The 71,291-nt window shown below is 48.3% G+C and overlaps 1 protein-coding gene, 1 long non-coding RNA gene and 3 other non-coding genes across 6 annotated transcripts; 2 read left to right on the forward strand and 3 right to left on the reverse strand.

Moving 5' to 3' along the window:
• Positions 1-4,749: 4,749 nt before the first annotated feature.
• LOC105942981 (60S ribosomal protein L10-like) lies at positions 4,750-5,254 on the reverse strand. Its single transcript, XM_012932592.2, has 2 exons — positions 5,208-5,254; positions 4,750-5,121 (listed from the first exon to the last, which is right to left on the reverse strand). The coding sequence occupies exons 1-2, from the start codon at positions 5,252-5,254 to the stop codon at positions 4,806-4,808; spliced, it is 363 nt and encodes a 120-aa protein (XP_012788046.2). The 3' UTR covers positions 4,750-4,805.
• LOC129405350 (small nucleolar RNA SNORA70) lies at positions 5,170-5,306 on the reverse strand. The gene has a single exon (XR_008630512.1). It is a non-coding gene; the product is annotated as a small nucleolar RNA SNORA70 (small nucleolar RNA).
• A 27,300-nt stretch (positions 5,307-32,606) lies between these two features.
• Positions 32,607-36,210, forward strand: LOC129405137 (uncharacterized). 2 transcript variants are annotated; one of them, XR_008630357.1, is made up of 4 exons: positions 32,607-32,671; positions 32,947-33,006; positions 34,608-34,714; positions 35,122-36,210. It is a non-coding gene; the product is annotated as an uncharacterized LOC129405137 (long non-coding RNA). The 2 variants fall into 2 exon arrangements; XR_008630356.1 differs by having other exon boundaries at positions 34,608-36,210.
• Positions 33,067-33,189, forward strand: LOC129405431 (small nucleolar RNA SNORA26). Its single transcript, XR_008630576.1, has one exon. It is a non-coding gene; the product is annotated as a small nucleolar RNA SNORA26 (small nucleolar RNA).
• A 2,370-nt stretch (positions 36,211-38,580) lies between the features above and the next one.
• On the reverse strand, positions 38,581-38,735 carry LOC129405419 (small Cajal body-specific RNA 1). The gene has a single exon (XR_008630567.1). It is a non-coding gene; the product is annotated as a small Cajal body-specific RNA 1 (non-coding RNA).
• Positions 38,736-71,291: the final 32,556 nt, after the last annotated feature.

Raw genomic sequence — 71,291 nt, forward strand, 5'->3', positions numbered from 1 at the left:
AGACGTGTAAACTATGTGCAGTACACACTATACAATATTGCTGAGAAGAGATTGAGAAGACAAATTAAATGAAGTAATACATCACTTCAGGAGTCGGAGCAATAGTACAGAAGGTAGGGCATTTGTCTTGCACACAGCCAACCTGGATTCGATCCATGACATCCTGTATGATCCCCTGACCACTGCCACAAGTAACTCCTGAGTGCAGAGCCAGGAGTAACCCCTGAGCACCACCAGGTACTGCTCCAAAATCAGCCCTCTCGCAAAGAAAAGAACTAAGTCATTTCACAGTATGGAAGATTCAGTGTAATTTAATTAAGCTGTCCATTCCCCTCAATTGATGGACACTATCAGTCATTATCATAATTCTAGTCTTTTTTTGTGATTTTTTTCTCTATTTTTTTTTTTTTACTTTTTGGGTCACATCTGGCGATGCACAGGGGTTACTCTTGGCTCTGCACTCAGGAATTACTCCTGGGTGCATATGGGTGCATAGGGGACCATATGGGATGCTGGGAATCGAACCCGGGTCGGCCACATGCAAAGCAAACGCCCTACCCACTGTGCTATTGCTCCAGCCCCTCTTTTTGTTTGTTTGTTTGTTTGTTTGTTTGTTTTTCAGGTCACACCTGGTGGTGCTCAGGGCTTACTCCTAGCTCTGCACTTTGGGGTCTATCCTGGCAGGCTCGAGGGGCAATATGGAGTGCTGAATAGAATCTGAGTCCAAGGCAAGGACCCACCCACTGCACTATTACTCTAGCCCTTATTCTAGGTTTTTTTTGAAGAATTTAAATGGCAAGATTATTCTAAAATATATTTATAGAGGAGCCAGACTTGGTAAACAATATTTAACAAAGATCTACAATTGTAAAACAATCTATGAAAGATTATTTAATATTTTTTAAAATATTGTTTTTAGAATTCAACTAAGAGGTCCGGAAGCTAAATCACAGTTAAAAAAAAAAACACACACACACTAAAAGCATTCCAGCTCTTGAGCAAGGCTCTAGAATGGTTTTTAATCCTAAAACAGCTCTGTGGATGGTAATACCATAATCCCGGGTGTAGAGATGAGAAAGCTGACACTCAGAGAATTTAAGTCATACTCAAAGAATTTAAGGAATGTGCCGAGTTTCACGTAAGCGATGGTTCTGCAGAGCCTGCTGTGCCCAGCAAGGACAGGTGCCATGGGCAGCTCAGCCAAGACGACGCTGGGACAGACAGGCTGACTGGGGCGAGAAGAGAGGCTCAGATCTGACTTGGAAGGGGCAGGCGAGGGCCGGCCACAGTGAAGAGCTGGGAGTCCTCAGTGCCTGACGCTGGTCTGCATGGCGCGCCCTGGCCTCACCTCACCTCACCTCTCCCGGCTCTTAATTCTTTTTATTTAGGGGCGGGAGGCCGCTCTCAAGTAGTGCTCAGAGCACCCTTGGACGGTGGTGCTCCTCAGGCTCTGCGCATCCCCCAGGGATCCCCCAGGCCAGGGTGCTGGGATCTCTGCTCAGTGGCAGACACCAAGCCAGGCTCAGCTGAATCTAAGGAACGTGCTTCACCCCTGCACTCTCCTCTCTAATTTTTCAGTCCAACAATTTCACCCCTCTTGCTTCCAACTTGCAACTCCCCTTGCTCTGTTGATCATTCTTCCTTTATCTTATTTCAGATCCACTCATTTCTTTCTCTTTCTTTCTCTCTCTTTTTCTTTCTTTCTTTCTTTCTTTCTTTCTTTCTTTCTTTCTTTCTTTCTTTCTTTCTTTCCTTCTTTCTTTCTTTCTTCCTCTCTTTCTATCTTTCTCGCTCTTTTTCTCTTTTCCTTCTTTCTTTCTCTCTTTTTTCTTTCTCTCCCTCTTTATTTCCCTATACTTTCTTTCTTTCTTTCTTTCTTTCTTTCTTTCTTTCTTTCTTTCTTTCTTTCTTTCTTTCTTTCTTTCTTTCTTTCTTTCTTTCTTTCTTTCTTTCTTTCTTTCTTTCTTTCTTTCTTCCTTTCTTGGTGGGGGATGGACCATATCCAATGGTGCTGGGTTCAGGGTATCATAAGTCCCTCCCAACAATGCTCAGGGTGAAACTAGGTCCCCCAGGGGTCACTCCTGAGCACAGAGGCAGGAATAGTCCCTGTGCACTGGTGAGTATGACCCAAACCCTGCCCGCCCTCCCTCTCCCCCAAAAACAAGTATTAGGAGAGAGCTTAGCACATTAAGAAAAGCAAAGGAATTGGAAGAAGGGCTGAGTCATTTTATTTGTTCACTGATCGTAATTTTTAGTGCAGGGAGCCCCCCAAGCCAGTCGATCATCAAGAGAAACGGAGCTGAGCCCAGCCAGGAGTGATCCCTGAGCACAGACCCAGGAGTAAGCCCCATGCCAGCCAGGTGTGGCTCAAAAACAAAAGCAAAAACACGCACAGCACAAGAAGAGGGGGAACTAGTGGACTGAGCGTTAAGGTGTGACACGAGGAGTAAGGGGGCAGGTCAGAGACCCCTTCCGTTTATTCTCTTCTATTTGTATACTTTGACTCATGACCCAAGTGCATCATGTTCAACAGATTAAGGGGCCTTTTATAATGTGTAGGTTTTGTCTCCATTTCGCCATCCCCCTTTATAATTTTTTGTTATAGTATAAGTAATACGGTCATAACAGCAGTAAGGTTTAGGGTATTGATGCATAAAGTCACTGCCCTGCAAAGACCCGGTCAGGAGAGGAGGTGACCTCTCACTGCCCCCCAACTCCCGTTAGTTTGGGAAGATTAACATCACATGACTGCCATCCTCTTGGGAGTAAGTTAGCTGGGACATAAACCCCATCAATCCCAAGGGATTTTAACTGCTTCGTTCCCTGCCACAGCCTGAGAATAAGAAGGCACGTAGTAGGTGCTCAATAAATATTTACTGAATGCAGTAAGGATGTGATTGAAGTGTGTGATGAAGGGAAATTAAAATGGAAAGGACTCTTTTTCATTTGTTTTTGTCTGGGGGCCATACCTGAGTGGTGTTCAGGGGTTACTTCTGGCTCTGCACTGAGGAATCACTCCTTTCTTTTTCTGGGGGGCGGGGGTCACACCCAGCACTCCTGGTTCTGCACTCAGGAATTACTTTTGTTGGTGCTTGGGGGGCCATATGGGATGCCAGGGATCGAAGCCATGTCAGCTATGCTAGCACCCTACCTGTTGTACTATGGATCTGGGCTCTGAATGGGAATCACCATTTTTTTTCTTTTTGGGTCACACCCAGCGATGCACAGGGGCTACTCCTGGCTCTGCACTCAGGAATCACTCCTGGAAGTGCTCAGGGGACCAGATGGGATTCTGGGGATCGAACCCAGGTCTACTGCGTGCAAGGCAAGTGCCCTACCTGCTATGCTATTGCTCCAGTCCCGGGGAAGCACTCTTAAAGAACACACTCTGTAGGGTGAGGTGTAAAGTTCTTTACAGCCTGATCAGATTTAGAACATACTTCCTTGGGCATCTTTACATCTCTCCCACAACCGGATATGCAGTGAACAGCACGATCTCGCCTCATGTTGCCTACCACAGTTATCTCCCCTGGCTATGACCACACCCACCAACACTGCCTCCCGGGGGGCAAGGACTGCATATGGAACCAGGGTTCCCTACCGGAGCGGCACCAATTCTTTTCAACCCTGGTGCTGCCCTTCTAGAGAGCTGGCAAGACCCACTGGAAACAAGGCAAGACGCCCTCACACCTTTAGCTGGAGAGTTTTGTCCCCAGGCAAGGGTAAGTTTTCTTACTCTTCCACGTCTAGGACAGTAAGAGCGGACAGCTGGATTAAAAGTGACACCAACTGAGCCCTGTAGCAAGAAGCCTCCTGGCGGTGTGGCACTCTGGACCTTGTAAAGCACCACACACATGCTGGTCATCACTCACTGTCATGGGCAGGCACAAAGAAGCACAGTGAGCACACGCCTAGCTCAGCATTCTCGGCTCATCTGCAGAGCCTTTCAAGCCCTGCACAATGGGCCCGGGATGCCAGTACAAGCGGCAGAATGCATGTCTAGCCAGTGTGAGGTCCTGAGTTTGATCTCCAGAACCAAGCCCTCCTTCACTCACCAGAACCAACAAGTGCATTTAAAGTTTCAAATGTATTAATGGATTCAAAGGGCTCCAAGTGGCATGTGCTTTTGGGGGGTGGGGGGTATAAAGGGGCAGGGGGCCACACCTGGCAATGCTCAGCAGTTACTCCTGGCTCTACACTCAGGAATTACTCCTGGCAGTGCTCGGGGGGACCATATGGGATGCCGGGGATGGAACTCAGGTTGGCCTCATGCAAGGCAAACGTCCTACCCTCTGTGGTATTGCTCCAGCCCCAGTACGTGCTATTTTTTTTTCTTTTGGGTCACACCCAGTGATGCTCAGGGGTTACTTCTGACTCATGCACTCAGGAATTACTCCTGGCGGTGCTCAGGGGATCATATGGAATGCTGGGAATCGGACCCGGGTCAGCTGTGTGCAAGGCAAACGCACTACCCACTGTGCTATCGCTCCAGCCCCAATATGTGCCTTTTTTTTATTATTATTAAGAACCAGGTTTTAGGGGCTGGAGCAATAGCACAGTGGGTAGGGTGTTTGCCTTGCACGCGGCTGACCTGGGTTCAATTCCCAGCATCCCATATGGTCCCCTGAGTGCCGCCACGAGTAATTCCTGAGTGTAGAACCAAGAGTAACCCCTGTGTATCACCGGGTGTGACCCAAAAAGAAAAAAAAAAAAAAAAAAGAACCAGGTTTTATTGTGGTGGATGGGATGGGGAGCTTGGGTGCTGGGGTGGGGAACAGGGACTGGAGGGCACAGCTCCAGGACTCTCAGGAGTGCAGTGCCCACCACTTGTCCAGAGGCCCACGGTTGGGGATGTATTTGACGCCACAGCCATCCGGGATGAGCCGCTTCTCCTCTACCATGTCTGCAAACTCATCCGCGCTGAACTTGGTGAAACCCCACTTCTTGGAGATGTGGGTGTTCTGGCGACCAGGAAACTTGAACTTGGCCCGACAGAGAGCCTCAATCACATGCTCCTTGTTCTGCAGTTTGGTGCGGATGGACATGATGACCTGGCCAATGTGGACCCTGGCCACTGTGCCCTGGGGCTTTCCGAAGGCTCCCCGCATACCTGTTTGGAGCCTGAGATGGGGGCCGGTGTGAGAGCGGATGGGGACGAGCAGGGCAAAGGACTGTCTCCCGGGTCCCTTCTCACAGCCCGTACAAGCCACAGGCTGCGTATACTACCCAGGAGCCCCTTGCTGTCGGCAGCCATTGCATACCGGGCCTCACAGGGCAGAGAGCACGGTCAGCTTAATTAGCTGCCCCAATAGTGCCATTTTTTTTATTTTTTATTTTTTGCGTCACACCCGGCGATGCACCGGGGTCACTCCTGGCTCATGCACTCAGGAATCACCCCTGGCGGTGCTCAGGGGACCATATGGGATGCTGGGATTCGAACCTGGGTCGGCCGTGTGCAAGGCAAACGCCCTACCCACTGTGCTATCACTCCAGCCCCAATAGTGCCATTTTTGATGGAATTCTTCTTCCACTGGAACCTCAAGACTATGAATATTTCCATTTTAGGCACTGGATTCGCTGCTGTCTGGATTCTTTTTTAAAATTTTTTAATTTAAGTATTAACAATTTAGGTGTTCACAATAGTGCTAACGTGTATGGTTTTGATATACACAATTATCTCACCTCACCACCACCGCAGTTCAACACCCACTTTTGTTACTCCCAGTTCACCCACCCTAACCCACTCCCCACTTACTTGGTATTCTTAGTTCTGTCACCCGGGGCCAAGGGGTTGTCTTTATTTAATATGGTCTATTCCTGGTGTTTGTTTCTCTAGGTACCACAGACGAGGGAGATCACCTGGTATTTGCTGGACTTCTTTTTAAATAAAAACGGTCAGAGGGGCTGTAGAGATAGTGCTGCTGGTGGGATACTTGCCTTCCACGCAGCTGACCCGTGTTCAATCATGGCAGCACATATGGTCCCCTGGGTATTGTCGGGATTGATCCCTGAGCTCAGAACCAGGAGGAAGCCCTGAGCGCCACTGACTGGGAATCTCCACCGAACCCCCAGACCCCCAGAAAAAAGGACTTGCCAGAGAGATAGTACATGAGGTAAGGCACTCACTTGCCTTGTATGCCAAATTCTGGTTCAAATTCTAAGCCTATGGGGCTGGAGTTATAGCACAGCGGGTAGGGCGTTTGCCTTGCACGGGGCCGACCTGGATTCAATTCCCAGCATCCCATATGGTCCCGTGAACACCACCAGGGGTAATTCTTGAGTGCAGAGCCAGGAGTAACCCCTGTGCATTGCTGGGTGTGACCCAAAAAGAAAAAAAAAATTCTAAGTCCACATATGGTCCCCCAACACCACCAGGGTTCACTCCTGAGTCTAAAGCCAGGAATAGCACCTGGACACTCAGGTGTGGCCCCACAACCTAATCAATCAATCAGTAGTAAATGGATAAATCAATAGCAAATAGATTTTTTTAAAAAAGGACAATTGGAGATAGCTTACTTTTTAAAGGGAGTGGTAATTACAGGCCATTCAGTGGAACTTGGAGTTAAAAATGATGAGTTTCAGCATCAACAACCACTTATTCAGATAATGACAGCACTGTAATAACGTATTATTATTATTGCCTTAGCATCAGGCATCAAATTGATTTCCATGTTGTTAATATTTTCATTAAAACGTGCCTTCACAGAAGTACATGTTTTTAAAAAATTTTTGTTGTTTGTTTCTTAGGCCATATCGGACCATGCTCATGGGGGTGTTCATGGCTTGTACACTGAGGAGTGATCCCTACAAGTGCTCAGGGATCATATGTGGTGTAGGGGATTCAAACCAGGATGTGGACACTGCAGATTCATTCAGGACAAGTACTTTGGTTCCTACTTTCTCTTTCCAGCCCCACAATACAAATATTTTTGGTTTTCTTTTTTGGAGGGGCCACACCTGGTGGAGTTCAAGGCTCTGCTCTCAGGGATCACTCCTGGTAGGCTCAGGGGACTCGATGGGGTACTAGACATCAAACCTGGGTCAACCATGTGCAAGGCAAGTGCCCTACCCGCTGAGTACAAGTATCTTAAATGAACTATTGCAGAAACACCTGTGCAAGCACTGTAGAGGAAAAGGCGTGAATCATGACAGCGGTCCTGAAGTCATGCCAAGCTCTTCCAAATCATGAACAGCCAGGACAGAAGGTGGCTCGAGAGATATAGCACATGCCAGAAGGGTCAGGTACTCGGTTCTAGCCCTGGTATTGCTAGGATAGTTCCTTAAGAATAAAAAAAGAGGGGCTGGAGCGATAGCACAGCGGGTAGGGCGTTTGCCTTGCACGCGGCCGACCCGGGTTCGATTCCCAGCATCCCATATGGTCCCCTGAGTACTGCCAGGGGTAATTCCTGAGTGCAGAGCCAGGAGTGACCCCTGTGCATCGCTGGGTGTGACCCAAAAAGAAAAAAAAAAGAATAAAAAAAGAAAGATCAGAGAAAAAACTTCTGGCGTCTGTGAGAGCTCAACCATTCAATCACTGACTGCTTCCTGGGCAGCTCCATCCTACCTCCCAACTCCATCTCTGAATTTGCCTGAGTTATTTGTGTCAGTATTTTGTAGAAATAAAGTCATGGAGAGGGTAACTCTCAGGTATGGGGAGGAATACTGACTTCTTTCGCTCAATATTATGTTTATTCCACTCAGCCATAGAGCTCAGAGAAGCTGGAGTTGACTCACTTTTGCCCCCATACAGTATTCTATTATATGAAGGGGTCAAACTTCCTTAATAGGTTCAACTTTATACAACTCACCCTCTCTGGAGGAGACCTGGGTGGCTGATGATATCAAGAGCAGCTGCAGCCCTTGTCAAAAATGCCTGTGTGATGTTTTTGTGGGGGTCCTTTGGCACATCTGTGTATACACATCTGTTTAGTATACACCCTCAGTGTAAGTGGCCAGGTCATAGGACATGCCCACAACCAACTTGGGGACATCGTGGCCAACAGGGTGCCTAAATTGCCAGACTAAGGCACACCCCCACCAACAGTCATTTTCAGTTGTTCCGTGTGCTCCCCAAAATTACAGTTTACCAGGACTTTTTAACTTAAGCAATCTGGGTGAGTATATACTTGTATTTCATTGTGATGTTGAAGTGTAGTATCTAGGGGTCAGAGAAATAATACAGAGGTCAACGCGCTGGCCTTGCAGGTAGCCAACCTTGGATTCCAGGCACTGCTAGGAGTAATCCCTGAGCACCAACTCATAGCCAAAAACGAACCACATTTTAATATTTGGTAGTTGTTTCATAGGAGAAAAAAATCATAAGGGATTTCATCATGCTCATAAAAAATACTGTAATGAGGAGCCAGAGAAAGAATACAGATGTTTGGGTACTTGCCTTGCGTGCACCTAATACCAATTCAATCCTTGGTACTGCATATGGTTCCTTGTGCACCTCCAAGAGTGAGTCCTGAGTACAGAGCCAGGAGTGAGCCCTGAGCACTGCAGGGTACAGCCCAAACACACAAATATGTACACACACACACACACACACACACATATATGTAAATGAGTCCATGGAAAACTGTTTCCTCACAACCATTAATTAGTCTACATCCCAACTAATATCAATGTTCAGACAGACATTGAAGGTCTGTCTGGACCACCTTGCAAATAGGGCAGCTCCTCACATACAGAAAACCAAGAAAGAAATGAGTAGCCAATGAAAATAATAAATAAGAAGAGCCAGCTTTTTGGAAAATGAAGCATAAGCTGTGGAATAACTGAGTGTTACAATTAGATTGATCTAATTCAATTAATCTAGAGCAGAGAAAGGGGCAGTCCAACAAAAGCAGAACCAGAAGTCCAACCCACAATAGACTGGCTTCTTCCAGGATACTCCAAATTTTATTTAAATTACACTTTTAGGTCTAAACCTACTAAATCTCCCAAAGTGGTTGGGTGTCTGTGTGTGTGCATGTGTGTGTGTGTGTGTGTGTGTGTGTGTATGTGTTTTGAGGGGCCACACCTGGCTGTACTCAGGGCTTACTTCTGGTTCTGTGCTCACGCATCGCTCCTGGAAGAACTCAGGAGACTACATGCAGTGCTGGGCATTGAACCAGAGTCAGCTGTATGTAGGGCACGTGCCTTACCCACCGTACTATCCCTCTGGCCCAGAATCTCCCAAAGTTTAGATTTATCATTGCACCTAGTGAGCCATGAAGAAGATCACTACACCCATACATTGTCATACCAGGTTTTTTCTCTCTGGTTAAGCAGAAGACAACAATGAAATCCAATCCCAAGAGAACATGCCACCACTCTCCAAAAAGCAATCCGCCTAAATTCTCACTGCCAGCTCTGAAAGTCAAGGCTTAGCATGTGTGTGTGTGTGTGTGTGTGTGTGTGTGTGTGTGTGTGTGTGTGTGTGAGGGGTTGAGCCACACTAGGCACTCCTCAGGGCTTACTCTTGTCTCTGCACTCAGGGATCACTCCTGGGGGGACTTAGGGGACCATATAGGTGCCGGGGATAGACCTGAGTGGACTGCATGCAAAGCAAGTACCCTACCTGGCAAACTACGGTTCCAGCCTCCAGGCTTATTAGCATTTTGGAAACCAATCCAGGTAAATTCTCTTTTCCTCTGGGGGAAGCCAGGAGCAAGTAGCTCAGTGAGGCCATAACTTCCTGATAGGAAGATCAGCCCATGAGCAACAGAGCGTGGACTTTGAGTTACGGCTCTGCACTGGTCATCCATTCATCCAGAATGTCTAAGTGACAAATGGCACACCATTGCAAACGCCGGGCCTCTGGCTACTGGCCAGTGTCTAGGCCATTTATTCCTGTAAGGTTTATGGCTTCAGTCTCTGCCCTGGAACGGCATCAGCAAATCAGTTACGGTCTCTAATTTTCACTTATCTTGATCTGAAAAAAAAAAGCAGGGTTTGGTTCTGTTTCACGGAATTATTAATTTAAACTGCTGTGTCCCCTAAATCAAAAGCCCCAAATGGTAACCCATAGGCATATTCAATTTAACCATCACTGTCTTTAAAATTCACTGAAATAAATGCCAAGATCTGAAACTCAGAGAGCGCATGTGAGAACTCAGATATCTGGCTGCTCTTGAAACACCAAAAGCTCCAGTCACCCCAGATCCACGTTCCTGGGAAGGGCCAGGAGTAGCAGGATGGGGGTGGCCTCATTTGGTGGAGTATGTCTCCCTAATTTGCCAGTCTCTCTTCCAAGCTTCTCTACTCCTGGGTCAAAACAACAGCAGGTAAAATACTTGCCTTGCACATGGCTAACCTGTGTTCAATCCCTGGTATCCCAAGTGGTCCCCCAAGCAGCACGAGGAGTAATTCCTGAGTGCCCCTGAGCATGGCAGGGTGTGACCCCAAAAGCCAATAAATCAAGATTCTTGACTCCTTTGTGCTGTCTTTTTTTTGGGGGGGGGAGGTCACATGCTCAGGAGTTACTCCTGGCTCATGCACTCAGGAATTACTCCTGGCGGTGCTCAGGGAACCATAAGGCATGCTGGGAATCGAACCCAGGTCAGCCGCGTGCAAGGCAAATGCCCTACCCGCTGTGCTATCGCTCCAACCCCCTTTATGCTGTCTTGAGTTGTGTGATCATTTCATCTCAAAGCCAAGTTGCTGCCGAGAGGCATAAAATATCAAGGCTTTAGAAGCAACTTGACGATCTCCGAACAGACTGTGTAGAATTGTGATTCCCCAAAGGGCTCTGCTGTGTTGCTCAAAATTCCCTGTCCTCTGCCGGAGCAAAGGACACTGGCCTATGTCCTGAACATATGGGCTGAACCCTGGCCTAAAGCAGTGAACGTCACTGGTGTACAATGACACTGCATTCATCCAGGGAGATCTGCACCTTCTGTTATGCCCCAAGGAAGCTGCTTCCTGTTCTCTCTCCAAGGGCAGGAAAATGCTGAGCTGTGGCCTTTCACGAGAATTTCAACTGACAAGGCTCTGCAGGTTTGCCTTTACTTCTAAGCATCTGTATATTTTTCCCTGTGTGTCAATGCACTCAACAATGCTATTTAAAATGTAACTTTAAAAAAAGGCAAATGAAACTACCAAGATGAATCGTCACGTTTATGGAAAAACCAATGAAACAAATGTTTTGCTCAAAATGTCAAGCGGTAGACATTAATAAAATATTGAAAGTGGGTTCCCTAGAGATGAGCAGTTCAGAAATAGAAAGGATGAGAACGGCGCTAATTGACACTACAAACATGAAGGGCATTCCATGTCCCAGTGAATGCAGGGACCTTGTGTCCTGGCTGGATGGCACAGATCACAGCAGTAGAGGCCTCTGGGGCCCCGTGACAGCAGCTCGACTGGATATGAGGTGAGGGATGGGAACCAGACACCCACAGGACACGATGGCTCAGTGCCCCTTAGAGCCACACCATGTGGGGGCCTAATCGAAAACACAGTGGAGAGGGTGTTTGTCTTGCATACAGCCAACCTGGGTTTGATCCCCGGCATTCCATATGGTCCCCTGAGCACCACCAGGAGTCATTCCTGAGTACAGAGCCTCCTGAGTATAGAGCCAGGAGTAACCCCTGAGCATCGAGTGTGACTCAACAACCCCCCCAAAAAAAAACCACCCTGTGCAGGATTTACTGAGGTAGAATTCTCCCCAACGTCTAGGACCAGGAGCTGGTACCCGCTCTGCAAGTGTGAGGCCCCAACTGTTCTCTCCAGTGTCGCCCATATGTGCCAAGCATGATCCTAGCATCACACCCAACCCCTAGTGCCTGGCCGCCCAGATCCTGATGGCGTGATCCTCAGCATTGCAAACAATGTGTGGCCACGTCTGTGTGAGCAGCACAGCTGCAGGGGCCCACTCCGTCAATGCACTGTAACTTAAGACTGTGGCTGCGGGGCTCAGAGCGGTAGTACAGCGAGTAGTGCATTTGCCTTGTACGCGGCCAACCCTGATTCGTCCCAGGCATCCCATATGGCCCCCTGAGCCCACCAGGAGGGATCCCTCAGCACAGAGCCAGGAGTAAGTGCTGAGCACAGAGCCAGGAGTAAGTGCTGAGCACAGCTGGGGGTGGTCCCAGGCCCCACCAAAAATGTGCAGGACTGACTAACTACCCAACCCCCACCCCGGGGATTGCTACCCTAAGGCTCAGACTGTGCACGACCACCAGACCGGAATCACGTCACCCCATCACGGGGCAGGTCTGCAAGCAGCAAAATAAAAGAGGTGCCACCCTCAGCAGACAGAAGCACTACCACCCGGTGTGTGGCCCCCAGCGAGCACCACACCCAGGCGGATAAGTGCACCCCATCATCCTAGCCGGAGCATGGCACAGGGAAGGGGAGTGGGGGAGGGGGAAGATCCCAGGCTTCAAATAACACTGTTGGTTAGAACCTTGATGGCCTCGGCCAAAACAGGCTCGAGGCAGCCGTCAGAGCCCTGCCCTCAACTTGCCCTGCTTGAAGGGCTGCATATCAGGCAAGGGCCTTGACCCCTGGACTATCTCTCCAGCCCCAGGAAAACTCTGGATTTTTTTTTTTTTTCTGAAAATTCAACCCTCATCTCATTACACCAACTGACAGGAAATGAAAAAAACAAAGCGAAGGAGAAAGAAAGAAGCTGAGTAAGTGACAGATAGGAAAGGCAAAAATCCAGAAATGGATGGGAATTCATCCAATTTATTTCTCTTTTTTTTTTTCTTTTTGGGTCACACCCGGCGATGCTCAGGGGTTACTCCTGGCTCTGCACTCACGAATTACTCCTGCCAGTGCTTGGAGGACTATGTGGGACGCCGGGAATTGAACTCGGGTTGGCCACGTGCAAGGCAAACGCCCTACTCACTGTACTATCTCTCTGGCTCAATTCATCCAATTTCAACAATGGTGCCCTGACCATAGGAAGGAAGGAGGTCTCTTACAAAGCAAAAGGAACTTAAGAGCAGAACCAAAAGCCCTGTGTGGATTTATTTCAGATTCTGATTAGGAGCAACCAACTGTAAAGGTTCAGCTTTGAGACACTGGAGCAAATCTGAGTTCAGACTTAGTATGAGAGGATTAAAAAAAATAGTAATATTGCTAGATGTGATCATGGCCTACAGATATATTTTGACATGCTGGGCCCGGATCAGAGAGATAGGACAGCACAGAAGGCACTTGCCCCGTGTGGCCAACTCAAGTTCAATCTCTGGCATCCCGTATGGTCCTCGAGCCCTGCCAGGGGTGATCCCTGAGCACAGAGCCAGAAGTCAGCCTTGAGCTCTGCCATGTGTGGCCCCCAAACAAACAAAAATCCTGGGCCTGTGGCTCAGTGGTGGAACACGTACCTTGAGGTGGGGAAAAGGGGCCTGGATTCAATGCCGGCACCACCCCACTTTGCTGGACGTGACCCCTGAACTTACGGTAGGGTGTGACCCCAGCGGCACCACCACCAAATATTAAGTTTAAATTTTTTTTAAATTAGGGCCAGGAAGATTATTCAAAGGCTGCAGCTTCCCGTGCCTGCACCTCCCCACCCCCCTTGCCGTCTCCTCGTCTCCTCTTCGGACCCTGAATTCCCACCCTGCCTGAGCACTGCCCATCTACCCCTTCGCCACCCTCCAGCGCTGCTACGTCCAGTTTGCTCCCTCCTGCCCCCGCACCCAGCCACATTTTGGTAGTGGGCGTGGCCTCAACAGAAGTGGGCGTGGCCTCTTTTGAGCCAAAGATATTTTCCTCATACCAAGCAATTCGTTGTTACATCTCAGTCAAAGGCTGCAGCTTATATCCTATGTGTACAGGACCCTGGGTTCAAGTTCTGTCCTTACATGATCCCCACAAGTATCACCCAGTGCAATCCTGGGAGCCTCAAGCCTCACCAGGCTCTGGGTCCGAGCACCAAACCATCAGGACCGCTGAACCATCAGGCCAGACCAAGTAGAAGGTATCACCAGGACAGGCTCAGGGACCTCTGGGCATCACTGGGGAATGCCATGCCCCCTTTTTTATTTAATAATAATAATAATCAGGAACGGGGGACATAGTACAGCAACTAGGGTGCTTGCCTAAGCACTGCCAGCTATGGCCCAAAAAAAAACAACAAACCATAAATATATTTGGTCAATCAGAAATGCATCCTAAAATTCTCCTGCACATGTTGGGTTTTTAAGAACTCCTGAAATAAGGCAATAGTAGGCTAGACAAATAAACTGAGATTGGCCCCAAACATCTCTGATTGCTGAAGCTTGATTTGACAACCCTTATTTTGCATTGTATCCAACATCTTTCAGGTTAAAGGGGGTGGGTTCCCCCACTTCCTTGCTGCTTCCGTCCTTGCTCCTTGCACCACAGACCTGCACGACAGGTCGTTTGCTTGCCAGGGCTTGGACCCTTCCCTTGCAGTGCTCTCACGCCCCTGGCTGTGTGTGTCAGAGATGGTTCCCTGCTGTGATGCCAGAGGGCTCACACTCGGCCCTTGGGGAGTCAGATGCTCAGCCTCAGGCTATAATGCAAAACCTTTCCATTGGCCGTTCCTGAATCTTCTAAAGTTTTCTCGTCCTATAGTGCTGGGGCTCAAATCCAGGGCTTCACACACACAAGGCAAATGCTCTCTTCCCCATCACATCCCCTACCCCTAACAATCTTCTTGTAAAATATACTTCTGAGTGAATCTGCTGCCCAAGCACATGTGTCAGCCACATCTGCCCTCTTTTTTTTTTTTTTTTTTTTTTTTTTGCTTTTTGGGTCACACCTGGTGATGCACAGGAATTACCCCTGGCAGTGCTTGGGGACCATATGGGATGCTGGGACTTGAACCTGGGTCGGCCGCATGCAAGGCAAATGCCCTACCCGCTGTGCTATCGCTCCAGCCCCCCATCTCCCCTCCTGAGATATATACTTTTATGCCATCATACTTTAACACTGGGATGGGTACAGGGCTCTCTCTCCACTCTGGAGAAGCCCATGTTCTCTCTTGAGCAAGTTACTCTCCCCCCACACACACCCCCAGACAAAATAAAACGTGTTTTTATTTTTTGTCCAAATAAAACATGTTTTAACTTTAAATATATATATATGTATATATATATATATATATACGTATAGAATGTACTTTTTCTGGAGTCCTAAGCAATAGTACAGTGTATAGAATGTTTGCCTTGCACATGGCTTACCTGGGTTTGGTCCACGTCACCCCATATCCCCCAGGCACAGAGCCAGGAGTAAGCACTGAGCACCAACAGGAGAGCTTAAAAACAGAAATATATAAAAACCAAAACCCAAAAAAAAAAAAAAAAAAAAAAAAGAAACAACGCTCCAGCACAGAATATTTAGCAATGTCTGGAATTTTTTTTTCATTCTGTTTTGCTTGCTTTTCTGTTTTGTATTGGAGGCCACACCTGACTGTGCTCAGGGCTTTTTTTTGCTTTACGCTCAGGGATGACTACTGGCAGGTTCAGGGACCCTATGCGGCTGAAGCAAAGCACATTAAATCTATTAAAATGTGTTAAAAAAAAAAAAAACCAAAACCCAAGACACAATACTGTTTTGATCATGGAAAAGGTAATGGCAAAAGTATTGAAACCAGGGACTGGAGCAATAGTACAGCGGGGAGGGTGTTTGCCTTGGACACGGCCGACCCAGGTTTAATCCCTGGCATCCCATAAGGTCCCCTGAGCATCACCAGGAGTAATTTCTGAGTGCAGAGCCAGGAGTAACCCCTGAGCATCGTTGGATGTGACCCAAAAAGGAAAAAAAAACTTTAAAAAAAGAAGTATTGAAACCAAATTGGTTACTCTTTGCTATAGTCTACAGTTTGTCTCTGGCCCCAAAAAAGATCTCTCATAAGAAGTCTGTGATATCAGGGCCAGAACGATAGTACAAGAGAGTAGGACATTTACCTTGCGTGCAACTGACCAGGGTTCGATCCTTGACATCTCATAAGGTCCCCTGAGCACCCCCAGAGTAATTCCTGAGCACAAAACCAGGAGTAACCCCTGAGTATTGTTGGGTGTACTCTCTTCCCCGTCCCAAAAAAAGACTGATTCCATTGTTCTTGCTCACCTAAAAAAAAAAAATCTCTACAGAGGATGAGTTGGATGAGTTAAAATTTCCTGAATTAAAAAGCACTCTAGTTGGTTGACCTGCATGCATTTGTAAACGTTCAGGTCAATACTATAAAGATCTGTGCAGAGGTGGAATTCTTCCAGGCTGTTGGCTTTCTTTAAAGCTAAACTTGGCTTCTTTACTCACTCCAGGGTGGCTAATTAATTTCCACAATGCAACTCCTCTGGCCATGAGCCCTTCGAATGTATATCTCCCACTCAGGCGATATGGGTCAGAATATTAATGTAGGCACTTTGTAGTAATTCTATTAGTAACATTTTCAACTTTGTTTTCAAAAAAGCCTTAGTCAATGATCTACCACTTGCCTTTCTGACTTTCCCTGGTAAGGTCAATTGCTATTAGAATCCAGATTTAAGGGTCTGGAGAGACAGTGCAGGGATTAAGGCACTTGAATGTGGCTGACACTGCTTTAAATCCTCAGCACTGCTATGGTCCCCCTGGCAGAGCCAGAAGTCACTCCTGAGGACAGAGCCAAGAATAGTCCTCCAGCACCATGCAAAACCAAACACCAGGGGCTGGAGCGATAGTACAGCAGGTAGGGCGTTTGCCTTGTTGACCCAGGTTCGATCCCCGGCATCACATATGGTCTCTCCCCAGCACTGCCAGGAGTAATTCCTGAGTGCAGAGCCAGGAGTAACCGCTGAGCATCGCTGGGTGTGACCAAAAAAAATAAATAAATAAAACTAGTCTCCAGCCCAGGAGGATCATGAGAAGAGCTGGAGGACAGGCTTTGCATGTGGGAGCCTGGCACCCCAAGCACCACCACGAGACGAGAGGCTGACGGCTGAGCCCTGAGCCACATGTGGTCCCAAAACAGAACAAACACACACAATACAAACTCCTGGGCTTCTCTCACGTATTCCAAACCAGACTTCTTCTTCTTCTTCTTTTTTTAATTTTATTGAATCACCGTGAGATAGTTACAAGCTTTCATGTTTGGGTTTCAATCTCACAATGATCAAACACCCATCCCTCCACCAGTGCACATTCCCCACCACCAATATCCCGGGTATACCCCCCCTTTCCCACCCTCCCCCTGCCGCCATGGCAGACAATATTCCCCATACTCTCTCTCTACTTTGGGGCATTATGGCTTGCAACACAGACACTGAGAGGTCATCATGTTTGGTCCATTATCTACTTTCGGCATGCATCTCCCATCCCAACTGGTTCCTCCAGCCATCATTTTCTTAGTGATCCCTTCTCTATTCCATCTGCCTTCTCCCCTCCGCTCATGAAGCAGGCTTCCAGCTATGGGGCAATCCCCCTGGCCCTTGTATCTACTCAGACTTCTTCTTATAGGACTTACAGACATATCCCTTATGGAAGAATACGAAGCGGTTCTTCCACACGTGGTAGTGACACGTTTTCAGGCTTTCTCTCAAGTCCAGGAAAAAGGAACAGTATAGAAGCAAGGGAGGTACTTCAAGAAAGCCTGATCCGTCTGTCGGACCCTGGGCAGCTTTCTTCTGGGGTGTGAGAGGCTCTCTGCCAGTTGATAAGGAATAAACAAAACTTAGCCCTTTTCATCAACGACATATTATTTGGCCATAGACATTCAAGCCCAGGGAACTAGGAGGAAGGTTTGAAGGGCTGGAGCTTGTGCTTTGTATGTGGGAACCCTGGTTCCACCCCCCTGTACCACGCAGTCCCCTGAGCACTGCTGGGAGTGACTCCCCAAGCACTAAGCTAGAAATAGACTCTGAGCACACAGTTGGGCCCAAACGCACACAAAATATTAGGCAGGCGTTTGGGCCACACGCGACTATGCTCACAGGGGTCACTCGGGTTGGTGCCGGGATGGAAAGTGGGTCCAGCAAGACAAGCACTCTAGCGCCCCCCAGCACTCCCTGCCAGCCACATCCAGTTCTAAGTCCAGCACTGCAGAGCACTATTTGTTCCTTGAAAACATTATGCTAAGTCAAAACAGCAACAACAACAACAAAGCCGTTCTTATGTAATTCCATTCACACAAACTGTCCAGAATAGGCCAGTCCATGGAGACAGAAAGCTGAGTGCTGGTTGCCAGGGGAAGTGGGAGTTGTGGGTGACTGCTCATGAATCAGTTTCTTATTTGAAAAGGATGTTCTGGAATTTGATAATGGTGATGATTGTACAATGCCCCAAATTTACTAAACGATGTTGAATTACATTCATATTTTATTTTTTTGTTTTTGTTTTTGTTTTTTGGTTTTGGTTTTTGGGTCACACCCGGCGATGCACAGGGGTTACTCCTGGCTCTTCACTCAGGAATTACCCCTGGCGATGCTCAGGGGATCATGTGGGATGCTGGGATTAGAACCCGGGTCGGCCGCGTGCAAGGCAAACGCCCTACCGGCTGTGCTATCGCTCCAGCCCCTACATTCATATTTTAAAAGGGTGCGTTTTGGGGTAGGAGCGATAGTACAGCGGGATACACACAGATAGTACACACAGATAGTACTGTGTGTTTGCCTTACACACAGCCAACCTGGGTTTGATTCCCAGCATCCCATATGGTACCCTGAGCACCGCCAGGAGTAATTCCTGAGTACAGAGCCAGGAGGAACCCCTGTGCGTCGCCAGGGGTGACCCAAAAAGCAAAAAAAAATTAAAATTAAAAAATAAAAGGGTGAATTTTACAGCTTTTTCATTCTATCTTAAAAAATTGTGGGTGGTGGTTGGGAAAATTCGAAATAATGGTGGTGGGTAAGGTGTAATGGTGGTGGGATTGGTACTGGGATATTAAATGTAATAAATTATTGTGAACAACCTTATAAAAATAAAATAAAAAATTTTTTTAATTGGGGGAAGGGGGACTGGAGCGATAGCACAGTGGGTAAGGTGTTTGCCTTGCATGCGGCTGACCCAGGTTTGGCTCCCAGCATTCCATATGGTCCCCTGAGCACCGCCAGGAGTAATTCCTGAGTGTATGAGCCAGGAGTAATCCCTTTTTTTTAAAAAAAATGTTTTTAGGGAGCCAGAGCCATAGTACAGTGGGCAGGGCACCTGCCTTGCACATGACTGACCTAGGTCCAATCCCTGGCACCCCATACAGTCCCCTGAACACTAACAAAAGTGATCCCTAAGTACAGAGAGCCAGCAGTAAGCCCTGAGCACTGCCATATGTGACTCTAAAGCAAAATAAACAAAAAATTGTTCGCTCTTAAATTTTGCTTTTGGCCTCCCAAGTCCTGTTTCTCATGCTCCAGGGTCCCCGGGCCATCCCAGCAGTGCCCAGAGGCCTCCAACACTGGGCCTGGCAATGCTCCAGGGACGGTGGGTGCTACGGAACCAACTGGGATTCGCTGCGTGCAAGACAGGCATATACTATCGCCCCCAGCCCCAAAACGTAGCTTAGAAGTTAAAAGCGTTTTTTTTTTTCTTTTTTTTTCACCCCCGGCAATCCAGCAATGCACAGGGGTTACTCCTGTCTCTATACTCAGGAATCACTCCTGGCGGTTCTCAAGGAACCATATAGGATGCTGGGAATCAAACCTGTGTCAGCCTCTTGCAAGGCAAATGCCTTACCTGTTGTGCTATGGCTCAAGCTCCAGAAGTTAAAAGCATTAGAGAAGAAAAAAAGGGGGAGTGGGGGAAAGAGGCCACTAAAAGAGGCTTAAAAGAATCCTAGAAGAGATAACTAAACACAATGAGGTTTATTTCTTTTCCAGACTTTATTTAAACACCATGGTTTACAAAGTTGTTCATGATGATTTGTTACGGGCATTCAATGTTCCAACACCCAATCCCTCCACTGTCAGCTCCCTCCATCCTGCCTCCATTTCCCCAACCACCCTCAAGCCTGTCCCGGAGCAGGCCCACAATAATTTATCTTATATTGCTTGTTACCACTAAATGGCCAATAGAATGATCAAAGAATACTTCAGTAAAAGAAAATTTGTGAAAAATGGGGACATTAAGTCCTTGTCTGAGGGTTTACTAAGCTGCTATTGCTAGTTGAGCCTTCTGTTAAATACTGTTAAATGTGTTTGAATCTTGATTCTACACAACCCTATGAGATGTATATATATATATATATATATATATATATATATATATATATATATATATATTGCTTTTCGGGTCACACCCAGCGATGCACAGGGCTTACTCCTGGCTCTACACTCAGGAATTACTCCTGGAGGTGCTGGGGGACCATATGGGATGCTGGGAATCGAACCCGGGTCGGCCACATGCAAGGCAAACGCCCTACCTACTGTGCTATCACTCCACCCTGAGATAGATATTTTTAGACATTTTTAGACAATCAAGAATTGTTCATCTTCTTAGCAATCATGCTGGCGTTGTTGTCAGGTATATTGATGTCTTTACATTTGAGATAATGCTAAAATATTTAGGGGTGAAATGACGACATCTAGGGTTTTCCTTAAAATACTTTGACACAAAAAGAAAGGTAGCACAAGTATGCAAAGTAAATTTGTTGGTTGACAGATCTAGCCTGGAAGATAGATGCACTGGAACTTGTTGAGGGCTATCTTTGCATCTCTTTGGAAATCTTCACAATGCAAAGTCTAATAGGGGCCAGAGTCATAGTACAGTGGATAAAGCACTTGCTTCACATGCAGTTGATCTGGGTTTGATCCTTGATGTCCCATATGGTCCCCAGAGCCCACCAGAAGTGATCCTTGAGTGATAGAGGCAGAAGTAAGCCCTGAGCATCATCAGGTGTGGCCCAACCCTCCTTAGCGCCCCCCTTCAAAATAGTCAAGAAAAAAGAACCTCATGAGATAGGTTCCAGAGAGGTAGTAGAGCAAGTAGGGTACTTTCCTGGCATGCTACTGACCCAGGTCCAATTCCCAGCACCAGATACAACCCCCCCCACCCTCCAAGCCCTACAGGAATAATCCCTGAGTGCACAAAAATCAGATCAAAATGGATTAAAGACCTCAATATCAGACCACAATCCATAAGGTACATCGAAGACAAGGTCGGCAAAACCCTTCACGATATTGAAGCTAAAGGTATCTTCAAAGATGACACGGAACTAAGCAATCAAGTAGAAACAGAGATAAACAAATGGGACTATATTAAACTAAAAAGCTTCTGCACAGCAAAAGACACAGTGACCAGAATTCAAAGACAATCTACAGAATGGGAAAGGATATTCACCCCCTTGCATGCGGCCGACCCGGGTTCGATCCCCGGCATCCCATATGGTCCCCCAAGCACTGCCAAGAGCAATTCCTGAGTGCAAAGCCAGGAGTAACCCCTAGCATTGCTGGGTGTGACCCAAAAAGCAAAAAAAAAAAAAAAAAAAAAAAAGGATATTCACCCAATACCCATCTGATAAAGGGTTGATATCAATGGTATATAAAGCACTGGTTGAACTTTACAAGAAGAAAACATCCAACCCCATCAGAAAACGGGCCAAAGAAATGTACAGAAACTTTTCCAAGGAAGAGATACAAATGGCCAAAAGGCACATGAAAAAATGCTCTGCATCAGTAATCATCAGGGAGATGCAAATCAAAACAACCATGAGATACCACCTCACACCACAGAGAATGGCACACATTCAAAAGAACAAAAGCAATCACCGTTGGAAAGGATGTGGAGAGAAGGGGACCCTTCTCCACTGCTGGTGGGAATGCCAACTGGTCCAGCCCCTTTGGAAAACAATATGGACGATTCTCAAAAAATTAGAAATTGAGCTTCCACTTGATCCAGCAATACAACTTCTGGGAATATATCCTGGAGAAACAAAAAAGTATAGTCGAAATGATATCTGCACTTATATGTTCATCGCAACACTGTTTACAATAGCCAGAATCTGGAAAAAACCCGAGTGCCCGAGAACAGATGACTGGTTAAAGAAACTTTGGTACATCTATACAATGGAATACTATGCAGCTGTTAGAAAAGACGAAGTCATGAACTTTGCATATAAGTGGATCAACATGGAAAGTATCATGCTAAGTGAAATGAGCCAGAAAGAGAGGGACAGACATAGAAAGATTGCACTCATCTGTGGAATATAGAACAATAGAGTAGGAGACTAATACCCAAGAATAGTAGTATATAATACCAGGATGTTGACTCCATAGCTTGGAAGCTGGCCTCACATGCTGGGGGAAAGTCATCCCAGATAGAGAGGGGAACACCAAGTAATATGTGATTGGAGATCCTGCGCGAGAAGGGAGATGCATGCTGAAAGTAGACTAGAGACTGAACAGATGACCACTTAATACCCTTATTTGGAACCACAACACCCAAAAGGAAAGATAGATATCAAATTGGAATGCCCCGCTAAGGAGGCAGGGTGGAGTGGGGGGATGGGACTGGGGGGGTGGGAGGGATATTGGGTCCATGGGTGGTGGAAAATGGACACTGGTGGAGGGATGGGCTCTTAAACATTGCATGAGGGAAAAACAAGCACGAAAATGTGTGAATCTGTAACTATACCCTCACTGACTCACTAATTAAAAAATAAATTAAAAATAAATTTAAAATTTTTTTTTAAAAATTAAAGCACCTGCCTTGGAGGTGTGAGGTCTTGAGTTCGACCCTCAGTCCCCCTGCATGCTCTCAGTGGGTGCCCACTGCTGTGCCCTCTGTGGCCCAGCTCATTAACATACCGCACCAGCACAGGCACAGAGCAGTTGGGTGTGTGGGGTCCCCATGGCTGCAGCGTGTGACTCCAGTGAGCACAGGGACAGGAGCACGAGCACTATAAGCAAGCATGTACCCAAGTGCCAGAACTAAAAGTGTGTGATCCCGGCTGCACGCATGCAGACAGCATGAGTAAAGTGTGTTACACCCAGGGAGCACTGCGCCCAGATGTGCAAGCACCACCAGCCAGCACTCGTGCAAGCTCAGGTCATCCAGTCACCACTGCAGCATCAAAGGGAAAGGACGGGTATAGAAGATGAAACAGAGCACCCCCATCCTTTCAGCTCTGGCCTCAAAAAATCTGGTGCAGGGGGCTAGGAGGATAGTACAGCGGGTAGGGCACTTGCCTCATGTGCCCAACCTGGGTTCAATCCCTGGCAACCCATATGGCCACCCGAGCACCAACAGAAGTAATTTCTGAGTGCAGAACCAAGAGTAACCCATGAGCATCGCTGGATGTGACCCTCCATCCAAGAAAGAAAGAAAGAAAGGAAGGAAGGAAGGAAGGAAGGAAGGAAGGAAGGAAGGAAGGAAGGAAGGAAGGAAGGAAGGAAGGAAGGAAGGAAGGAAGGAAGGAAGGGAGGGAGATAAAGAGAAAGAAAGAGAGAAAGAGAGAAAGAAAGAAAGAAAGAAAGAAAGAAAGAAAGAAAGAAAGAAAGAAAGAAAGAAAGAAAGAAAGAAAGAAAGAAAGAAAGAAAGAAAGAAAGAAAGAAAGAAAGAAAGAAAGAAAGAAAGAAAAAGAGAGAAAGAAAAAGAGAGAAAGAAAGAAAAGTCTGGCTCAGCCTGATCTCGAGTCACATCTGGTCTCTGGGACCTTGTTCCATGGAGTAATGGGCATTCAACAGCAAGTGGATTGGAAAATAGAAATAGGTTTATAAATATAAATGTGATCAGATGTGTTAAAAATGCTGCTTTAAATCACCAGGTGTGTCATTCCCCTAGATGAGCTACCTCTGCTCTAAAATAAAGAATATAAATGTTCTTCTGATCTGTCTTTAGAAATGGATTAATGTTTCTATAATAGCCTTAATAGGTAGCTATCTAAGCAAAAATGTCTCTTTCATCTGCTGTTTAATGAGATTTCCTATATCCTGTTATTTCTGCAGCAATAATTGCTCTGCAGAACCTTTCGCCTCAGGCTTTTGGCCTGTTCTCTTTGCCCTGGTGGCTTTCTTTGCCTGACTTGAACCCCAGAGACCCCTGCTACCACCCCCCACACACACACACCGTCTTCCACAATTTAACCCACCAAGTTCTGAGAAATGGCATATCACACCTCAGTGCAACAGAACAGCCATAAATTTTCAACCACTTCTATGGCTGATTGTCATTTTTCTTGAGGGTAAAAGGAAAAGTGGCAAACCACTGAAGATGAGGAAAATGTAATGATGATATGGAAGCAGTGGGGTTTTGCGTTTGTATTTGCCTGGTTGGGTGCTTAGGGGCTACTCACAGCTTGGTGCTCAGGGTCACTCAGGGGACCATGAAGTGCCAGGGTTTGAATTTGAGCACCCTGCATGTGAAACATACACTCCAGGCCTTTGAGCTAGCTCCCTCTAACTCTGGAAGCATCTGGCTTTAATTTTTTTTAATTTTTAAAGTTTTGTGGGGATCACACCCAGTGGTACTCAGTAGCTATTCCTGACTCCGTGCTCAGGGAATCATATCTGGTGCCAGGGATCTAACTGGGGTCAGCCCTGTGTAAGGCCAGTGCCCAAACCCCTCTACTCTTTCTGGCCCCTTCTTTCACCAGCTTTAGCTTGTTTGCTTTTGGGGCTAGAGAGATGACATAGCAGATAAGGCGCTTGTCTCACATAAAACTGACCAATTCAATCCCTGGCACAGCATATGGTCCTCCAAGCACCCAAAGAGTGATCCCAAGACACAGAATCAGGAAGAAGTTCCGAACACTGCCAGGAATGGTCCAAGATCAACTTGTTAACCTTTATAAGTGCAATCAAGCAGAAGACAATGACATAGCAAAATCATTTTTCAAAATCCTTTGTAAATTCATTTTTTTTCTTTTTGGGTCACACCCGGCAATGCACAAGGGTTAGTCCTGGCTCTGCACTCAGGAATTACTCCTAGTGGTGCTCAGGAGACCATATGGGATGCTGGGATTTGAACCCAAGTTGGCCGTGCGCAAGGCAAACGCCCTGCCTGCTGTGCTCCAGCCCCTCAAATTTTAGATTCTTCAAAGCAAAACAGACCCTTTACTACTTATGAGATCATTTCTCCTTTTCTCCCCATTTCCTCAGACCAGGCTGTCACACCACACCAACAGAAAATACAAAGACACTTTTCTCTGTATCTGTGATGGAAATCTTAGCAGCTGACAGTCACCATTCCAGGCTGTCAAGTAGAGGCAGTAAAACATCTTTCCCACCGCCCTTTGTGCCGGGGATTGACCCCAGGGCTTCACACATACCAAATATGTGCTTCATCCCGTATGTGTGTATGGCCTACAAGACATACCTGTTCAAAAAAAGATAAAAGAGGGGCTGGAGAGATGGTACAGGGGGCAGGACACTTGCTTTACACTTAGCCTACCTGTGCTTGATCCCCAGCACCCAGTATGGTCCACAGAGCACTGTGGGGAGTGATCCCTGGGCGCAGAGCCAGGAGTAAGCCCTGAGCCCAGCCTGTTGTGACACACGCACATGAAAAGGTAAAAAATACATGGTCACCCCCACTCAAGACCATTTACCAACTTTCCATTATACATATAGACTGATGATGTGTACACTATATCGACAGATGCTTGAGATTATATAAGATTCCTGTGGTTTCATAAGAGGCATTTTCTCATTTCTTTTCACTCCTCCCCACCTGTTCATCTTCTGTCTGTCTTCCAGGTAACGGGTTTAAGACTGGGTTGTGATGGGAATAGAGATGGCTCTGAGGGCTGGGGTGAATAATTTGCATGTGAGAGCCCTGGCCCCATCTCAGAGACCTGAGCACAGTAGGATGTGGCCTGAAAACTCCCCCTTCCCTGCAAAAAAAAAAAAAATTCTGCCGGTAGCTACTAAGGGGAAGTGTTGAATATTAATTTGAAGTGTTTGAGGCTTCCCAGTGAATTGCCCCTTTTCCTCCTCCCAGAGCGGCTTCCTGGCTTACCGTGCTCTTGCTAGCATCCCTAATTTACCCAGAGTTCATCTTTAACCTTTCCTTTGTGTTTTACCTTTCATTGTCACAGTTCCCCAGGTCAGTCTTGGTTACTTATAAGCCAAAATTTTCTGATAGTTCTGGATTTTATGTTTGTAGTGAATTACTTCCTTTTCTATTTTCCCTGTAGCCTTTTTATATTTTACTATAGAGCAATGTTCTTTGGTTAAACACAGAAAGACCATTAACGCTATGCTCCTAATATTTGGGACCTGACTGACTCTGAACTAGATGTACTCCTGGGCACCTGTCACTTGACGCAGGCTTTGGTTGCTGTAGCTCCTAACACCCCAAAAGGGAGGTCCCACCGTGGGACTGGGATGGACCCGGGAAGAGTGATGAAGCTACTCTGGCATCGAAAGGGGACAGTCTAGAAAGCATAACTGCATGGGTTTTTTTTCTTTTTCAAATTTTTTTTATTGTTGAGACACTTGATTTAGATTATTGGTTTTTTAATTTTTTTTTATTGTATCACCATGAGATACAGTTACAAAGCTTTCATGTTTGAGTTTCAGTCATACAATGATCGAACTCCCATCCCTCCACCAGTGTACATGTTCCACCACCAATGTCCCCAGTATACCCCCCATCCCACCCCTCCCCCTGCCTCTATGGCAGACAAATTCCTCTTACTCTCTCTCTAATAAATGCATGGACTTGATGCAGGCTGTTATGACTTAAGAGACAGGACCCCCATGGGGAAGGACAAGCTGAACTGGCCTGAGGAGACTCAGTCTGGGATTTATGGTAAAAGCCTTGCTTGCTCTCAGAACCCAGAGAACTAAGTGTTGGGATCTTTGGCTCTTACTGTGTTTATCCAAACAATTGCAAGTATTGATAAGTAAATTTAATTGTTTAATGTATACAACTAGAAGGAAAGACAAAAACAATGTAGATGTCCCTGGGAGATAGTGTCTCCTTGAGTTAATCTTCCCAAGAAAATTCACTTCACTTGTAACCATTTGTCATCCCATTATTCATTGATTTGCTTGAGTGGGCTCTGGTAACATCTCCATTCGTCTCTGTCACGTGCTAGTGTAGCCCAAAGGCGTCTGCTCTCTCCACGAACATGAAGAGCACCAAACCGTTTGTTCACGGTCTTAACGAAGAAGTCCAACCATCTTGTAGGTGGGGGACCAGATGTTCTTTTGACATCCCGTGGAACCCAGTCAGTAATGGCTCTAGTCCAGCAGTCGTCTCTAAATCACATTACGTGTCTGGCCCATCTGATTTTCGACACCTTGGCAAACGAGACAGCGTCCCTGATCTTTGATCATCGGTGGAGGTTGGAACTCCGGATTCCTTCTCTCTCTGAGTGAAACGTGATATTCTAAGCATAGCTCTTTCAATTCCTCTTTGGGTAACCCAAATAGCGTTCTCGTGCTGTTTTTTTAGGTCTCTGAGGCATATGTTAGTGCAGGAAGAACGGTAGAGTTGAAAAGATGTGCCTGGAGTCAGAGATTCTTCATCCTCTTAACCACCTGTACTCTGAAATTACTCCTGGCAGGGCTTGGGTGACCATACGAGATGCTAGGGATTGAATCCGGGTCACCTGAATGCCAAGGCAAGTGCCTGCCCACTGTACTATCTCTCCAGCCTTAATGTAAATGTAACTACTTTTAATTGGTAAATTCATTGAACAAATATAAATTAAAAGTAAATAAAATATGGGACCAGCGACATGACTCAAAGGTCTAGAGTACATGCTTTGAATGTTGGAGCCCTGACTGATCCTAGGCATCACCTGAACCCCTGAGCACCACCAGGAGTGTGTCCCCCACCTTAGTCCCCTCCACCCATCCCCACACCCCCCCCACCCCTGGTGTCTACATTAAATCTGGAGTGCTCCAAGCACTGCTGAATGTGACACCACAAAAACAAACAAAATATCAAATAGAATTAAAACACCTATCCCTCCCCTAAGCCCCTTCCAGAGAGGGCTAGGAGCCACCATACTGTCGGGCCTAGAACATATAAACAGCCCAGGCCCACAGCACCTGGAGCGTATGGCCCCAGCTATGACAGCAAGACATCTCTCCCATAGTACACAGTACAAGTAGTCTGGTAGGAGCACAGCAAAATTGATAAGAAAGTTGTATGAACAAGGAGGTTGGCTCCATGGCTTGGAAGCTGGCCTCACCTGCTGGGGGAAAGGCAGCCCGGAGAGAGAAGGGAACACCAAGTAAAATGTGGTTGGGGACCCCGTGTGAGAAGAGAGAAGCGTGCTGAAAGTAGACTAGAGACTGAACGCGATGGCCACTCAATACCCCTATCGCAAACCACAACACCCGAAAGGAGAGAGAACAAAATGGAATACCCTGCCACAGAGGCGGGGAGGGGGTGGGGGATGGGATTGGAGGGTGGGAGGGATACTGGGTCCATTGGTGGTGGAGAATGGACACTGGTGGAGGGCAAGGTTCTCAAACATTGTATGAGGGAAACACAAGCATGAAGATGGGTAAATTTGCAACTGTACCCTCACGGTGACTCACTTATTAAAAAAATAAAGAAAAATAAAAACAAAGTTGTATGGAAGCCCACCTCATGCTGTGGGTGAAAAGGATAACACAAAAAGTTCAAACAGCTCCAACTGGTTCAGCGAATCCTCAGACAATGATTTTAGTAACAACACTGTGACAAAACAATGATCACAAGTTGACTTTTACTGATCTATTTTCTGATAATTCCATTTGTTGTAACAAGCAATATGAATAAATTTGTGCTCTGCTAAGGGGGCAGGCTTGGGGGTAGAGGGAAACTGGAGACATTGTGGAAGGAGGGAAAGGTTACATGAAGTGGTACTGGTGTTGGAACACAATGCCTGAAACAACTGTGTTTTTGAACAACTTTGTATATCAAGGTGTTTAAATTATTTGTTTATTTATTTATTTTGCTTTTTGGGTTACACCCGATGATGCACAGGGGTTACTCCTGGCTCTGCACTCACGAATTACTACTAGCGGTGCTCAGGGGAGTATATGGGATGCTGGGATTCGAACCGGGGTCGGCCGCATGCAAGGCAAATGCCCGACCTGCTGTGCTATCGCTCCATCCGTAGGGGTTTAATTTTTTTTTTTAATTTAATGAAAAATACCATGGGGCTGGAGTAATAGCACAGTGGGTAGGGCATTTGCCTTGCATGCGGCCGACCCCGGTTTGAATCCCAGCATTCCATATGGTCCCCTGAGCACCGCCAGGAGTAATTCCTGAGTGCATGAGCCGGGTGTGACCCAAAAAGAAAAAATAAAAAAGAAAGAAAAACACCAGTTCCTCCGGCATACCAGTCACCATGTGGCTTCTGGGGAACATTTCATGCAGGGAGAATTTGCTTATTCAGGCTAAGAGACAGACTGATGGATGGGAGGCTAGAGAGAAAGACTAAAAAACTAAAGAAAGTGAGAGAAGAGAGAAGCCAAACTATGAATCACTTCGGGAACTGAAGAGGTTGCAGAGATGAAGTCCAGAACCCAGAAGGAGGGATGACCCGTGCTCTGGGAAAGTGCTCCTGCTGCGTGTAGCGGGAGTTGGGGAAACAGGGTGACCTACACCTCTCCTGTGCCTGGCCGCCTGGATGAGTCTAAACAATTAACACAGACTGTTAAGCTCAGTCAGCATACACAGCAACACAGAAGGCTCAGCTAGCGCTAGCCAGCTCTGTAGGTCCACAGACAATGACTTTAGTAATGTCAGTGTGAGACATAACAATGATCACAAGCTGACTCTTATCGATCTCATCTAAGAGCTGACAATTCCATTTGCCTTTGTGTTGTGAGAACAATATGAAATAAGTTCGTGCTTGCAAGAGGGCTGGCTGGGATAGTGGGTAGGAAACGGGCTGCTCAGGCAGCACATGCGCCTAATTAATATTTTTTAAGGTCCTTCCAATATAAACCACTTGTATTTAAAAAGAAAAAAGGGAAGAGGAGGAGGAAGAGTATGAAGAGGAGGAGGAGGAGGAGGAGGAGGAGGAGGAAGAGGAGAAAGAGGAGGAGGAAGAAGAAGAAGAAGAAGAAGAAGAAGAAGAAGAAGAAGAAGAAGAAGAAGAAGAAGAAGAAGAAGAAGAAGAAGAAGAAGAAGAAGAAGAAGAAGAAGAAAGAAAGGAAGGAAGAAAGGAAGGAAGGAAGAAAGAAAGAAAAGCATAAAGAATCCAATTCTCGGGGTTGGAGTGATAGCACAGCGGGTAGGGCGTTTGCCTGCACGTGGCCGACCCGGGTTTGAATCCCAGCATCCCATATGGTCCCCTGAGCACCGCCAGGAGTAACTCCTGAGTGCAGAGCCAGGAGTAACCCCTGTGCATCGCCAGGTGTGACCCAAAAAACAAACAAACAAACAAACAAACAAAAAAATCCAATTCTCTTTAAAAACTGAAATATACTGGGGCTAAAGAAATAGTATAATATGTAATGGTAGGGTACTTGCCTTGCACGCAGCTGATTTGGGTTCAATACCCAGCATTGTATAAGGTCCCTGGAGCACTACCAGGAGGGATTCCTGTGTGCAGAGCCAGGTGTAAAGCTTGAGCATCATTGGGTATGGCCCCAAACACAAATAATAATTAAAATTAAAACTGAAATATGGGGCTGGAAATATACTACAGTGGGTGGGGAATTTGCCTTGCACGTGGCCAACCCAGGTTCAATACCTGGCACCCCATATGGTTCCCAGAGCACCACCAGGAGTAATTCCTGAGTGTGGAGCCAGGAACAACCCCCTGGGCATTGCTGAATATGGCCCAAAAGGGGGAAAAAAGTAAAAAATATATATATGCATTTTTACACTCGATTCAGGTTATCCTGAGTTAAACTTGAAAGCAGTTGTACAATAGCTTTTCTCTGTTCCATCATCTCTGTGGTTTATGTTAAGCATTTTGATATTGAGAGCACATTTCTCCTATAAAGCATGGGAATGATCTTGCCATTTCAAATTAATTGCAGTTGATACCTTTATTGAATTGAGATGATTGGCCAGAGGCATGAGGTAAATTGAAGCAAATGTCTCCAGACTGGGGTAGAATGTTTCTGAATTCAAGTTAATCCCTAATCTAATTCTTTTCATATCTTTTTCGTTTTTATCACCTGATTTGGAGGGAAGACATTTTGCACAATGTCTTCCCAGTCCCCACTGGGCGCCCGTGAATTCTATATTCTTCTCTCTCCATCCCTCCCTTTCTCTTTCTCTTTGGTTTTGGGGCCACCTCTGGCTGTACTCGGGATTCACTCCTGCAGGGGGTTGGGAGACCACATCTACACTCATCTCCTTACTAAGACTCACTTTTCCTCAGATTCTTCCCATGTAGCTCATCCACATTCACTGACAGAGGAAAGGTAATACCTCTGATACACCCTAAAACAACCGATTTAAGACCAGGGACATGTTTGGAAAACGGAGACAAAGTGAAGGACAGGCAAACTGGTGTTCCCTGTTAACCCGCATGCCTGGGTCCTATGAATATCTGCAAGGCAAAGGCTGGATGCCAGGACTTATTGATAGATTCAATTCCATTTTTTTCTTCTCACAAAATCACCTTAGTCACATGCTAAATAAACCACTCCCCACATCACTTTATCCTCTGTGACCTCAGGACTTTAAAAATCCACACGAAATGCAAACCCTACCAGAACCTCCTATGTGTTCGTGGCCCCTCACACATACACCCGCTGTAATGCAGGTCATTAAATTCCTGTATCATGAGGTTCCGTGGATACAATAATGCATCATTTGAAAAGCCCTCCGATCGCAAAGGGCTCTACTGCAAGCGTTTACAAAACGCCTACTTTGATCTGGCAATCAAACATGGACCATCTGCCACCCTCCGCTGCCCGCCCAGGCCCCACACCTGGGGAAGTCAGAGTGGAGGGTGGGGGGTCTCTTGGGGTTCAGACTGGGGAGGGGTTCAGCACTTGCTCGCTGCTTGCCAATTCCTCAGCGTGTCGCCCTCCCCACCATAATGTGGGGACGATAAACAACGTTCTGAGGTCACAATTTCACAGATGGCAAGTCAGACCAGTACCAAAAGCTACCGTGTCAGCAAAGGCTGCGATTTCATCCCTCGGACTGGTTGGCCAGGTTTAAGCCTGTGCCCTGGGGCGAGGATGACGGGCCCCACCCCCACACGTCCCGGCTGCTTACTCCTGAACCCGCACGCAAGGAGAGTTCTCAGCTGGAGGAAGGGAAGCTGCTCCTGCCAGGGGCAGGAGGGCCCAAAGAAGGGCCCCAGGACTTTCTGGAACAAAACCTCAAACCCGAACCTCTCTTAACTGCAGGGCCACACCGAAACGCCCACTCTGAAGCCCAGACATTGGGCCAGCGAAGCTGTCGGAGCGTGCTGCTCTGTGATCGCAACTGCGAGGGCTGCTCCCAGGATGGTGCCGGAGGAAAGCGTGGTGGCCCGCCAAACACCAGCTAGCAGAAAGGCGGAGGCCGAGGGAGGCACCATCCGGACGCGCAGAGGTTGGGAGAAAGACGCCCCAGCGTGCAGGGTGGGGCTTCGCCTCCGGCCCGGGGGAAGAGCAGGACGCAGTGGGCGGGCGGAGGACGGCCGGCTCCAAGGGCCCGGCCCGGCGCGGCAACCTCGCCACTGATTGGCTTCCCATACGTTCTGGCCCCGCCCCCGCGCCTATTGGGCCGGACCGGCGCAGCAACCTCGCCGCTGATTGGCTTTCCGTAAGTTCTGGTTCCGCCCTCTCTATACACTCATTGGACCGCCTCTAGTCCCACCCCTAGCTTGCCCCGCCCCGCCGACCGCATGTCAGCGCAGCGCTCAGGGCACCGGCCTTTCAGTCCCGCGGCCCGCCGGGTGAGTGAGGTCGCTTGTTGCGGGCCCGAGTGGTGGAGGGTGGAGGGTGGGGGGGGTCCTGGGATGGCCCCGCATCCCCTCGAGCTTTGCCCGCCCGGAGCTGCGCTGCTCCCGGCGGCCAGAACGGAGGGGTAGAGCAGCTCTCGGCGGCCCGGGGGGCGGGCGAGCGTGCCCGTCCCGGTGCCGGCGAGGCACAGGCCCCGCGGCCCAGGCGCCCCGCGCGGGCAGGCCCGGCCCGCGCGCTCACGGCCGCTCTGCTTCTCTCCCCCCTGCAGGGCGCGGGCGGCCCGCGGGCTCTCGGCGGCGGCCAGCGGACGGCCCGGAGCGGAGGGCAGGTGAGTGACCGCGCCCCGGCCCCGGGGCTGCAGCAGCACGCGGCCGCGTCGCCCTTTCCAGTGCCCTCTCAAGGCTGACTCGGTGCTTGCAGAGGCCAACACAGAAGGGTAGAGGACAGGCTCCATAAAACCCAGCGAGGGGACGGACCGACTCCTCCCTGGATCCTGTCTGGAGCCACAGCCCACCCGGAGGAAGTTCCCGGTCGCGGTCAGCTTCCGGGGAGGGGAGGCTGGGAGTTAGATAAGAATAAGAGAGTGACTCGTTTCAACTTGGCTCTAACCTCAGGGATCTTTAATTTGAGATACCGTAGTGTATGTACAAGACTGTCAGTGGAAAGGTTTTCATGCATGAAATGTTCAGGCACCATACTCCTCCAGGGCCTGGTCTTTGTCCCCTCACTCCCAGCTTCCTGCTAAAGATCATTTCTCCATTTCTGTTGCCTTTGGGCATTTGTATGCCTCTACATTGCCCAGGTAAGTTATTTTGTCCCACGTGACCGACATCAGTGTCTGTCCCTCAGCCTGGTGCTTTCCAGTTCCATCTACTTAGCAAATTGCAGAATTTCATTAAAGCAAAGTATTTCATTGTGTACCATGGTTTATTTGGTAAGGGTGATGGGTGATTTTTTTTTTTTCTTTTTGGGTCATACCCGGCAGTGCTCGGGGGTTACTCCTGGCTCTGCACTCAGGAATTAATTCCTGGCAGTGCTTAGAGGACCATATGGGATGCTGAGAACTGAACCCGGGTGGGCCGCATGCAAGGCAAATGCTTTACCCACTGTGCTATGGCTCCAGGATCTGCACTTGGGTCACTCCTTGGAGGCTCACAAGCACGTCGCCCACTGTACTACCTCTCTGGCCCCTTGTGTCCTCTCTCTTTTAGGGATTTATGGGGGGGGGGTTTGTACTGGTTTTTAACAACCTCTTGTTAAACTGATTTCCAACCATCTTATTTTTAAATGGAAAGTGGGAAGAAATCCAGAAAGTAGGAACATTGCACAGGCTTTTTTTAAACTGTTGTCCATCTACTTAAAACTATACCTTTGAAAACTATTGCGCACAACCATTGAAGCTGGGATGCCCAGTGCTGGTGTGGTTGTTTTGTTTGAGGACCACATCCTGCAGTGTTTGGGATCACTCGTGCATTCAAATGTCATTTCTGATGGGCTCAGGAAACCATACATGGTTCCAAGGGTTGAGCCCAGGTCAGCCGCATGCAAGGCAAGTGGCCAACCTCATCTGCTATCATCTGGGCCCCAGAATGCACTAGTGTTTGCGTCAGCTACGCAGTGTGGGGCATTACGCCACGAATAAAAATTCTAAGGTGTGGATTGTCTCTGTTAAACAAGTTTAGACAATGGTAGCTGTGATCAAAGGAAGTGTCCGGCTAGGGTAAGACCCATAACTTGGAAGTTGTATATTAAATGTACTTGCCGATTACTTGTAAGGCGTGTAACCACCGCTGCGTGAGCACTCTACCTTGAGATCTGTGCTTATGACAAAGGTGAGAATCAACTTGTAGGCCAGAGCTTGCATTATATGAGGAGCCAGGCGGGCCCTACTACTACAGCAGGCACTGCCATCTGTCTCGTTCTTTGCAGCCAGCCACGAGATGACCCCAACGTGATCTTGCATAAGTCATCACGGAGAACACCCCATGAAGTCTCCTTACACCAAAGGTGCATTCGATCATTGAAGACGTCTCGCGGTATGAGACAGCGAAGCTATATCAGGATTCATAATTGGGGGGGGGGGCAGAGGGCGATGAGAACATGGAAAAGTGAGTACAGGTACCAGGGGGTCAACTCACGAAGCACACTGCTAATGACTGAGTAAGGAGAGAGAATCACAGAAATAACTAACCCCCTGAATGAGCACTAGAGCTCCTTGTAGCCATGGCCCAGCAGGTTCAGCCTGGACATTTTCCCCTCCCGCAGTAATCTTGAAGTGCCTAAGCAAATGCTTGCGTGAGGAGGCCAGGAGAGAAGGGTCCCACCATCGAGGGATAGAGGGATGATGGAGTCACCCATGTAGTGCATGTGTGCGGAGCATCGTACAAGCTTTGCCCGGTGAAAATGATTAAAAACGCCTTTATGGAATCATTCACTCCCCTAGGCTTGAATGCAACAGGCCGTCCACAGTGCCCTGCTTACCTGCAAACAGCTTTTTTGGGGTGGAGCGGTGGCAGAGGCTACTGGTTCGACAAGTGGCTCAACCTGCCACACCACATCCAACTAGGACATCTGGTTACAAAGCTTACCACAGCAGAAACCCTAAAGCTATCCTGGCAAACGGGCTAGCAGGAAATTGAGAGGAATTTCCTCCTTTCCATACTGGAGATACAGTGAATACTCTAGAGCTTATATCAAAGGTTACCAAAACATAGGGTCTGAAAATTCTGGAGCCTGGTTATTAGCTTTCCCCTCCTGTGTAAGATCTGGATCCTGTCCTGGGTAAATCAAGCTTAGGATAAGGTTACAAAAGCTGCCAGTGTGCAACCAAGCAAGACATAATGGGGGTCTCAGACATTTATTTAGCAGAGCAGGGCCAGAGAGATAGTGCAGCGGCTAAGGCACTTAACCCTGCACACAGCCAACCTGGGTTCAATCCACAGCACCCCATAGGCTAAGTGTGCGGGCTGACTGCATGTCCAACACGCAGCCCCCAACTCAGCTGTGCATCTCTTACTTACCCTTTGTCCTACCATGAAGCTAATACACTGAGTACCATTAAAACTTACTCTCATAGGAATTGGAATGTTGACCCTTTTGATATATTGCAGCACCAAGATGCTGTTGAGGATTTGGAGCTGGTGTCACTACCCCTCAACCCGACAGGACCACTCCAGGTACCAGCACCTGTTAATGAAAAATGTGCCAGATGCGGCAAGTGCTGCTAATTCATTTTTTTAAAGCAAGGGGTGAGATGTGGGAGATGACCCACTAATAGGGGTCCCAAGATCTGGGTGGTTGCTGGAAAAACAAGTTTAGACAGCTTGAGAGGTTGTAGCTATAAACCAAGCAGGAAGGACATAACCTACTAGGACGTAACAGGGTGTTCTCAGAACAAAGTTCTTCAATTTGTATAATCGAATTGAAACTCAGAAGGTAGAATTTTGGTGGAAAGGGGGCATCCGAGAGCACATTACATCTACCACCTACAACTGCCTCCATTTTTCATTTGACTAATAAAGGTACTTAATGTCTTAAAGTCTCTGTGTTTGTGTATGGTGCGGGAAGTGGGGTCACAAAGAATCAAACCAAATTTTATATTTGGAAATAAACCTCAGACATTCTTGGACAATTATAAACAGCAGGTTGAATCATTTGAGAGGAGTGATTTAAGTTGCCACAGAGCTAGAATCTTAACTAGGACATCCTTATACACTGGCTTTGAAATTAGGATAGATTTCCCACCATGTTTTTTGTGGCTAAAATTTTTTTTTTTTTTTTTTTTTTTTTTTTTTGTGGGGTTAAGGCCCAAGTCAATAGCTGCATGAAAAGACCCTTAGAAACTTTATACTGTCTCTGGCCCCTTTGAATTTGATCGAAGATCCAACCTAGGGCTTAGAAAATGCAAAGCCATTGCACTACTGCTGAGCTACATCCTACCTAGAGAGAATACTGTTGCTCCAAACTAGAGCACAAAAGGTGTATGCATCTCTGCTAATCTTTTGATTCTTGCTACCTGAAAGAATTTGGTCTAAATTGAACAAGTATTGGGCTTTAGTGATGGTGCAGCAGCCCGGGGTGCTTGTCTAGCACGTGGCTGACCTGACCCCCTAACGTCCCATATAGTCGCCAGAGCACCACTGGGAGTGATTCCTGAGTGCAGAGCCAGGAGTAACCCCTGAACATCGCTGGATCTGTGTGCCCCACCCTCAAAAAACCTAACTCTTTGTGCGTGCTAGTAGAGTACTGTGCAACTGCAAGATGCACGCTGTACAAGGAACGGCAATTGGGAGTGGTTCAAGCCCTGGTTAGCCCTTACCTGCTAAGCAATTTCTCTGGTCCCCCCACATTTTCCATTCAAAATGTTTAGTTGGAGCAAATCATTCCACACCGATGGCGTGGGTGCGGGTGCCGACTTGGGCATCTGGTCTGCAGCCTGTCAAGACGAGGGAGCGCGGGTCACCTACGTCTAAGGGAACGGAGAGCGACTTTTGGGGGGAAAGCAGATGCATGCCCGCGAGACACGGCTTCGGAGCCGTCCGGAGCCGACTGGTGGAGGAGGAAGTTGGTGCTAGACTACCAAAAAGCCGGGCTACTGCCTGCATTCTCGCGAGAGTGCCGCGTAGTCCGCGAGAGCCCTGCGGCCCGCCAATTACTGCTAAGCAGGGCGCCCTGGGAGTCGCCAATTGGTCAAATACGAGAAAGCCTGCAAACTATTGGTTCTCTTTAAGACTCAGCCCCGCCCTCGAACTCCTCGGCTCTGCCGGGAGGGAGAGACCGGGCAGGGCGCCCACGTGTTTGCCCTGAGTCTTGGGTTCTGGCGCCAAGACTTCCCGGGGCACTTAACCACCGTTTCAAACCCAGATTCCGACCCAGTCTTATGAAAGCCGCGACTTTATAGGTCATAGAAAAGGGGCGCGGGGACGTGAGAAGCGGCTGAACTCCCCGCTTCTCACTCTGGTCATGAAGTTTGTAGGAGACAGCTCAGGCCAGGAAGGATACTTGACTTAACTGAGCTAATTGTCTAACAGTACCACTTGGTGGGAAGCAGCCTTGGCCATGAAGGATTTATGACCGAGTTACTGAATTGAAGGAATTAACTGGTGTTTACACACACGGAGCTGGAAGGACAGGAGTTGACGCACCTGTGTCTTGAATCCTGTGTCTAACTGATAAGATGCTTTCTTGATGTATGGAAATGCCTTGCTTTCTTGATGTATGGGAATTGGGAATGATATATGGTTCCTGTAGTTCATTATGATATATTTTAAGTTACTTCTGTTTTTTTCTATATGCTTTTGTTCATAATGATATATTTTAGGTTACTTGTTTTTTCCTATATGCTTTTGTTCATTATGAAATGTTTGAAGTTATTTTTGCTTTTGGAATTGTTTATCATTGTGCCTACTCCTGAGGCCCGTGTGCCCAGGATGGTTATACAAACCCTTTGTGTAAGCCCTCGGGGTCGAGCTCTGACGAGCTTCGGCAGGACAGCTTGGCCCCAGCTAGCTGGAATAATAAAGTCTCGGTGTGTGTTTTGCAGTCCCGCTGGACTCTTTGTCTCTCTGAATACTGAGGGGTGGTCTCGGTCCTAACAACCTGTGCCTAGAAGAAGGCATGGCCCTTAGCACATTAAAATATTTATCTGGGGCTGGAGAGATAGCACAGCGGGTAGGGCGTTTACCTTGCACGCGGCCAACCCGGGTTCAAATCCCAGCATCCCATATGGTCCCCTGAGCACGGCCAGGGGTAATTCCTGAGTGCAGAGCCAGGAGTAACCCCTGTGCATCGCCAGGTGTGACCCAAAAAGCCAAAAAATAAATAAATTAATAAATAAAAATAGAATATTTATCACAGAGCAATCTAATCGCAATACCTTATTTCCATCTTTTTTTTTTTTATCAGTTGTACCTGTGAGTTACAAACTCAGAGTGTCTTTACACCAGGACTTATAAGACGCATGGCTTTTTTTTAAATATTGCATTTTTTAACCCCAGCTATCACATCATATCACAAGCCTTTCCTCAAGAGTTAGGACACGGGCTGGAGCAATAGCACAGGGGGTAGGGTGTTTGCCTTGCACACGGCCCACCCGGGTTCAATTCCCAGCATCCCATATGGTCCCCTGAGCACTGCCAGGAGTAATTCCTGAGTGTAGAGCCAGGAGCAACCCCTGTGCATCGCTGGGTGTGCCCCAAAAAGAAAAAAAAATTAGGACACAGTATCAAGTGCTTTTTAAAAAAAGAAAAACGTAGGATGCAATTACATAGTTTGGAGGTGTTCAAGGCTCGTTACTGGCTCTATGCTCAGGGATCACTCCTGGTAGTGCCCGGGAACCATATGGGGTACCAAGAATCAAATCTGGGGTCTACCGCATGCAAAGCAAGTGCCTTTTTTCCCCCCTATAAATCTAAATCACTGTGTCTTAGTTCATTTAATCAACAAAGCAGCCCCAATTAAGGTGCTATTGGAGCTGGAGAGATAGCTCAAAAGGACTGGAACTCAGGTTTTGCAAGCTGGACACCTGGATCCTACTGCCCACTGCTCCCATGAGGCACCACCAGGAGGGGACTGGAACAACAAATGGAAACTTAGCCCCTGAGACCCCCCGGATATGATCGGAAAGGGGGGGAATGTATTGTTATCATTCTCCCTTTTCAAGTTAGGAAATAGGCACAGTAAGATTTAGTGGCCTCACCATATTCTATTTGATCTGTCCAGTTCTTCCCCAGCACCCTTATTTGAATTCTCACCTTCATAATTTGTTTTTTCACCTTCATAATTCTTGCCTGGATTCATTCTGCAAGCTGCCATCAGCTCTTTGCTGATGTGAAGCCATGGATTTATCTTTAATGCAAATCTGATTATGGATCTCCCATCCTTCTCAGGTCCCTCAAATGTCAAATCTTTCTGCAGAAAGTTACTGTGCTTAGTTTGTGGCAGAGACTGCTTTTGACTGAAATGTTATACACATACAAAAGCAACAAATGTGCAGCCTGCTGAAATTTCACAAGTAACATAACATACTAGTAACTAGCTCAAGAAACAGAATGAAATCATTTCCATCCAGTCTCCTCTCCCCTCCACTCTGGGCTGTCAGCTGTCATTAGAATCCTAAGTACTTAATGGTATCCTATATATTCTAGTATCCTGTATAGAATGCAGTATCTTTTACTTACAGTATCCATATACTATACACTTGGTACAATTACAGCACATACTTTTTCTTATTTTATTTTTGCTTTTGGGTCATACTCAGTGGTGCTCAAGATTTTTTTTTTCTTTTTGAAAAAAATTTTTAATGAACATCCATGAAATAGACCATGACAAAGCTATTCATAATTGGGTTTCAGTCATACAGTGATTCAACACCCATTCCTCCACCAGTGTACATTTCCCACCAACAATGTCCCCCATTTCTCTCCCACCATCCCCCAATACCACCAATCCCCCACAAGTACCTCAATAGCAAGTACTTTTCTTCTTTCTCTCTTCTGTGAATTACGGTTTGAAATACAGGTACTAAGAGTCGTTGTGTTTGTTCAGGGAGTTCAGTACTTTTATTGGGAGGGAAAGGCTGGAGTAGCTTTTTTTTTCTGGGGGGGGGGTCACACCTGGCGATGCACAGGGGTTACTCCTGGCTCTGCACTCAGGAATTTCTCCTGGCAGTGCTCAGGGGACCATATGAGATGCTGGGATTTGAACCCGGGTCGGCCGCGTGCAAGGCAAACGCCCTACCCCGCTATGCTATCACTCCAGCCCCTGGAGTAGCTTTTTAAACAGGGTGGGAGCTTTGGGGGTGTGGATGTGACTGCCAAGGCTTCTGGAAGTACAGGAAGATGGGGGTAGGTATCCCATCCCTATGCCAAGAAAGCCTAGAGATTTCAGTCACAAAACCCACATACCCAAATTTTCAGCAGATTACATCTCAGTGAGGTCCGTCCCAAGACAGTGGAGTCAAGCCAGGGATATGGCAGTGATTTTGGATTGTGGAAGCAAGCAGTTGCTGGCAGCTCTGCTTAGGTGGGCACCAGGTTGACCTGCCCCACTCCAATTTACCTCAATCTGTTCAGCCAAGCACACATCCAAAATTAACTGCTGCTTTTGATTTCTTTTGAGATTTATTTATGGGTTTCTAAAGCAAGGCCAATAGGGGCTGGAGCCATAGCACAGCGGGTAGGGCGTTTGCCTTGCATGAGGCTGAGTCGGGTTCGATTCCCAGCATCCCATATGGTCCCCTGATCACTGCCAGGGATAATTCCTGAGTGCAGAGCCAGGAGTAACCCCTGTGCATTGCTGGGTGTGACCCAAAAAGCAAAAAAATTAATAAATAAATAAAGCAAGGCCAATAAATGAGCTTGTACTACTGAGCCAGACGTGGTTTGTGGGTGTCGGTCCAGTTTCCGAAGAAATTAAATGGCCAAAAGCTAGGTGGTTGTCAATATTTAATTCCTGGCTCCGTGCTCAGGGATCACTCCTGGTGGGCTCAAGGGACCATATGGGATGGTGGGGATCAAACCTGGGTCAGCTTGTGCAATTCAAGTGCCTACCCAGTATACTATCATTCTGACCCCTGCACATACTCTTCTGTATTATGATTTCTTCAACTTATGATTATGTTTACTGGCTTGTGTCCCTTCATTGACTATAGTTTGTTATTGCTTACAATTTGTTCATGAGAATATTATATTCCATTGTGTCAATTATACCACAGGTGGGTTTGGAGAGATAATACAGTTGATAAATCTCTTGCCGTGGCAGGCAGCCTACCTGGTTCAATCTCTTCGCACTGCACACAGTCCCTGAGCAACACCAAGTGATCCCTAAAAGCAAAACCAGGACATCTTTGTCACCAGGTGTGCCCCCAAAACAAGCAAGCAAAACAATTATATATGCATATGCATATTTGTGTATATTGGACTGGAACAATAGCACAGCGAGTAAGGCGTTTGCCTGGCACGTGGCTGACCCGAGTTCGATTCTTCCGTCCCTCTCAGAGAACCCGGCAAGCTACCGAGAGTATCCCGCCTGCACGGCAGAGCCTGGCAAGCTCCCCATGGCGTATTCGATATGTCAAAAACAGTAACAACAAGTCTCACAATGAAGACATTACCAGTGCCCACTCAAGCAAATTGATGAACAATGGGATGACAGTGCTACAGCGCTATCAGTCACTGAAATGTGTGTGTGTGTGTGTGTGTGTGTGTGTGTGTGTGTGTGTTGCCAGAGATAAAATCTAAGACCTCATGCATGCAAGGCAAGTGCTCTACCACTGGGGTCAGAGAGACAGTACAGCAACCTCCCTGCGTTTCCTTGTGTGCAGTGGACCCGGGTTCAGTCTTCAGCATCACAGATGCTACCCTGAATCCCTGCAGGAGTAATTTCCTGAGCTCAGATCCAAGAGTAACCCCTGAGCAGTGGTGGGTGTGACCCAATCCCTCCCCCCACCGAAAAAGAAATTAGTATGTGTATCTTTTGATTAACGTCATAAATGATAAGCACATTTCTATTGTATGTATATTTCACATGGAATTAGGGGAGCATAGGTTGTGTCATGTTCAAAGTTAGTGGATTTTTCTTTTTCAGGGGAGGGGCCATAAGCAGTGCCATGGATTCAAACCAGGGTTGGTCAGCTGCAGGCAAAGCAGATATAATCCAGCATCCCTACCCCCCACCCATGGTGGATATTTAAAAGTTAATAGCAATTTACCCTCCTATTAATAACACAACAGTTTCATTCTACTTTCTCATCCCCATTTGGTGTTTTCCAATTTGACCATTTAAGTGGGTAATACTTGGGTGTCATGTGATTCTAATTGACATCTCGCTGATAATTAATGAAATTGAGTACCTTTTTCATGTGTTTATTGATCATATAGAAAAAAGTTTCTAAGGGGCTAGAGCGATAGCACCGAGGGTAGGGCGTTTGCCTTGCACGCAGCTGACCCAGATTTGATCCCCAGCATCCCATATGGTCCTCTGAGCACTTCCATGAGTAACTCCTGAGTGCAAAGCCAGGAGTAACCCCTGTGCATCGCCAGGTGTGACCCAAAAAGCCAAAAAAATAAAAATAAATACTTAAGCATGTGTATCATTACCTAGATTTTAATAAATTCTTTATCGGGGTCACATCTATTGGTACAGACGGTCACTAGGCATATTACCGGGCAGTGCTGTGCTGGAGTCATACAGTGCCAGGGATCAAACCCGGGTTTTTGCAAGTGCTCACTAGCTATCTGCTCCACCACTTGAACTATCTCCCCCATCCTTCCCTAAGGTGTTTTTCTTTTTTAGAAATCAGACTAACAAAATGCACAGGACCAGAGAGATTGTACAGCAAGCAGACAGGGTGCTTGCCTTGCATGCAGTGGACCTGGATTGGATCCCTGGCATCCTATCTGGAGTGGTCCCTGAGCACAAAGCCAGGAGTAAGCTCTGAAAACTGCAGGTATGGCCCCAAAATAAAAATAGAAAAATAACTTAAAAATAAAATACACAAATCTTCCGTTGCACATTTGCTAAGTTTCCTGTTTTGATTTTTGCTGGGGGTCGAACCCAGGTCTCTGTGGGCCAGGACTGTGCATTGCTGCAGAGCCCCCTTCCAGCCCAGCAAAAGGGCCTATTTTTGGGGTTTTGGGTCACACACACCTGACAGCATTCAGGGATCACTTCCACCTCCCAGAGAGTTCAAGAGACCATGCAATTTGACTGAACCTTGGGCCCCACCTACAAAACATGCACCCTTTGAGCTATCTCCGGGGTCCAACATTTGTTGAGCATTAAGCAAACGTGTTTTGAGTTTCATGCCCACTTTCATTTCCTCTTTGCAGAGGGCAACCACTGATTTTGCCCTGTTTTATCTGTTTCAGAATTTCATAAGTGGGAACTGTAAAATGTGTACCACTTGGTGTCATGTAAGACTGTTCACTCAACATACAGCAGTCCTCATTCATTCATGTTCCATGCGGTACCGGGCCAAAGAGGGGTTTGTTTTTTGGTTTCAGGTCACACTCGGCAGTGCTCAGGGATCAAACTGGGGTCAGCTGCCCACGAGGCAAATGCCCTACCAGTTGTAAGATCACCCTGCCCTGTAGAAGATCAGCTTTAGACAAGTACACGTGTCCCTGCCCCAGATCCTAAAGCCTGAGGCCTAGAGCCGACCCTCCCCTGCCCCAAAGCTTACCTTTACTTCCTGTAGGTTTGTAAGCAGGCTGGAGGGGGCCTCAGAGGACCATCCCATGAAGGCATTTTACTCATTCTGGCATCCATTGGTCTGCATCCCATCCTTTCTTCCCTGTTCCTTCCCATTAAAACCCTTTATTGTGACCATAAAGAGAGGTTTGTTGCTTTCAGGACACAAATTCACAATCTTTCAGTGTAAGAGAATCTCTCCACTCATCACCTTTTCTCTCATTCGACTGCCCCCAAGAGGCAGTGGGCCCTAACCTTCAAGGTTATGTACATGTTAGTAATTTTTTTTTCTTTTTGGGTCACACCTGGCAATGCACGGGGGTTACTCCTGGCTCTGCACTCAGGAATCACCCTTGGTGGTGCTCAGGGGACCATATGGGATGCTGGGAATCGAACCCGAGTAGGCCACGTGCAAGGCAAATGCCCTACCCGCTGTGCTATTGCTCCAGTCCCAGTAATTTCTTTCTTTTGGGGGCGAGGTGAGGGTCTCTCAAGGGTTGCTCAAGAGGCGCAAGGATTCTTTCCAGTGATTTGACAGTTGGAAATAGTTAATTTTTATTGATAAGTAGTATCCATTTGGTCATTTATCCATTTTTAAAGAAAAAATTTAAAAACCTTCATCCATGGGGATGTAAAGATAGAACAATGGCTAAGAAGTGTCCCTTGCACACGGCCAGCCCAGCGTGTTTCCCAGCACTGCCAGGAGTATCCGCTGAGCACAGAGATAGGAGTTAAGTTCTGAGCAACTACAGGTGTAATCCAAACTCCTGCCCCCATAAATAAAAAAGTTTTCAAAAATAGGCTTTCTTTTTTAGGTGTATAAACTACAAATCATTTGTTAGGTGTTGGAAATCCCATTCTGTGTTCCTTTTCATTCTTTCAGTGATGGGTGGTTTTTTGTTTTTTCTTTCGGGGTCACACCCAGCGATGCACAGGGGTTACTCCTGGCTTTGCACTCGGGAATTACTCCTGGAGGTGGCTCAGGGGGACCATATGGGATGCTGGGAATCGAACCTGGGTCGGTTACATGCAAGGCAAATGCCCTACCCTCTGTACTATCGTTCCAGCCCCTCAATGATGTTTTTTGAGGGAAAACGTTCTTACTCTGATACTGCTCCCATTTATCAATTGTTATTGACCTTCTATAGCTATGTTGTTTTCTGGTTTTAAGAAAATCTCCAAGGGGAGGCAGGAGCAATAGCACAGCGGGTAGGGCGTTTGCCTTGCACGCAGCGGACCCAGGTTCAATTCCCAGCATCCCATATGGTCCCCCGAGCACAGCCAGGGGTAATTCCTGAGTGCATGAGCCAGGAGTAACCCCTGTGCATGGCCGGGTGTGACCCAAAAACCCAAAAAAAAAAAAAAAGAAAATCTCCAAGGACCCATCAAAATATGAGTAAATGGAACAGACACTTCTCTGAGGAAGAACAAAAACTGGCCAATAGGTACATAAAAAAGATGCTCATCACCAATCATTATTAGGGAAATCCTGATCAGGACAACAATGAGATGCCATCTTACACCAGTGAGGATGGCACATATCAAAAATACTGGGAATAATCTTTTGTTGGTGGGGGTGTAGTTAAAAAGGAACTCTCACTCACTGCTGGTGAAAATGCTGTCTGTCCAATTCCCATGGAAAACAGTATGTAAGGTACTCAATAAACTAAGAAACGATCTCCCATATGACCCCGCAATTCCACTTTTGGATATCTATAACCAGGACAAGAAAACATTTATGCAAAAGAATGCATGTACATCATTATTCACTGCAACACTCAGTATAATAGCTAATATTTGGAATCAACCTAGATGTCCAATGTGGATCATGAAGATACCCTATAGATATACGATGGAATACTACACAGCTATAAGGAATGATAACATCATCCAGTTCACTGCAATATGGATGGAAGTGGAAGACATCATGTTAAATGAAGTAAGCCAGAAGAAAGAGAAATACAGGATGATATCACTTATATATGGTATTTAGAATAACTGGATAGGGAATGCACTATTTTAAAGAGGAAATGCCCAGATAAACCTTTGCCCCAGAGTATAGGGAGGAGAAGGAAAGTAAGAATGGAGTAGGGGGAGGAGAGACAGGTGAAAAGCAACAGGGGCCAGGACAGGCAGTTAAGATACTAAGGTGGCTTTAAGGAATGATAGAGCCAAATTTCAAACCAGAGAGTCAGCAGCACTGAAATTACCTTTACAACGGTGCCTATCAAAGAGGGCAGGCTGCCGGGAACCCAGGGACACTGGTGGAGGGAAGTTGACACTGGGGATGGGACTGGTGCTGCAATAGTACAGGTTTAAAACTCGATGATGAATACCTTTGTAAATCACAGTGCTTTAGTTTAAAAAGAAGAGGAAAGCTTCCAGGTTCCAGAGAAACGACTCAATGAACTACTAAGCACATGAGTGTAGACACCCTGGGATCAATCCCTGGCACTTCCTGGTTGCTGGATCACCACCAGGAGTGACCCCTGAGCACTGACACTGCTAAATGTAGCCCCCAAACCAAAATACAAAACGAAAGAAAGAAATCTGTGGGGCTGGAATGATCGTGCAGTGGGCGGGGCATTTTATCACCTTGCACATGGCCACATGGGTTCAATGCCCAGCATCCTATATACTCCCAGGAGCACTGCCAGGAGCAATTTCTGAGCACAGAGCCAGGAGTAAGCCCTGAGAGGAATGACCCCCAAACAAAACAAAACATGAGAAATCTGTGCCTACTTCATGGTAGAGAAATTTCTGTTTTCCTCTAACAATTTTACCAGTTTAGTTTGTCCGTTTGGAACTGCAACCCAAGTGGTTCAGATTCTTGCAACAGCCTGACTAGACTAAGACCCGGGGACTTTTCCCTACATAGACACCCAGTGACTCTGCACGTTCTATGAAAGGCCACATTCCCAGGCTTGACAGTTCAGTCACAAGTAACAAGTCCCTCACATCCCACTTGTATAGCCATGAGTGACACCCCTGCCTCCAGCCAGAAAAGTGTCAGAAGGAGCCCCTCAGCTGCCTCCCACCGAAAACAAATCTCCCCCCAATATTTCTGTAATATTTTTGACTGAATCACCACGAATAACAAAGTTATTCATGATTAAATTTCAGGCATACAATATTCCAACATCAGATCCCCTCACCAGTGCCCACTGATCACATGCTTTTATGAAATCAAGTGACTATATGTGTTTTTTTTTTTTTTTTTTGGTCACACCCGGCATCAGGGATTACTCCTGGCTCCATACTCAGGAATTACTCCTGGAGGTGTCTGGAGTAATACAGGATGCTGGGGATCAAACCAATGTCAACTGCGTGCAAGGCAAACACCCTACCCGCTGTAGCCCCCAAGTGTCTATATTTATTTGGGTTTATTTTCCATCCCTGTTCCATCCTGTAAGACTTTTGTTTGGCTTTACACCAATCTTGGTTGTCTTCATCACAACAGATTTATCATTATCCTTATAAATATCAGAGAACTGAATTTTTTATTTAATGAAATCTAAGCATAAATAGCCTTGTGGTTGCGTCAGAGCCATAGTATAGCAGGTTGGGCATTTGCCTTACCTGTGCCCAACCCAGATTCGATCCTCAGCATCCTGAATGGTTCCCTGAGTACAGCCAAGAGTAATCCCTGAGCACTGCCAGGTGGGAGCCCAAAACAAACAAACCAAAAATATTTTGAATAGCCTGGTGGTTAGTGGTTACACTAGACAGAACAGATACAGAGAACATTTCCCTCCTGCACAGGAAATGCTGTTGGCAGCACTGCTTAGAAAATCCTCACAACCTGTTTCATAGCTACAGAGTATCTTGAGTTAATTGATAGATGCTCTTTTTTATTTTTAATTGGTGAATCACCATGAGATACAGTTACAGACTTAAAAAGTTTCGTGCTTGCTTTTCAGTCATACAATGCTTGAGTATCCATCCCTCCACCAGTGCCCATTTTCCACCACCAATGGCCCCAGCATCCCTCCCACCACCCCCACCCCGTCTCCTGCGCGCGCACACACACACACACACACACACACACACACCTCTCTGTGGCAGGGTATTCCCTTTTGCTCTCTCTCTCGCTCTCCTTTTGGGTGTTGTGGTTTGCAATAGAGGTATTAAGTGGTCATCATGTTCGGTCTATAGTCTACTTTCAGCCCGCATCTCCCATCCCGAGTGGGCCCTCCTAGCACCATTTACTTTGTGGTCCCTTGTCTATCTGAGCTGCCTTTTCCCCCAGCATGTGAGGCCTCTAAGCTGTGGAGTAATCCTCCTGGTACTTATCTCTACTATTCTTGGGTGTTAGTCTCCCATTCTGTTACTTTATATTCCACAAATTAGAGCAATCTATGTCTGTCCCTTTCTTTCTGACTCATTTCACTTAACATAATACTCTCCATGTTGATCCACCTATATGCAAATTTCATGACTTCATCTTTTCTAACAGCTGTGGTGAGCAGGCCTTCAGCATATAGCTTGCGGTCAAACATTCGCATAAACAGGTTGAGAAAGCCATTTTACAAGAACCGGAGGACTGGGACATTTTTACAAGAGCAGGATGGTTAGCCAACAGGAACAGACAGATCAGCCTTCTGGATATCTACTGTTATCTCCCCAAGTTGGCCTGGGGGCCATTAGTTACTTCTAGTTTTACCTTAAGGCCATGACACAAGTAGATTGAAGACTAAGCATACATAAGCGCTGTGGAGTTACAATAAAGTAGCTTTTGCTTTTGCTCACCTCTCTCTGTATGTATGTGTGTGTGTGTGTGTGTGTGTGTGTGTGTGTGTGTGTGTGTGTTTGTCTCCCCTCTCCCTATCACTCTTGCACCCTCTCCTCGTGAACCCCGTTATCCAGTTCCGCATGACGGGACAAACAGCTGCATAGTATTCCATTGTGCAGATGTACCAAAATTTCTTTAACCAGTCATCTGTGCTCGGGCACTCGGGTTTTTTCCAGATTCTGGCTATGGTAAACAGTGCCGCGATGAACATATAAGTGCAGGTGTCATTTCTACTATACTTTTTTGCATCTCCGGGATATATTCCCAGAAGAGGTATTGCTGAGTCAAATGGGAGCTCAATTTCTAATTTTTTGAGAAGCGTGAATGGACGCTCTTTTTATTTATTGTTTCTGGTTTGAGGGTCTTACTCCATGGTGTCTGGGGCTACTCCCAGCGTGGTGCTGGGAATTGAACTAGATGCAAAGCTTTGAGCTGTCTCTGGTCCAGAATGTTCTTTTTATTTATTTATTCTGGTCCACACCCAGCTGTGCTCACAGCTCACTTCTGCTTCTGCACTTAGAGATCACTCCTGGTGGGACTCGGGACCATATGGTATGTCAGGAATCGAATCCAGGTGAGCTGCATGAATGCAAGTGCCTTACCTACTATACTGTCTCTCCAGCCGCCATAATTCTTTTTTTTTTTTTGCTTTTTCTTGGGTCACACCTGGCGATGCACAGGGGTCACTCCTGGCTCTGCACTCAGGAATTACCTCTGGCAGTGCTCAGGGGGCCATATGGGATGCTGGGAATCGAACCCGGGTCGGCCGCATGCAAGGCAAATGCCCTACCCGCTGTGCTATCACTCCAGCCCCCTAAAATGCTTTTAAAAATATATGTAAAAAATCTCATTTTTATCCCCTCCCTGATCTCATTCACTTCTTTGGCCCTGCACTTTTAGCAGTGAAGAAAAAAATTTCAGATATTGGAGAGCTTAATGCTTTAAAATATATTTCTTGGAATCAGACACCTTAAATTATGAAGCTACCCCAGATCACAGAAAAGATTCTTGCTGTCGTCCCATTACCTGTTGTTTATTTTGTACTCTAGTTTTTTTTTTTTTTTTTTGCTTTTTGGGTTGCACCCAGCAATGCACAGGGGTTACCTCCTGGCTTTGCACTCAGGAATTACTCCTGGCGGTGCTCGGGGGACCATATGGGATGCTGGGAATCAAACCCGGGTCGGCCATGTGCAAAGCAAATGCCCTACCCGCTGTGCTATTGCTCCAGCCCCTTATTATGTACTCTGGTACCCGATCACACTTAACAGTTCAATTATAGGTCTCCCCGGACTATCAGTAGAGATGTTTGTGTTTGCCCCAGACCTAGCATCAGAGATGAGTTAGCACTGACTCCTTCCTGTGTAAGACAAAGCGTATTTATATCCTTGCTATTTTTTCCAGGGGTTAGAGGGAAATACACCTGCTGGTCTCCTCTAGCTTCGTGCTCAGGGTCCATGCCTGGTGGCGTTTGGGAGCGGTATACAGGCTGGGATTCAAACCACTGCTGGGGCAACAGCATGGCAAGTGCCTAAACCTCTGTACCATCTCTGGGGACCCCCACATTGTCACTTTTAAAATTCCACGTCTTGGGGGCCGGAGCGATAGCACAGCGGGTAGGGCGTTTGCCTTGCACGCGGCCGACCCGGGTTCAATCCCCGGCATCCCATATGGTCCCCCGAGCACCGCCAGGAGTAATTCCTGAGTGCAAAGCCAGGAGTAACCCCTGAGCATCTCTGGGTGTGACCCAAAAAGCAAAAAAAAAAAATTCCACGTCTTTATTTCTTCGTGCAGTGCTTGCTGGATAACCCTCTCTTTCGCTATGTCTTGTGTTTACAGTAATGGCCTTTATCATCGTTTCCAGATTTTAGTGTCACAAAGGACCTTAGGCATCACCTATATCACTACAGGGACAAGTATTTATTGAGCTAATGGATAAGACTAGCTGTGCTAGTCCTCGAGAAAGACTACAGCCCAACCACTTGCACTTGAGGCTATGGTGCGGGTAGAGGGGGTTTGGCTCCCTTTGAGCTGCATTGGTTATTTGCAAGAAGGGGATAGCACAGGGTGTCCTTACAGCTGTGCTCAGGGTTTACTCCTGGTTCATACTCAGGGATCATTCCTAGTGGGGCTTGGGGGCCTATAGGGGGTGATGGGAATTGAGCCTCGGTCAGCTGCAAGTGCCCTACCTGCTGTACTATCTCTCGAGCCTCCGTCACCTGTGATTTCTTAATGATCAAAGCAACATTGAGAACTATTTATCTCGTTTTGCAAATGATCAAAGTAAGGGTGTTTGTTTTTGAAGGATGTCCAAGTCCTACAGCTAATAAATGTTAAGAGTTGAGATTTTTATTTAAAAATATAAATAAAAATTAAAAAGTGTTGAGATTTAACTTATGAATCCCTACAACCATCATCTCTACAGGACCTATGATCTTTCATAGGGCCTTTTCCTCTCTGGAAACATTTTCTAGCTGATGTGGCTTTTGGGAGCGGTATACAGGCTGGGATCTATCTAGCTGATGGGGCAGACATCCAGCCATCCAGTCATTCAGTTCACATTCAGGGAACTTACACTTTAGTTCAGAACAAACAGACCTTGAAAAGGGAACAGGCCAGAGCAATGTACAGTGAGTAAGGTGTTCGCCTTGCAGGCAGTTGACCGGGGTTCAATCCTCAGCACCATATATGGCCCGGAGTACCACCAGGAGTTATTCCTGAGTACAATGCCAGGAGTAACCCCTGAGCATCACCAGGTATGGCACCAAAACCAAAAAAAAAAAAAAGAAAAAGGAGGAGTGGGGAGGAATAGATTAGATATCACAGGGGAAGGAGAGGCCAGCGCAGTACTACAGAGGGCAGATTGCTTGACTTGTAAGCAGCGGGCCCAGGTTCAACTACCGGCACTCTGGGAGTAAGCACAGGCAGGTGTGGACCCAAAACAAAAACAACAAAAAATGTTAAAGGAAAGGAAGGTCACAGGAGATAAAGCGACTGTATCCTATAGGCTGCCAATCCCTGCGTTACACAGCTGCCTTTGAAGAACGAAGCAGGGGCAGGCCACCAGGAGCCCAGGAGAGCAGCTCGAGAGTCCCGAGACGACAGACTGCTCTGGAGAGGCCCCAGGAGCCCCGGCCTGGATGATGCCGTGGTGTTGGGCGAGGCAACCTGATTACAGAGTCTTCCAGAACACACGAGATATTTACAGCACAGTTGTGGATATTTCTTATGGCCACCACAGGAAATTAATGCATTCAATACTACTCACATCGCTCAAGACTGTGGTGGGGCTAGAAAGATAGTCCAGCAGCTAAGGCAGTCACAGCCGACTTGGATCCACTGCACCCAGTATGACCCCGAGCACGCCAGGAACAGTCCAAAAGAACCAATCGTCATCATCACCATCACCACCACTATGTGGTAAGGAGCTAGAGCACTTCTAACCCAACAGGGAGTGAAACAGGGAGTCAGACCCCTCCTCACAGAAGGCTCCTTTGCAGAGGGTCAATAATAGCATTTAAATGCTAGAACTCATTTGAGGACAGTTTAGGGGCAGTGTTGTCACAGTCTCAATTTAAAGTAGTCATTGTGGGGCCGGAGCGATAGCACAGCGGGTAGGGCGTTTGCCTTGCACACAGCCTACCCGGGTTCGATCCCCGGCATCCCATATGGTCCCCCAAGCACTGCCAGGAGTAATTCCTGAGTGCAAAGCCAGGAGTAACCCCTGAGCATCACTGGGTGTGACCCAAAAAGCAAAAAAATAAAATAAAATAAAATAAAGTAGTCATTGTTCCCTTCTGTACGGGTTTCTATACGGGTTAGTTCCTCTCATTGTCCTGTGGGCAACCTGACACGCACTTCCACAGCCAAGGAGTCTTGGCCAGGGAAGCGCTGGGCTAAGAGCCGGGAGGTAAGATACCTGAGAAAGAGGGCCTAGAGCAATAGCACAGTGGATAGGGCATTTGCCTTGCACGCGGCCGATCCAGGTTCGATTCCCAGCATCCCATATGGTCCCCTGAGCACCACCAGGGGTAATTCCTGAGTGCAGAGCCAGGAGTAACCCCTGTGCATCGCCGGGTGTGATCCAAAAAAAACCGAAAAAAAAAAAAAAGATACCTGAGAAAGGAACAAAATCAAACAGGGAACTGGGGCACACTTGGCACACTGCAAATCTGTGCTTGATCCTTTGCATCCCATATGGTCACCTGAGCACTGCCAGGAGCAATTCCTGAGTCCAGAGCCAGGAGTGAGCCCTGAGCAGCAGTGGGTGTGCCCTGCCCACCTCAAAACCTGAAACTAACAAACACGCTGATGCTTGGTCCTTCCAGGAGAAAGGAATAGTGAGGTTTGTCGGCAGACACCGTTCTTTCCCTTCACCTCCCACCTCTGCATGACAGGGTCTAAGTAAAACAGTTCTTCTTTCCGTATTTGAGCCACAACCAGCAGTCCTCAGGGTTTACTCCAGGCTCTGCACTCAGGGGGCACTCCTGCAAGGCGCAGGGAATCTACAGGGTACTGGGGATGGAGGACAGGTGGCTGCATGCCAGGCAAACACCCTCCCCACTCTAGCGACACTGGCCCCCAGTATAGTAGTTCTTAATTGCCGCGGCCCATGTGGCCAACTTGAATCTCGGTCGGAGAGAGGGAATGAGAGTTGAGTGGGCTAGGGAGGACTGCATGCAATAATACGACATACAGCAAGTTTACTGAAATCCAAGCGGGTTTATATAGTCTTATTTTAGCAATGATCAGCAGGTTACATAAGTGGCATAAACATTATTATTATTATTATTATTATTATTTTTGCTTTTTGGGTCACACCCGGCGATGCTCAGGGGTTGCTCCTGGCTCTGCACTCAGGAATTACTCCTGGCGGTGCTCAGGGAACCATATGGGATGCTGGGAATCGAACCCAGGTTGGGCTGCGTGCAAGGTAAATGCCCTACCTGCTGTGCTATCGCTCCAGCCCCAGTGGCATAAACACTATTAATCAAGCGGCACAAGCAACTTTATTTTTGCCAACATTACTTGTTTTGTGGTTCCTTCTCTCAGCCCTGAGAAACGTGGGAAAGCAGATGTGGCCTTGAGCATGGCCAAGGCAGACGTGAGTCAATCCTCCCTTCAGCCTCCTCTCGAGTCCAGCTGCCAGAGTATGGTGGCCCTGTGACCCCCTTTCCAGGCTGGCCGACAGAGCATGGTGGCCCTTCGGCCGCCTGTCAGGAGATGACTGGCCCTCACGCCAAGTTTCTCCATACTCATTCCCGTTTACAGGAACTAAGGTAGGGGGTGCCTAGGCCTCCTCCGCACCCAGTCCCCATTTACAGGGACAGAGGGGGGGGTGTCCAGGCGCGTCCCCAAGACTTAATTAGGGGGTATCAAAGGCAATTGTACACTGGACCTCACTGGTTTACCCTGAGCAAAGAATTTGGTCAAGACAAAGAGCAGGGCAGAGCCAAAGCATTTTTATTGGAAAGTAACAGTACATGCAAGTGACTGGGAATGGGTGAAGTGAGGGGGGGACACAGAGGGAGGGGCCAGGGACACAGAAAGGGGGAAGACTACAGGGGGAGTTAGGTAGAATCACAGAGGTGGGTTTCAGGCCTGGTTATCTTGAAGGAAAGGACAGGTAGGGAAAGAACTTGATGGCCTGAAGGAGATGAACTTCAGCTGGTTAAGCTTTCCCTGCTGCCTGTACGTACAATGACCACTCAGGATTGGGGATAGCAGAACCAGCACCTTGTTTGGGGCCCACATGCAGCAAAGATCAGGGGTGACTGTTTCTGCACTCAGGAATTACCCCTGATGGTTCTGGGAAAAACAAATGCCAGGGGTTTGAACCCAGGTTGTTTGCATCCAAAGCCAAACACCCTACCTGCTATACTATTGCTCTGGCCCCGTTTCTCCTGAGGCCAAAGTTCAGGAGACCTTTACCAGAAAATTGTCTGGTCATTCTGTGGGCTGGTCAATATTGAGTTAGAAAAGAAATGAGAGTTTCAAAAATTTTTTTCTTTTTATTTTTTATCATCAGTAACATGCTTTACAAAGGGATTTGGGAATATGCAAGAATGTTCCTTCTAAGTGGTATTCTACCGAGAACCCCCCAAGTTCCAGAAACAGCATCCGCTTGTGTTCCGATTGTGGGACCCACCTGGGCTGCGGGGGGGGGGGGGTAGGCGGGAACTGAGTGGGGATGGGTATGAGGGAGTGTGGGGAGGGATAACTAAAGATTCTTCTCGAAAAGGAGCTTGATGGAATTGACAGCCTCATCCGTGTACTGTGGATAGCGGTTCCTGCTCCCGGGGGTCTCTTCAGCACCACAGGGAAGAAGGGAAGACATATTAAGGGCATTACACATTCGAAGGGTTACGCTAGGGTTTTGTAGCATGAGCTCATTGTATTTTCTAAGCCTCTTGGCATTCAGCCAACGAGGCGCCTCTCGCTCTAAAAGGTCGGTGAGCTGATGGGGAGAGAAGACCCCCAAGGGTTGCCCCCAACTCAGTTTAGATGCCATTTTTATCAAGACTGCAGTGGCCGCCAGGGGCCTCAGATGTTCTGGCCAGGACTGGGCCACCGGATCTAACTGCTGTGACAAATACCCCACGCGGTGTCTGACAGACCCTACAGGCTGGGTGAGCACTCCCAGGGCTACTCCCTGTGCCTCAGTTGTGAACAAATGAAATGGTTTGTCCATTCTGGGGAGGTCTAGGGCTGGTGCCACCAAGATCTCCTGTTTCAGCTGCTCAAAGGCATTATCTTGGTCTGGGCCCCAGTAAATGATGGATCTTTCCACACCCCTTAAAGCTTCATAGAGTGGTTTAGCTTTGAGCTGGTAGCCCACTATCCACTGTCTGCAAAAATTCATCTTGCCCAGAATGGCACGCAACTCACTCTTCGTGGTGGGCCGGGGCAGGCAACTGATGCCATGGACCCTCTCAGCAGAGAGACCGACTTGTCCTGGGGTCAAGACAAGGCCCATATACCGGACACTCTGAGTGACAAGTTGGACTCTGCTTCTGGAGGCCTTGTAACCCTGTTGGGCAAAGAAGTTCAGAGCCTGGACCGCATGCAGGGCCGCCAACTCCCGAGTAGGAGAGCAGACGAGGATATCATTGAAGTACTGAAGGACCCTTCCCTGGTCCAAGCGCAAGTTTCCCAGGTCCCTAGCTAGGGCCTCTGCCATGTAGCGGGAGGTATCTCGAAATCCCTGGGGCATCACTGTCCAGGTCAGTTGCCGGGGTCTCCCCTGTGCACCTGCCCACTCAAAAGCAAAGAGGTATTGCGAAGCTTCATGCAACGGGACACAGAAGGAAACATTGAACACCGTAAACCAGCAGGAATCGGGGGGAATCTGACCCAGAATGTCACGTGGATTAGGTTCTCCTGGGCCTCTGGAAGGCAGAGCCTGATTAACTGCTCTCAGATCCAGGACCAGGCGGTATTCTCCATCTTCCTCTTGCACGGGAACAATGGAGCTGTTACAAGGAGATCTGCAGGGTTTAAGTAAGCCACATTTTAAGAATCTGTCAATGAGGGGTTGAAGTCCAGCTTTTGCTTCTGGCGCTAGTGGTTTCTGTTTCTGGTACAGGCAGGCGCAGGAGTGCAGCTCGATGCTGACGGGGGTGGCTGAGCTGGGCCGTCCCGGGACGTCATCTTCCCAGAGCCGCCGATCAACGCGGGCAGCTACTAAGGCCTCAGGGTCTGTTTCTGAGTCGATACTTCCGTCAAAGATGAAGTAGGCGCCCATTTTCAAGAGAAGATCCCGTCCAAAGATAGGAAAGGGAATCTCTTGTCCCGCGAGCTCATCTTCCCAGAGATGCATTCTAAGCAGGAAGGCATTAAGGTCTAGTTTCTTCATACAGATTTGGGTTCCGATTCTCGAGAGAAGATCCCTTCCCAGGACTGGGGTGTGATTCTCAGGGATGAACAAAAACTGGTGTGTAAATGAGGCCCCGTACCAGAAACAGCGAAGGGGCCGAGTAAACCGTATCCTTCTCTTCAGCATGGCCACTCCTGACGCCTGACAGGAATCGGAGGAGAGGAGTCCAGAGAAGGAATTTAACACAGAGTGGTCAGATCCTGTAGATACTAGAAAATCGACTTCCCTACCTGCCACGACCAACGTCATCCTAACCCCTCTCTCTGGTATTTTGAGCTGCGGGGGCATAGTTAGATCTATTCTGGGCCCAGGGTCCTTGTGTCCGGGGCTCCCACAGAAGACGCTGGGAACGCTGACCCGCAGTGCTTCCATTGTGTTGGCTTCCACACTGGTGGCAGGTTCTAGACACGGTCTTCAGAGCAGGGCACCCTGGAGGGGAGGCAAAGCTTGACTCCCAGCTGTAAGAGAGCGAGAAATAGCAGAATGAGAGCACCTGATTCCAGAAAATCCCCTCTGCAGTTCAGAGGCTGACCCTAGGGGAGGGAGGAGTCTCACTAAGAGTTTCTCTCTTCTTCAGCCTGACCAACTGCAGAAAGGCCTGTCTCCCCACCCGCCACTTCTGGGTCACACCCAGCGGTTCTCAGGGCTTCTTCCTGGCCCTTAGCGATCACTTAGGGATCACTCCTGGCAGTGAGGGTGACCATTTTGGGTGCCAGGAATCAAATCTGGTTCTGCTGTCTGCAAGATAAGTACCCTATCCTACAGAAGAAGAGGCTTGTGTCCAAGTGACCTCCAGCAGACAATGTTCTGAGGAATCCCTACCTATCAGAATGTCACTGGTGTCCCACTACGCGACAGAGTCTAAGCCTGAATGGAAGCCTGAATGGATGGTGTACCAATACCATCCCACGGGGCATAGATGGGAAGAGAGCCCTCACCCACAAAGACAAAGTGGAGCGCACGGGGCACATGACTGGCGAGCCAGTGAGGTGCAAAGGTCGCAGGGAAAACAAAAACGGGGCAGCTAGCAGGAGAGCGCCCACCAAGGGGCAGCCAGGTGAAGGTGGGTCGGACACCTCTGGGGGAAAGGGGCGCCAATAAGCTAAGAGGAACAAGGAGGTGCAGGGACTCTGAGCCACATGTGTCAGGGGCTCTACCAGGACATGGGGAAGAAGGAAAAGTCCAGCCCGGGAATTATCACCCACAAGCAGAAAAGCGAGACACAAGCCCAGCCCCGACACCTTTACCTGAGTCCAGTGGTATCTCCCCGTCACGGCACCGAAGATGCCACCAGAACATAAGCCAGCACCGGGCAGTCCTCGGGAACTGTCTCCTGAAGGAAAGAACTCAGTTGAGAGACGAAGGCTAGGAAGGGGTCTAAGCAGTTCTGTTGTAAAGCAACAGGACACACTCCAAACATATACCACAAACTAGCAGGGGGGTGACACGAGTGACACTCAGGGGTAATTCTGCACAGGGATGATCCTGGTGCAGCTAGGAGGACTATTTGCTGTGTCCAGCATTGAACCTGGGTCAGCTGTGAGGAAGCCAAGTGCGCTGCCCACTGTCCACTTTCTGCCTCTCAACTGGCAGCTCCTCCCTGACCACCTTCCCTTGTGTTCTGCTCTTGGGGGTTCCCTCTGGTTTCCCACCACTGGACTCCCCTGCCCCTGCAAGGATCCCTGATGTCCTTCCGGGCACAGCTGCAAGTGCCCCGCCTCTGGATTCCCACCTAACAATGGCCTGTGCCAGGCTCAGGGCCACATAAATGGGGCAGTTTCCTCTTTTGCCAACAGGGACTCACTAGTCAGAGCAATGATTTTGTTAGCTGGGGGCAAGGCAAAAGCTGCAAGCTATTTATTGGGTAAATATGGACCTCTGGGTTTCCCTGCAGAATTCATGTATAAAAGCCCGTTATATATTCTAGCAACTCTGGATTGTGTGTTGTTGTTTTTTTGCTTTTTGGGTCACACCCGGCGATGCACAGGGGTCGGTCACTCCTGACTCTGCACTCAGGAACTACCCCTGGCAGTGCTCAGGGGACCATATGGGATGCTGGGAATCGAACTGGGACGGCCGCATGCAAGGCAAACTCCCTACCCGCTGTGCTATCACTCTAGTCCCAACTCTGGATTGTTTTAAGGGGCTTCTTCTTGTGATTTTGATTTCATCTCTACAGTTGTAAGACAACCACCTGCAATAAACCCGAGTTTTGTGTGGAGCAGGGTGACGGGCACTGGAGCAGATAAGCCCCGACCTTACAAAGCGCTCCTGAAGCGAGGCCCTGAGGAAGGGCGTCTCTGGGCGACACTGGCAAGAACAGGGTGTCAGCACGGGGTGTCCGGCCTTGAGCCTCACTCAAACCCGACCTCCTAGTCACGTGCGCCAGACGCAGAAACAAGTCATCCTGACCGCAGCAGCCAGCCTTGAGTGGGACTGGACTGGGGTAAAGCAGAGGAGAAAGGTAATGCGCAACCTGATGTGATTGGGCCTTCCTGTAAGCAGAGACCCTCGATAAAATACGTGTGTATTTGGCAAGAACGTGAACAGCCACCAGCTGCTCCCAGAGGGCGTTTCTCCACGCGCCCGTCATTCCTCGCCCCACGTCAGCCTGGACCCGGTGCACAAAGTGTCCCGGCACCCTGGGGGGAAATTCCCCTAAAGGAGGGGCCTTACATCTGCTAGGATAATGTTTAATCCCACCTGTGTACCCCGGCCCTTCCCGACTTTTTATATAACTACTGTAAGAGAGAAGCAGGAGGAAGAGGAGGGAGGCAGGAGGAGTAACTACACTGTAATAGAAGAGTGAGGAGAGAGAAGAGGAGAAAGGAGGAAGAAATGGTCCGTGACTACCAAGCAGCCCATGGCCCCCGTTCCTCCATCCATCCGTCACCGTCGGCCGCCCTGGGAGGCAACTCTCTGCACTGACCGCAGCGTCCCCCAGGCTTCTTGGACTCACAATGAGGCTTCAGTCAGACAGTGTTCAGCCAGACACCCACCCCACCCAACACTTTAACACAATGTTGACTTCATACAGTTACCGGGATCTGAGCTGGACGACTCCACTAAAATCAGGGCTCATGCCCAGCAGCTGGCAGAAACCAGTTTTTCTCTGCAATGCCCTGAAACCAGCACTGTCTGCCGCGGTCGCAGACTGGCTCCCGGGTCCCTCTCGAGCCGGAGTAGAAACCTCCGTTTCTGCCTTGGCCACCCCCTCACTGCACCACCAGACAGGGCTCCCGAAGGCCTTTCAGTTTCCTCTCTGGATCCCAGGGAGACTCACTGTCCCCTCCAAGGTGACGCCCTTCAGGCACTGCATCCCCTTGACAAGGGCACAGGCGGGGCAGGGCGCTGGGCTTGCACACAGCCGGGCTGGTTGGGGTCCCAGCACCACACAGGGCCCCCTCGGCCTCCCCACAGTGATCTCTGAGCACCGCCGGGTGGGCCCAAAACCAAACCCTAAAAGGGCACCGGAGAGGGGCCAGAGACAGTACAGCAGGCGGGGCGCTCGCCTTGCACACGGTCAGCCCGGGCTCAGCCCCTGGCGCCCCACAGCCCTCCTGTGAGATGGAAAACGGCGGCAACCAAGACGCCCTCGTCAGAGAAGGTAAAAGCTGCGTAAGCAACAGTATTTGGCACCCTAGCCTAACCATAAACGCCCGCTTCTGTGACAAACTACTCGGCGGGGGTGCCCCAAAGCCACATCCATAGCAGCTGGGCCTATTCTAGATCAACTAAGTGGGAACCTTGTCTGGGGGTCCACGCCCAGGGAGTGGGCACAGCTTGGGAACCCTCAGCTGAGTAAGATCTGTAATAAAACCTTTTTTGCAGTTCCTTTTCTACCCATGTGGAGGGCCTCCTTGTTTGTCGGGACCCCACTACACCCCAATCCAGTCAGAAGTGAGCCCTGAAGACAGGGCCCAAGGAAGTTCTGTGGGGCTGGAGCGATAGCACAGCGGGTAAGGCGTTTGCCTTGCACGCGGCCGACCCGGGTTCAATTCCCAGCATCCCATATGGTATCCTGGGGCTGGAGTAATAGCACAGCAGGTAGGGCGGATGCCTTGCACGCGGCCGACCCGGGTTTGATTCCAGCATCCCATATGGTCCCCTGAGCACCGCCAGGAGTAATTCCTGAGTGCAGAGCCAGGAGTGACCCCTGAGCATCGCCAGGTGTGACCAAAAAAAAAACCTAAAAAACCCAAAAATCCAAGGAAGTTCTGAGCAGTCAGCAGTGGCCCGAAAACAAACAACAAACACACAGAAAAAGATGGTGTGGGGCCTGGAGCGATAGCACAGCGGGAAGGGCATTTGCCTTGCACGCGGCCGACCCGGGTTCGATTCCCAGCATCCCATATGGTCCCCTGAGCACCGCCAGGGTAATTCCGAGTGCAGAGCTAGGAGTGACCCCTGTGCATTGCAGGGCATGACTCAAAAAGCAAAAAAAAGATGGTGGGGTTTGTTTCTGAGCCACACCCAGCGGTGTTCAGGGATCACTCCTGCTACTGCTTGAGGTACCATATGTAGGGCCAAGTTCACCTTGGATCAGCAGGTACAAGGCAACTGATCTTACCTGCTGTGCTACTGTCCAACCCTTGGGTTGTTTTTGTTTTTGTTTTTCTCCCAAACGAGGTTCCTGGGGCCTGATGCGTTAGATACAGTCAATTAGAGCTTGAGTCCCAGCATCCCATGTGGTCCACCAAGCCCCAGCAGGACTAGTTCCTGAGTGCAGAGCCAGGAGGAACCTCTGAGCATTGCTGGGTTGACCCAAAAAGGGAAAGAAAAAAAAAAAAACAGGGATGGAGCGATAGCACAGAGGGTAGGGCGTTTGCCTTGCATGCGGCTGACCTGGGTTCAAATCCCAGCATCCCATATGGTCCCCTGAGCTCTGCCAGGAGTAATTCCTGAGTGCAGAGCCAGGAGTAACCCCTGTGCATGGCTGGGTGTGACCCAAAAAGGAAAAAAAAAAACCCAAACCCCATCAAGATTCTCTGGCTTCTGCTGCCTGTCACTGGAGATTAAATGAGAGAGGAAACACCTGAGCTCAGTGTTTACTGAAGGTTGGAGAAGGGAGGCGGGGTGGGGTGGGGGTAGGAAAGCAGGGCAGGAAGCGGGGGTGCCACCTAGTTGGACAATAAACCACCCCCCATACTTCCCTAACTAGGGACAGGAAGGCAGTGCTAAAATGTTCTCCAATTTAGAAGTGGCTAGTTTAGTTTCAGGTCCTCTTATTGGCTCTTCTGCACGGCCACTTCCGGTCCAGAGGCAGCCCTCTGGGCTCCAGACCTGGTCACACTAACAGTGCAGACAAGGAAAAGGGAGGAGACCAGGACAAACAGGAGGGACACAGAAAAACACCCCTCCACTCCTCCCTACCCCAGCTGAGCCTGGGGCACTTCCACCTCCAGCCCAGGCCCAGGGTGGTCTCCAGGCTGAGGCAGGAAGCAGGGAGGCTCCTAAACACACACACCCAGGGATGAGCAGACGTGGACCAGGAGCCAAGGTTCCCTCCACAGGGATGCACAGTAACATCCCATTCTCGGGACCCTCTCTGCGGCCCTCTTCAAGAGTCAGACCCCAACTAACCACTCAAGGGGAATGGGACAACATCCGGCATCTGTCCGGACATTGCTCGCTTTAGCTTATATGATCGCTGACTGAGGTGCCAAGCGGAGTGTGAAAAGGAAAACGTTGAGAGGCTGGGGCGATAGCACAGCGGGTAGGGCATTTGCCTTGCACAAATGCCAACCCCGGTTTGATTCCCAGCATCCCATAGGGTCCCCTGAGCACTGCCAGAGGTAATTCCTGAGTGCAGAGCCAGGAGGAACCCCTGTGCATAGCTGGGTGTGACCCAAAAAGAAAAAAAAAAAAAAAAAAAGGAAAGGAAAACGTTGTAAAAAAAACCTTGCCTGGACCCCGGCTCAGGGCTGCTCTGACCCCCTTGCTCTCAGGCTGCGCAGCTCCTCAGGTAAAGACTCTCCAGTCAGGCAAACAAGCATGTTTGAGACTTTCCTTGGGAAATTCTCACACCGTAACCTGCATATAGAATTCCCAGAGCCCACCAGGACTGATCCTGAGTGCAGGGCCCGCACTAAATCTTAAGAAACCAGTGCACCCCTCTGTAGTCCCTCTCACCCCCTCCCCGCCAAAAAAAAAAAAACAAAAAAAGAAAACAATTATCCCCAATACCGTTAATTCTAGTCTGAAGAGGGACTCTACTGCCCTCCAAGAACTGCGGGGTTAAAACCCTGACGCTGGCTGGGTGAGAAGAGATAAGTGCTGGGGACTGGCCTTGGTATTCCCTGCTTGTTTCCCTGATAAGGGAAAGGAGAGGGCAAACACCTGATCTCTGGAAGCGCCATGCCCTGGAGGTTGACCCCGATAAGGGGGCCCTAAGGGGGCCCGAAGAGAAGGCTGTGCCTGATCCACCTTGGCCAGGCCAGAACAGGACAAATATTCTTGTCCTGTTTTGCTGAGAAAGTTCTAGGAACCGCCCGCTTAAGCAACTGTAAAATAGAATAACAAACAAAATAGTTTTGCCAGGCTTGTAACCTTTGCTTTCCCACGAAGTGTTTCCTGCATACTGCTTTGCAATAAAGTCACTGTGTGCTTCATACAGTCCTCCCCGCCTCGTCTTTGCAGTTCTCATTCCCTCTCTTGGGATATATGTTCGATTACCTGCGTGGATCGAGGCAGGTAGGTAACCACAGGTTGCAGAATGCTCCTGGGAGAGCTTTAGATGGTCTTTTTTTTTTTTTTTTCTTTTTTGGGTCACACCTGGCAATGCACAGGGGTTACTCCTAGCTCTGCACTAAGGAATTAATCCTGGTGGTGCTCAGATGACTGTATGGGATACTGGGAATCGAACCCGGGTCGGCCACGTGGAAGGCAAATAAATGCCTTACCCCTGTGCTACTAGATAAACGCCCTACTCAGCTCCAGCCCCAGCCTGAGACCATCTTAACCACGCAGTACACAAACTGTGCTTAGGATGTCCTTGAGATGTTTCTGACTTGCTCTACAAACAACAAGCTTGAGAAGTTTCTCCCACCAGCTGCCTGCAAGCTCTTCATCCCATCAGACATTCCTTTAATATAAAAGGCAATCCCCCCTCCTCTTCACCTGTTGCTGAGGAAAGGGCCCACCAGGTTCAAAGGAAACACCACCTAGGGGCATTCCCCTCTTCCTAGTATCTTAATTAACATCTCAGTATTAGTTATTTTTGTATGGCACAGCAAGAGATACATTGAGGCTTGTAGGGCAGCTCTCCAGGGAACATCTTTCCACAGACCCAGACCAGTGGGCATTAAGCTGATGTGCTCAAGTTTCAAGAGCAAACATCCACACTGCACTTCCCCAGGCAGTGAGGCTGCCCACCCCCTCCCCTGGGAGGAGCTTTTAATGTCCTTTCAGAAAAGGCATGCAAAATTAGAGCATATGGGAGAAACTGTCTGCATAAAGGCAGGGGGAGGGTCGGGAAGGGGATGAAGGATACTGAGAGCATTTCTGGTGGAAAGTGTGAACTGGCGGAGGGATGGGTGTTCCATCATTGTACGACTGAAACTCAAAACATGAAAGCTTTCTAACTATCTCACTGTGATCCAATTAAAAATAAAAAAAAAGAAAAAGAAAAGAAAGCTGGTGCAGGTCCAGAGACCAAACACGCCTGGAGAACAATCCTGGCTACTCAGGGGCATCTCGTTTTTTGCTCCCCCCCCCACTCCCACCATACACAGATTTACCCCAGGGCTGGACACCCCTACCCTCTGAGTCAGGACTCTGCAAACTCTCCAGCGCCCAGGCGGGGCTGGAAGCGGCTCTGGCCACCAGGAACCGGCCACAAGCAGCTGTGCGCGAGCCCAAAGAAAGCAAAGCGCAAACCTGTTGTTGTGGGGTCACGATCAAAAGACACCAGAAACAGGGGCCAGAAGATAGCACAGCGGGTAGGGCGTTTGCCTTGCACGCGGCCGACCCGGGTTCGATCCCCCGCATCCCATATGGTCCCCCAAGCACCGCCAGGAGTAATTCCTGAGTGTATACCAGAAACCAAAAAAAAAAAAACAACTAGAAGTTTGGAGTCGTTAGTACACCTGCTGGCGGGCTGCCCTGCTCAGCAAGAGCGGCAGCCTCACAGCTGAAGCTCCGGCCTTGATTAGGGAAAGGCACATCCTGGTCCCCAGCGCTGTCCTAAGCCTTCTGACAGTTTCTTCGCGCTTCCCCACCCCCTCGTCCCCAACTCACACCCTGGTGCTCGGGAAGTTCAAGCAAACACAGCAACGCACTGTTACAGTAGCAGCCAGAAAAAAGCGGTCACAGCAGGTGTCCGCGAAGCGAACAGTCACCTTTACCCCTATCCTTTTAGGACCCTTTGCTCTGTCGGCAACCCGGGACGGGCTCTCGGACCCTTGAGTGTTCGCGGAATCCTGCGCGGCGCGGCGCGCACCCCTGCAGGGATCGCGGCGGACACGACCACCCCCGAGCCCTGCCTGCGCAGACCGTCGGAGCTTTAGGGAATGCCGGGAGCCTAGTTCCTTGAGCCTATCCGCCAGCCAGGTGACCCCTCCCGCCTCCATGGACCCCAGACTCACCTCCACACTCACCGCCGACCTGGCCTGGGTAAGCAGCGACGCAGCGCAGCGGGACTGCGCGGACTGCGCGTAACGCGCGGACCCGCGGGCAGTTAAATTCCTACAAACAGCGGGGGGAGGGGCGAGATAGTTGGACCAATCCCAGACTTGTACCGCGGTGAGGCGCCACTCCGGGAGTTTGTGGGGGCGGCGGGAAGAGGGCGGTGAGAGGAAGGGGCGGGCCTGGCCATAAGGTCAATGCCTCTGGCACTGCTGGCTGGAGCATCTTTTTATGGTTTGGTTTTGTTTTGTTTTTGATCCCACCAGTGATGCTCACGGGTTACTCCTGGCTCTTTACTAGTGGCAGTGCTCGGGGGACCATATGGGATGCTGAGGATTGATCACGGGCAGCCGAGTGCAAGGCGAAAGTCTTCCCTGCTGTACTACCGCTCCGGCCCCTGGAGGGTCTTCTTTGCATCCCTGGGCACCAACTAGGTGAACCAGGCCTAGGAAAGCACTGGCCAGGGGCTCCCCTGATTATTCCTGCAGATTGATAGATTATAGTTCTGTCAATCCACTGATCTTCCCACCAAGACGTTATCCGATGGTCTCCAACTCAGTGCCCGGGACACTCAGTCCCAGGATTCATTTTTTTTCTTTTTGGGTCACACCCGGCGATGCACAGGGGTTACTCCTGGCTCATGCACTCAGAAATTACTCCTGGCAGTGCTCAGGGGACCTTCTGGGATGCTGGGAATCGAATCCGGTTGGCCTTGTGCAAGGCAAACGCCCCACCCGCTGTTGTATCCTCCAGCCCCAGTCGCAGGATTCTAGTGCCAAACTTTTCTGATGTTGAATTCCTCCTGCATGCCCTATATCCTCAAATCCTTCCGTGGGTGGAGACCTCAGACTCAGAAGCAGAATGTCTGGGTCACTGTAAGAAGCAGCTCATCTCTTCTCACCCTGGTCTTAAAGATTGTGGAGGGGCAGCTTTGGCCAGTGTTAGGGTTGAGCAGATTTCTGCGGGGGGGGGGGGGGGGGGGGGGGCGGGAGGCGCGAAGGAACAAAAGCCAAACTGCTCTTTCTGCAACAGCAAGGGGATTTATTCAGGCCAGCACGCTGGGGCTCTCCCTCCACTCTCACTCCTACGCAGAGGAGGGTGTTAGACAGAGAGAAAGAGAGCCCCTATACAGAGTTCAGGCTCTTTTTATACACTGCCGGAGTCCGGCTCCGGAATGAAGACCATCGACTCAGAGATGAAGCATTGACCAGCAGCTATCGAGCTGAAGGCAAGGTTTATTCTCAAGCAAGCAGTTTATATGTTCTTAACATACATTTGCCCAGGCACTAGCCAAGTCAAAAGGATGTTCTCATGAGTTATACATTAAACAGATATATCTTATGTTTGTCTCAGGATGTTCTCATTAAAGATAGCAAGTCAGATTATTCCCAAGGTTACTTAGAGCACGAGGGGTATGTACGTGCAGGATGTGTCCTGCTATCTTAATGGTAGATTTATGGGTGTTGGAAAGTTCTCAAGTAAATGTATGAAGTCACCTTCAAAGCCCCTCTTTCAAGAGGCCATCTGCACAGGACTCTCCCAAGCCCCCAGTGCAGGTCATATGGAGTTTAACTGCACAGAACTCTCTCAAGCCCTTCTTGCAGTTCATACAAAGTTCATTGTCCCATGCTGGTCTCTAGTCTCTAGTCTATGTGCTCTAAGCAATCCCACTACAATACACCTTAGTAAATAAGATTACTTTGATCATTATTCTCATTTTTCTCATTTTTCCAAGGTTACTTTGATCAACATCTTCATTTTTCCCAGGTCACTTAGATCAACATCCTCATTTTTCGGGATCAAGGGGGGTCATCAGTGACATTCTGCTTTGCTAGAGTAAATTTCGCCATATGTCCATGCCTTTCCTGGACATTACCAGGCGTCTGGGCAGTTTCATTTCCTAAAACAGGTCCTTGTTTTGTGTAGCTTAGTTCATACTGCAAGGTATTGTTTTACAGAGAGTGATCAAGCAAGTTAGCAAGTTAGAGAAGGCAATTTAGCAAGTTACAGAAAGCAATCAATCAAGTTAGCAAAACATTAACCCTATCCTTTGCTGCTACATGGCCCAAACCGCTCAGCCAGGAAGGATATATGACTCAACTGAGCTAATTGACTGAAAGTACCACCAGGTGTTTACACAGACACAGAATGATAGAGTCAGGAGTGGATACACCCGTGTCTTACATCCTGTGTCTAACTGAAAAGATGCTTTCTTGATGTTTGGGAATGCCTAGCTTTCTTGGTGTATGGGAGTTGGGAGCTTTCTTGGTGTATGGGAATTGGGAATGTCTCCCTAATTGGGAATTTTTTCTTGATACATTGTTCCTGTATGCTTTTGTTCATTATGACATGTTTGAAATTATTTCTGTTTTTGGAATTATCTTTGTGCCTACTCCTGAGGCCCGTGTGCCCAGGATGGCTATATAAACCCTCGGCTGGAAGCCCTCGGGGTCGAGCTCTGACCTCCTGCTTCCGCAGGACAGCTCGGCCCCAGCTAGCTGGAATAAGAAAGTCTCGGTGCGTGTTTTGCAATCCCACTCGACTTTTTGTCTCTCTGAATACTGAGGGGTGGTCTTGGTCCTATAGTCACAAGGGCTAATATTAAAGATAGGAGAGAATCCGTCCAGAAAAAAAGGCACCTTCTAGCTCAGACTACAGTTTTAATACCCTTACTTACAGCTCTGTACTAAGGCCATGAAGTAGGTTGCATCGTTGGGTGTGACCCCCCCCAAAAAAAAAGAAATGCTGTAACCATTGGTGTAAAATAGAAAGGGGGGGTGGAAAGAAGAAAGAGAGACAGGAGAGAGAGAGAGAGAGAGAGAGAGAGAGAGAGAGAGAGAGAGAGAGAGAGAGAGAGAGAGAGAGAGGTGCTTGCCATAGAGGCAGCCTAGAGTGTGTGTGTTTTGGGGCAGTGGCTTGAAGGGGTGAGAGGGAAACTGGGAGCACGGGATTCATGCTGAGAAATTACACTGGTGGAGGGCCGGGTGTTGGAATATTGTATGATCGAAACACAATCATGAACAATTTTGTAATGCTCAATCTCATGGCGATTCAATGAAAAAGGAAAAAGAAATACTACAGCTGCACTACGAGAAAGTCTCTGGAAACTCCCCACCCTTGCTGTAAACTGGTGGGCCAAAAGGAACTTTTAAAAAGCATGAGGTTATGACCTTCCTGCAGAGTGATGACCCCAGTGATGATTCTGCACATTCACCCTCTAGGATGCTTGTGGGACTCCTGATGGCACTGAGGGTTGCAGGCACATTTGTCTGCTCTCAGCCTCCCAGTGAAGAAAGTCTTGTCCTTGTGCCATGAGACTCAGTGAGCATGATTAAGTGACTCTGGTACAATAGGCAGGGATGATGGACAATGTTGAGAAAATCCCAAAAGGTTTCCTAATGTTAGGGTGGGGCAGATCTCTGCCCACGGGAGGCTCGGAGGAACAGGCCGAGACAACTCTTTCTGCAACAGCAAGGGGATTTATTCAGACCAGCATGCTGGGGCTCTCACTCAGCTCTCACTCCTACGCAGAGGAGGGTTAGAGAGAGAGAAAGAGAGCCCCGTATACAGAGTTCAGGCTCTTTTTATACACCTTAGTAAATAAGATTACTTTGATCCTTATTCTCATTTTTCTCATTTTTCCAAGGTTACTTTGATCAACGTTTTCATTTTTCCCAGGTCACTGTGATCAACATCCTTATTTTTCAGGATCAAGGGGGGGTATGACCATGTCTTTCTTGGACATTACCAGGCGTCTGGTCAGTTTCATTTCCTGAAACAGGTCCTTGTGTTGTGTAGCTTAGATCATACTGCAAGGCATTGTTTTACAGAGATTGATCAAGAAAGTTAGCAAGTTACAGAAAGCAATCAAGCAAGTTAGCAAAACATTAACCCTATCCTTTGCTGCTACATGGCCCAAACCATTCACTGTAAGATAGCATAGCCTCAGGTAGATTAGGTTTATTAGGTTACTCCTATCACAGTGCTCCCATTCCTCTGTGTTTATTTGTAACTTCTTTGTGTTCTGTTGACTTGTAAATATTGTTTTTGTCTTCTCCTTGAGTCCTTTGCATAATTTATTCAGAGCCATGTCCTTTTGTATGGGCACGGAAGACTGTAGCAATGCTATGCTTTTGTAACCTGGGAGTCATTTGACTCTACATGATATTTTCCTCCTGGGCATCTGTTCTCTGGACCTAAGCCTCAGCTGCCCTTACTTGCTAACCCCCCCAAAAGCAGGGTCCCGATGAGGGACAAGCAGTGAGTTATGTGTTACCCTGGCATCGAGATGGGCCTGGCCAAAGTGCCTTAATGCTTAACTATAAATTAAGAGCTTAGTCATGGACAAATGCTGTCATGATCCAAAAAGTAATAACTAGGGGCTGGAGCAATGGCACAGCGGGTAGGGCGTTTGCCTTGCATGCGGCCGACCCGGGTTCTAATCCCAGCATCCCATATGGTCCCCTGAGCACCGCCAGGGGTAATTCCTGAGTGAAGAGCCAGGAGTAACCCCTGTGCATCGCCGGGTATGACCCAAAAACCAAAAAACAAAACAAAACAAAAAGTAATAACTAGATTCAGACCCTGCTAGGATAAGGAATGATTAATCTGGCCTGAGCGCTGTAGTCAGAGTCTGTGGAAAGACGTTCCCTGGAGAGCTGCCCTACAACCCTCAATGTATCTCTTGCTGTGCCATACAAAAATAACTAATATTGAGATGTTAATTAAGATACTAGGAAGAGGGGAATGCCCCTAGGTGGTGTTTCCTTTGAACCTCCTGTGCCCTGGAAGGGCTTTCTTATGTTGATTTTGCTACCAGACTGTGTAGCCTTGAAGGCAAGGTGGAGAGAGACTAGTAGACTAGTGAAGAGAAATCAGAGAGCAGGGATTGAGGATTGAGGAGCTAGGAAGGAAGAGTGCCAGGGGAGAGAGAGGAGAGAGGAGAAATGGGGAGCTCAGACACTGGAACAGGTGCGTGGCAAGAATGGAATAAACGGCAACTGATCAGTCGATCAACTCGGGCAGCTACTAAGGTCTCAGGGTCTGTTTCTTCCGTTTCATTTTCTGGGTCGATGCTTCCGTCAAAAATGAAGTAGGTGGGGCTGGAGCAATAGCACAGCAGGTAGTGCGTTTGCCTTGCATGCGGCCGACCCATTCGATTCCCAGCATCCCATATGGTCTCCTGAGCACCGCCAGGGGTGATTCCTGAGTACAGAGCCAGGAGTAACCCCTGTGCATTGCCAGGTATGACCCAAAAAGCAAAAAAAAAAAAAAAAAGAAGTAGGTGCCCAATCTCAAGAGAAGATCCCGTCCCAGGACACCACGGGGAATCTCTTGTCCCGGGCGCTCATCTTCCAGGAGATGCATTCTAAACTAAGAGGAGCAAGGAGGTGCGGGGGCTCTGAGCCACATGTGTCAGGGGCTCTACCAGGACATGGGGAAGAAGGAAACCTCGAGCCCGGGAATCATCACCCACAGGCAGAAAAGCGAGACACAGGCCCAGCCCCGACACCTTTACCTGAGTCCAGTGGTGTCTCCCCGTCACGGCACCGAAGATGCCACCAGAACATAAGCCAGCACCGGGCAGTCCTCGGGAACTGTCTCCTGAAGGAAAGAACTCAGTTGAGAGACGAAGGCTAGGAAGGGGTCTAAGCAGTTCTGTTGTAAAGCAACAGGACACACTCCAAACATATACCACAAACTAGCAGGGGGGTGACACGAGTGACACTCAGGGGTAATTCTGCCCAGGAATGATCCTGGTGCAGCTAGGAGGACTATTTGCTGTGTCCAGCATTGAACCTGGGTCAGCTGTCAGCTGTGAGGAAGCCACTGCCCACTGTCCACTCTCTGCCTCTCAACTGGCAGCTCCTCCCTGACCACCTTCCTTTGTGTTCTGCTCTTGGGGCTTCCCTCTGGTTTCCCACCACTGGACTCCTCTGCCCCTGCAAGGATCCCTGATGTCCTGCCGGGCACAGCTGCAAGTGCCCTGCCTCTGGATTCCCACCTAACAATGGCCTGTGCCAGGCTCAGGGCCACATAAATGGGGCAGTTTCCTCTTTTGTCAAAGGGGACCCTCTAGTCAGAGCTATGAATTTGGTAGCTGGGGGCAAAGCAAATGCTGCAAGCTATTTAT

This window comes from Sorex araneus, chromosome 5, assembly GCF_027595985.1.
Source record: "Sorex araneus isolate mSorAra2 chromosome 5, mSorAra2.pri, whole genome shotgun sequence".
In the NCBI taxonomy this organism is placed as follows: Eukaryota; Metazoa; Chordata; class Mammalia; order Eulipotyphla; family Soricidae; genus Sorex; species Sorex araneus.

What these genes read in the sequence shown, in the direction of transcription:
- LOC105942981 (XM_012932592.2), bottom strand. Translation starts at nt 5,254, where the DNA reads ATGGCTGCCGACAGCAAGGGGCTCCTGGGTAGTATACGCAGCCTGTG. An exon ending in GGTAGTATACGCAGCCTGTG is followed by an intron (nt 5,122 to 5,207) that starts GCTTGTACGGGC and finishes CCCCCATCTCAG; the next exon opens with GCTCCAAACAGGTATGCGGG.